Source organism: Olea europaea, chromosome 8 (assembly GCF_002742605.1).
Source record: "Olea europaea var. sylvestris chromosome 8, O_europaea_v1, whole genome shotgun sequence".
Lineage (NCBI taxonomy): Eukaryota > Viridiplantae > Streptophyta > Magnoliopsida > Lamiales > Oleaceae > Olea > Olea europaea.
The window spans coordinates 18,033,715-18,105,803 of NC_036244.1; the positions used below are offsets into that span (position 1 = coordinate 18,033,715).

General features: G+C 32.4%; 4 protein-coding genes across 7 annotated transcripts; 1 reads left to right on the forward strand and 3 right to left on the reverse strand.

Annotated features, from left to right (window-relative positions):
- Positions 1–4,202: 4,202 nt before the first annotated feature.
- On the forward strand, positions 4,203–12,604 carry LOC111399052 (putative 1-phosphatidylinositol-3-phosphate 5-kinase FAB1C). 3 transcript variants are annotated; one of them, XM_023026266.1, is made up of 11 exons: positions 4,203–5,805; positions 6,259–7,023; positions 7,148–7,301; positions 7,396–7,740; positions 8,003–8,680; positions 8,762–9,093; positions 9,221–9,347; positions 9,452–9,616; positions 9,713–11,230; positions 11,301–11,567; positions 11,959–12,604. In XM_023026266.1, exons 1-11 carry the CDS (start codon positions 5,300–5,302, stop codon positions 12,211–12,213), a joined length of 5,112 nt encoding a protein of 1,703 aa, XP_022882034.1. In that variant the 5' UTR covers positions 4,203–5,299; the 3' UTR covers positions 12,214–12,604. The 3 variants fall into 3 exon arrangements, with proteins under 3 accessions (XP_022882034.1, XP_022882035.1, XP_022882037.1); XM_023026267.1 differs by having other exon boundaries at positions 4,204–5,793; XM_023026269.1 differs by lacking the exon at positions 4,203–5,805 and adding an exon at positions 5,941–6,065.
- Positions 12,605–14,273: 1,669 nt separating this feature from the next.
- LOC111399053 (uncharacterized protein At1g66480-like) lies at positions 14,274–16,730 on the reverse strand. Its single transcript, XM_023026270.1, has 2 exons — positions 15,979–16,730; positions 14,274–14,712 (listed from the first exon to the last, which is right to left on the reverse strand). Exons 1-2 carry the CDS (start codon positions 16,624–16,626, stop codon positions 14,653–14,655), a joined length of 708 nt encoding a protein of 235 aa, XP_022882038.1. The 5' UTR covers positions 16,627–16,730; the 3' UTR covers positions 14,274–14,652.
- Positions 16,731–32,786: 16,056 nt separating this feature from the next.
- LOC111399054 (multicopper oxidase LPR2-like) lies at positions 32,787–37,693 on the reverse strand. Its single transcript, XM_023026271.1, has 4 exons — positions 37,227–37,693; positions 33,437–34,894; positions 33,213–33,268; positions 32,787–33,058 (listed from the first exon to the last, which is right to left on the reverse strand). Exons 1-3 carry the CDS (start codon positions 37,443–37,445, stop codon positions 33,215–33,217), a joined length of 1,731 nt encoding a protein of 576 aa, XP_022882039.1. The 5' UTR covers positions 37,446–37,693; the 3' UTR covers positions 32,787–33,058; positions 33,213–33,214.
- Positions 37,694–64,747: 27,054 nt separating this feature from the next.
- LOC111399055 (heavy metal-associated isoprenylated plant protein 37) lies at positions 64,748–66,751 on the reverse strand. Of its 2 annotated transcripts, XM_023026273.1 has the most exons (4): positions 66,490–66,751; positions 66,324–66,391; positions 66,100–66,175; positions 64,748–65,976 (listed from the first exon to the last, which is right to left on the reverse strand). In XM_023026273.1, exons 2-4 carry the CDS (start codon positions 66,360–66,362, stop codon positions 64,958–64,960), a joined length of 1,134 nt encoding a protein of 377 aa, XP_022882041.1. In that variant the 5' UTR covers positions 66,363–66,391; positions 66,490–66,751; the 3' UTR covers positions 64,748–64,957. The 2 variants fall into 2 exon arrangements, with proteins under 2 accessions (XP_022882041.1, XP_022882040.1); XM_023026272.1 differs by having other exon boundaries at positions 66,324–66,751.
- Positions 66,752–72,089: the final 5,338 nt, after the last annotated feature.

Here is a 72,089-nt window from a genome sequence, read left to right on the forward strand (position 1 = left end):
CTTTATACAAATTGCTTGGGACATATAAAATAAACGAAGTGGCAAAAAAGATATATGTAACTCACATCAAATTTATAGAGAATAATAACTAGTTTCTAACATTGATATACAAATATCCACTTCTAAAAGTTATGAAAACACTATTTTTAACATCAGTATTAGGAATGGTTGTAATTAGGACAATGTTTTTGAATCAAGTTGATGTATAAAATTAAATACAAATAAGTTCACATTATATTAGATTTCTCATTTAATGTTGACGAAGAATCAAATTATCACTATGTTTGGTACTTTTTCTAGTTGTGATTTCAAATGCATCCTATTGGTTTGACTCATATGAAATAAATAGATTCGAAACAAAATGTATGAATTCCCACCATATATAATAGAGAGAAATGATCTACTAAGTCTTAGAATTTGGGCATGATCCGAATTCTTTTGATGAAAATAATTGAGAATCTTAATTAAAGTGCACATTAAGAAGAATTCTAATTGGAATGCTTTTGGAATCCTATTCTAAATCTATTGATAAATTCTAGTTCAAATTCTATTTGAAAGTCCTATTGAAAGTTGGAATTTGCGTTGGATTTAAATAGATCAAAATAAGAAAAATTTTGTGCATTTTATTTAATTTACAATTCTGCTTCTAGGGCTTGGATTGTCCCTATATTTATTTTAATATTCTTCCAGTTTATGTATTGTTGATATTGTATTTTTCTCTCCATTACTTGTTAAAAATAAAATTACTCAATTCTTCTGCCAATCTTTCTTCTTGCTTTTAATCTTGTTCTTGTTTGTGCTATCAATACTTCATATCGTATCATATTTGCCCCCTCTCCTTTTTTTCCCAACACTAAGTACCGTTATTTATCTTATATTAAGCAACAATGACATGACAAATCAATTCAACAAATTTATTTTAACTTTTGGAACTAATTTTAAACTTGTTCACTAATTAATTAATGTAATTAAGTCACAATACTTGGTAGATTATTTCTTTCTATATGTAATGTTCATATTTATGGATATTGAACTTGATTAGTTGTAGAAATACATCTATAATCTTATTCTCAAGCTATTTTCACTGCCTTTTTTCCCCTTCAAATTCACGGTCATTTTGATTAGTGTTTACTGAAAGAGAAATGATGTTTGTTATCAGTGTTTACCCATTAACATATATGTCATAATAAGGTAACCAATAGATTTTTAATATAAATTTGGAATGCACTTAATTCATTAAAGAATGTCGTAGTGACCTACTCTCACATGATTATTATTGAGTTTGCAATCGTTGTAAACTATGTATTTCATGATATGCATGCATCAATAACTATAAATACTATTTATTATAGTATTCACAAATGCAAGGCCAATAAGGGGTTTTTTTTTTTTTTCTTCATCATTTTTTGTCACGTATTTTGATCTAAAACTTTAGATAGGATGGGGATTGTAATTGTGTTCAACGGAGTTATTTCTTTTGTTACTTAATCTCTGCAATAGAATTAATTAGGAATTTAAAAGTTGAGACAAGCAGTAAACTTTCAATAAATTAACACTATCCACATTTTAGGGTTGAGGAAAATATGGTAAGTTAATGATATTGTATATTAATATTATAAACTTATAGAAACATCCTAGTTTCATTCAAATTCAACTATTACATAAATTAATATACAACTAAATCCCATATTTTTGAATGGAGTAGTTTAGTCCATTGATTAATGTAATGTTATGTTTCAGAACTAAATTTACATTGCTTAATACGTATAGCAAGAAGTAGACATATAGCTCCAATGAAACCTAGTACTCAAAACTTATTGCCATGAACCCATGAATGGAAGCCATACAACATTAAGCACAAAGATATGATTTCTTTGTTGGATCTTAAACATAAACCTAATTTTTATCGACACCAGAATGAAGTAACCATCATTGGACGATAGGCATGCGATGTGCCCAAGAAAATGCCAAACTTTTGACTCTCTTTTATATCTTCTCCTAAAATCATGAAATTTATCATAATAGCTAAATTGATATTTCACCTTTCGGTATCCACACAAATTTCAAAACAAATTTTCAGTTTTAAGGATACTACAATCTTGACTATGGTACACGTTGCAACCTAGTGTATATTGTTAAAAGAGTCGATATTTTGTTCGGGGAGAATGTTCATTTAGAGAAAAATCACCGTTGAAGTTAATAATCATCACTGGCTTTGGCAAGCAAACAACACATTGTCGATGATTGCAACCGTCATTGATGACATTATGGTTTGATAATCTTTGACAGATGTGAGTTAGTGATCATCAACAGTATTTCATCGACAATCCCATCTGAATCACCGACTTATCTGTATGTAACACTATAAAAAATGAATAAAATTATATTTGAAGTTAACATTTAATAACCATTAAAAATATAGAAATAAAAAAATTTCTTCGATGATATTGAAGTATTTATGCTAGAAACCAAAGTATTGTTGATGATTGTTGATATCACCGATGACATTGTTATTGAAATTCATTGAATAAGATTCGTTGGTAATTACTGACGTTATGGTCAGCGATCCAACTAAATCAATTAATATCATTGATCATTAATGACAAAATATATGTAAATGATTATTTGTCCCATTATTATTTTTATTATTATTCTTCAAAATGTCACGTTAATAGTTTTGCCTAAAACCCTTAATTACTTGAGACATCTTTTAGCTGCTAAATGAAATAGGCTATGTTTGATAGCCAAAGGTTTTCATGGAGCTTGGAAAATCAAGTCCGTTTTTCAACTTTTATAATGTTTGATATGATTTATTTTCATGAAAAACCTTTTAATTTTGGGTGCCACTTAGACGTTTTCTATGTAATTGGTGAGAATTTATTTTCCTAGTTACTGTAATGATTTTTTTTTCTTTTTTAACAATAAAAACAAATTATAAGAATTATTGTAAAAAAATATGTTCGTTTAATTGACAATTTTCATGTAAATAAAGTCAAACGAACACCAAAAGATAGATGATTTTCTTGATTTTTTTTTTTTTTTGCAATGGTAATAAATTCTATCCCTAATATCAATATATTTTATCCCTTTAATTGATAATTTTTATATAAAACAAAGCCAAACGAATACCAAAAAATACTTTTATTTCAATATTTTTACGTAAAAAATTATACCAATCAAACACAATAAATTTTCAATTTCCTGAAATTCGTTTTGTTTCCACCCAAATTCCATTTTGCAATCAGACAGACCATAATTGGATCAATTTCGAACAGTGGCGTGAGAATTGCTTCATAGTACTTTTTTTTCCTGGCTCGAACTATGCTTTTCTACCTTTCAAATAAAGAAAAGTGGGCCCTTTCACACCGCGGTGAAGAAAATGGTCTACCTGATGCCCAATTTTTTGACTTTTGAATATCAAAAACGGTTAGTCCAATTTCTTGATCTAAGCAACTACGCAAAAATTGGGTAAATCTAGTCATAAAGTGGATTTTAAATTGACTTTTGAATGGACCAAACATTATTATATGACAATACAAAACTCTTATTGAATTTGTTTAAATTGGATTAATTTTCAGATTTCATCAATTAAGATAGAGGGATTTTCTTTTATTACACATTATTATAGATTCTTCTTAATATTTTGTGGATATAATTGTTATGACTATTCCATTGTTGTTATTCACCTATTCTTAAATTAAAATAATGTCAATATTAATAATATAGAACACAAATAAATTATGGATTTTTTAATAAAAATGTTTGATCACGAGTTTTTGCACGGTGCTTACAAATTATTAGAATGTGATTATTTAAATTTAAAAAGCATATCATCTAGAAAATTTAAATTAGTCTAGTTTTATTTCGTCCATTATCGAAATATATTGAGAGTATATTTTTAACATATATATTTTGCTACACACTTAGCAGCCAAATTTACTTTAATTCCAAAACCATATTTCTCACTTTCTCTGTTAAATATAATTCAAAAGGATACATATAAAAATTGAAACTCAATTAATTAATCAGATTTAGTAATTAATTATTGTCATGCTGACCAAAAGCCGAGGAGTAAAGAATACTTACCGATATAACACAATAATATGAAAAGAAATTAACAAAATCTAAGAAAATTAAATAAAGATAAAAGTTGACAGGGATACCAACTTTATATGCATTTGTATACGGAGATAGAGAGAGCTGTATGTATCTGTATGTACAACGGGTAAAGTATTAATATTTTAATGTAGTTGAGAAGTGAAAATGAAAGCTATACCGGGTAGGACGGGAAAGAGAGAGAGAAGAACCGGTGGTGGTGTTGTAAAAGAAGCAGAGGGAGCAAAAAATGGTAATGGAGATGCGAGCCAACACCATTACCAGTGCTAGTGTTAGAAAGGGAAACTTCTCTGTACTCTTCCTTTTTCTCCTTTTCATTCTCATTCTCTTCATCCTTTAAATATTGAATTTAATCAGATAATACACTTTTTTGTTTTGTTTTACCTTTATCTTTTCGACATCAAGATTTAATTTTTTTCCTCTAATGTTATTCCAATTCTAAACATTTGAAATAAGCCAATATCTTTCTTGTTTTTGGATCAGAGTTCTGTGTTTTGGTTTTTAATTGGTAAGGTACTTTTGGGGACTGAATTGAAGAACTTTCTTGATACTGTATTTATTGGCAGACTTCTTTGTTGACAATCTTAAGTGGGTTTTTCTGGCATTAACTGTTTGATTAAGGAAAGTTAAACTGATCCGGGTTTTCTGTAGTTTTGATTCTAAGCTCTGGATCTTTTTCTTTTTTTGATGAAAGTGTCAATCTTGGATTCTAATCTTCATAATTCTGAGATTGGTTGAACTGGAATTTCAGGGGTTTGAGAGTTTTTTGGAATTTCCCTGAGGTATCTGTTGGTGTTGTGCTGCTGTAGTTCTGATTTTAAATGTTTTTGTGATTATAGCTATTTTGAGTGTACATATAGTTAAATTTTATGCGAATTTGATGAGAGCAAGTTCCCCCTTCGTGATATTTTGTGCTTCCTTAGGAGGAAATTACCTTGTGAGTCTCACAAATTTTTCAGGAAAAGAAAATTACCATAGATAAATCAACTTGCAAAAGGAAAAAGGATTTTAAAAAAAATAAAAAAAACCCACCATTTTTATTGTGGGTTTAATAGTTTTGGCGTTGCTCAGATAAAATTTATCCTTCTTCCAAACAAATTGATATACTAGATGTGTTGTTGAGTCTAGATTAGGAGATAAACGGAATTGTAGAGTATTTTAGGTGCCGGGCTATTGCTGGTCTATGGGAATACCTTATAATTTGATATTGGATTTGATTGAGAAGGCTAAATCTTGGATTTCTTGGGGAAAGATTGGTCTAAATTCCATATCCGGTGAACTTCAGATGACTGGTAAAAGTTGCAAAATTTGTTACCAGTGTGATAGCAATTTATCAGAATTTTCCCTCAAGTACCAGTGTCGAAGTTGCGGAAGGGTATTGTGTGGGAACTGTGTGCACGAACTTGCATCTGGACATTTGAAAGAAACAAAGGAGGCAGTGTTTGACATCAAGTTTTGCAAGTTTTGTTTTGAACTTGGTCCCTGGAGCAACTGCGCAAGTATGTATAGTGGTAAGGTTTATCCTTCTGAATCTCCAAGACAAAGCCCAGAATCACCATCACCAAGTTTTAGTGGTGAGAGATTTGATGATCTTTCCGCCTGCGCACTGGCTAAAAATATGGACACATCATTTTTGAATCATCCATCTCCGGTGTCTGATCCACGTTCACCAAGCAGGTATGTGCCAGGGTATATTGTTGCTTCAAAGTTTTTGGATCACGTGTTCGTAAATTTTGAATATATTACTTACTATGTATTGGTATTTGGCAAAGTTTATTATTGTTGAATTTTGTTTATACCCTGAACTGAAGTATTCTGATTCCTTGAATGCTAATCAAATACAAATATATCATTTTGATATTAACTACCAAGTCAGACGTGGCTAGTCAGAATACGTCCTAGCAAGTGAAGTTCAGATTTAAGATATGCAGTTAAACAAGACTTTTGAGGTTGTATGTCAATTTATTTGAACTTTTGTATAGTAATTTGTATGCTTATATGTATCACATTAACATTAGTGGTGTCCTTGGGTGTTTTAGAGGACATAATATTGAAGATCTAAGTTTGATGAGTTCACACATGGTCTGCTATAATTTGCTCTTCCTGGGATTAAAATTTTTGTGGTTCTGTTTGTGATTGCAGGAGTGACGAAGATGAGGGCGATGACTCCACAAGTTGCTTTCTCAGCACATCAAGTGAATACTTACATTACAATTCTGATGTAGATTTAAGTAGTGTTAGTGCTAGGCATGGAAATTATAGTTTTTTATCTGTTGGATCAAGCCCTTCAGACAGCCCCTCTAGGATCCATATTACATCCAATGGGGGTGGGCATCATGTACAGCAAGAGCAAGGTGGAACAGCTAGATCTCAGAATGATGGTCCCTATGATCAAGAGTCTATGGCTGTTTTAAAAGGGACAGGGGATCCCGAAAATGTCCATCATTTGTCTATAGTCCAGAATAAATGTGAAAAGCCACTGGATTTTGAAACCAATAGTCTCATTTGGTTACCTCCACCACCAGATGACGTATCTAGTGAGGCAGAAAATAATTTCTTTACTTATGAAGATGAGGATGATGAAGTTGGGGAGTTAGGTGCTATGTTTTCCACTACAGATAGTCTGGATAGCATGTTTTTGACCAAGAAAAAGCTAAATCATGTTCACAAAGAGCCCCTGAAAGCTGCTGTGCAGGGGTATTTTAGGTCTCTTGTAGTGCAGCTGTTGCACGCGCATGGTATATTGGCTTCCAAAGAGAACTATGCTGAGGACTGGCTTGATGTAATTATGGAAATAGCATGGCAAGCTGCGAACTTTGTGAAACCAGATACTAGTAGAGGAGGCAGCATGGATCCCTGTGACTATGTTAAGGTTAAATGCGTAGCATCAGGAAGTCCTAGAGAGAGGTAAACATCTGGTATTATTGAGTGATTTCTTATCCACGTTGTTTTATCAGATTCATTTGTGAAAAACACTGCACTTATCATTAGATACTTTAAAAAAAATAAAGTTAATTCATTCTTCATGCAGCATGTTTATTAAAGGGGTAGTTTGTTCCAAGAACATAAAACACAAGCGCATGACATCACAATACAAGAACCCTAGACTACTACTCTTAGGAGGAGCTCTTGAGTACCAAAGAGTTCCCAATCAGCTTGCATCTTTTGATACATTACTGCAACAGGTTCATTCTAAATTATGGGTGTTTTTTTCTTTTCTTTTTTTTTAAAAAATATCAACGCTATTAAGTATGAATTATGAATTTATTATTGAATCAGGAAAATGATCATCTGAAGATGATTGTTTCAAAGATAGAGGCCCATCGTCCAAATGTGCTGCTTGTGGAGAAAAGTGTGTCTTCATTTGCTCAAGAACATCTGCTAGCAAAGGAGATCTCGTTAGTTTTAAATGTTAAAAGACCTCTGCTGGAGTGGATAGCAAGATGTACTGGTGCTACTTTAACTCCGTCAATTGATCATTTATCCACGACACGGTTGGGCAACTGCGAACTTTTCCATTTGGAGAAAGTTTCAGAAGGCCATGAGCCGCTGAATCAGTTCAACAAAAAACCCTGTAAAACCTTAATGTTTTTTGAGGGATGTCCCAGGCGGTTAGGTTGCACGGTAATTTTTAATTTTTAATTTTTTGGAATTTATAGTGTGGTATTTATTATTTTTATCTAAGCACGCATCGTATGAATTGATGATTTCTGCTTCCTGATCATTCTACTATTGCTAGTTGTCAAATTTTGTCATGGACCTCCTTCCCAATCTCGTTCATTTTTTTGTCTAGTGCATCCTAAAGAAATATTCAGGTTATATTTAATAACATGGGAATGGGGGAAAGCAGGAGGAAGAGGGAACTAATTCTATTCTGCATTTTTAGGTTGTACTGAAGGGATCATGTCGTGAAGAACTTAAGAAGGTGAAAAGTGTAGTACAGTATGCTGTCTTTGCGGCATATCATTTATCACTTGAGACCTCTTTTCTTGCTGATGAGGGTGCTAGTCTTCCTAAAATGGCAGTAAAACCTTCATCCTCAATGTCAGAGCGGATGAGTCCTAATAATTCTCTCTCTGTGATCCCTATTTCTACTGTTCCCTCCAGTTGCCCTGAAGAACTTGATGCCTCTAGCATCGATGTAGGACCTGCAGAATTCCATTTGGAGCTTGGGCTACACGAGTCGCTGTCTGAACTTGGTCATGCTAGTTCTGATGATGCCTGTTTGACCGATGAGTACAGATTTGTAAATGCACTCTCTGATGCATGCGATGATAATTTGGCTGGCTTTGGAAATTATGCACGGGCAGGATTGATAGGTCAAGAAGAGGGCCCATCAGGTGAAGTTTCTGAACTTGCTGCACTTCAGAGGGTTGATGAGATTGAAGACTCAAGTGAATATTGTTCATCTAATGATGGTCTCCAGAGCATATTAGTTTCTTTTTCCAGTCGTCGTGTGCTAAATGGAACTGTATGTGAACGTTCTCGACTCCTGCGTATCAAATTCTATGGTCCATCTGATAAACCATTGGGGAGGTATCTGCAGGATGATCTATTTGATCAGGTAACCTTTCTTTTGGGCCTGCCTTTCCTTTTGCCTTGTTGTCTAGTTGCTATAATTATTCATTGCAATTTGTATTGCCAGTCATCTTGCTGTAGATCATGCAAGCAGCCAGCTGAAGCCCATGTTATGTGCTATACACATCCGCATGGGAATCTTACAGTAAACGTCAGACACGTCCCCTTGGTGAATCTTCCTGGGGAGCAAGATGGAAAGATATGGATGTGGCACAGATGCCTCAGGTGTGCACATAGTGATGGAGTTCCGCCAGCCACTCAAAAGGTGGTGATGTCTAACGCTGCCTGGGGACTTTCTTTTGGAAAGTTTCTCGAGCTTAGTTTTTCAAACCATGCAACTGCTAACCGTGTTGCAAGCTGTGGTCACTCTCTGCAACGGGACTGCCTCAGGTTTTATGGGTAAGTTTAATATTCAGTTAGATTTCAGTTCCATTACTGTTGTTCATGAACATGATCATCAGAACAATTTTGTTAGTTGTAATAGTGGTAAAACAATGATCTGTTTTTCCTCTCCATATTTTGACAGGTTTGGGAGTATTGTTGCTTTTTTCCAATATTCTCCTATTGATATTCTCTCTGTGTATTTGCCGCCATCAATTCTCAAATTCAATGGCCATGGTGAACAGACCTGGGTACGAAAAGAAGCATCTGAGGTTTGTAGCACATTCAAAAAAATTTTCTGGTTTTTGTTTGTCTCTGGAGATATAACTAAATTATTTATGTCTGCATTACAACAATCTGCCTTTCCTTTCCTTAGCTTTTGTGCAAAGCCGAAGCCTTGTATGCAGAGATATCAGTTGTTCTTCATCAAATTGAACAGAAAAGCACATCTTTGACAAATGAATTCTCCAAGGCGATTGAGTTGCATTGTCACATATTGGCGTTAAAGAACATGCTGGCAACAGAGTTGAATCATTACAAAGTGAGTACTTCATCCAGTTCATCACTGTTCATGTGCTTAATGTAAATGTGTTCTAGTGTCCTGGCTTCTCTGACTTATTTCTGTTTGTTTGAACAGGATTCGCTTCTATTAGTTGATGAAGAGATTTCAGACCTAGGTCATGTAACTGGTGACATTCTTGAAGTTAATCGATTGAGACATTCGCTTCTGATGGCTTTACATTTTTGGGATCGCCGGCTATATCTATTGGACTCTCTTCTTAATAGGAGCTCCAGTCCCAATCCTCTGAATGATGATGCAGCTCATAGTTGCTTGAAAGAATATGATGCATATTTGGCAGATAGTAGTATTGAGTTTGGTCGTGAAGATAATGTCCTTGAGTATTTAAAATTAGATGAATGCCCAAAAAAGGCTGTATTGTCCGAAGACGAGCCCAATTTTTTGCTATTGGAGTCTAGTTTGCTGGAAAACTCCATATCAAGCAAATTCAAGCAGAATGCAGAGGACAAAATGCAAGCAGACGAGGAAAATGCTGTCAACAATGCATCATTAGAACGCCTCCAATCAGCTGGGTCCATTCTTTCAGATAAAATAGATTCTGCATGGACAGGGACAGATCAGCCTCCAATAAAAGCACCGTTGCCTGAAGCACTTAAAACTGACGAACCTGTATCCACGGTATCCGAGCTGATAAATCGAAAAGAAAATCCATCTTTTAAAAGACTGATGTCACCTGCCAGAGTATACTCCTTCGATTCTGCTCAGAGACTTAAAGAAAGAATCAGTAAAGGACTTCCTCCTTCTACATTGCATTTGTCTAATCTCAGATCTTTCCATGCTTCTGGAGATTATAGATGTATGGTCAGAGATCCTGTTCCAAATGTACAAAGGACATATTCTCACGAAGCCAATTTAAATCTTTCAAAGGATCTATCACCCTCTTTTATCTCTTCTATTTCTCTTTTGCCTGAAGGAGCAAGATTGATGATCCCACAAAATGTTCAAAATGAAGTTGTTATTGTTGTTTATGATAATGAGCCCACAAGCATAATATCGTATGTTCTTAGCTGCAAGGAGTATGAAGAATGGGTTGCTGATAAGCCAAATAGGCTTGAAGGAGGATCAAATATAAGTCGAACCAAAAGGGTGAATGCTTTAGCTTCTGACCTTTCTACATGGCACTCATTTGGTTCGCTGGACTTGGATTACATAAACTATGGAAGTTATGCCTCCGGAGATGCTTTGAAGACTGAGAGTTCTCAATCCACAGACTCCAAGAGTTCTCCTCATCTAAGAATTTCTTTCGAAGACGAGTTTTCAAGCGCTGGTGGAAAGTTGAAGTTTTCTGTTGTATGTTACTTCGCAAAACAGTTCGATTCTCTTTGCAAGAGATGTTGTCCCAACAAAGTGGATTTTGTACGTTCCTTAAGCCGCTGCAGGAGATGGAGTGCTCAGGGGGGAAAGAGTAATGTTTATTTTGCAAAGTCATTTGATGAACGATTCATAATCAAACAAGTAACAAAGACTGAGTTGGAATCCTTTGAAACATTTGCACCTCAGTATTTTAAATATTTAATGGATTCTCTCAGATCTGGAAGTCCAACTTGCCTAGCCAAAGTTCTTGGTATTTATCAGGTTAGACCTCATTTATTGTTTTTGTTTGTTGTTTTTTGTATATGTGTTTCCAATCTACTGTTTTATCTAGGTCATTGTCAAATATCCAAAAAGCGGCAAGGAAACAAAAATGGATTTGATGGTGATGGAGAATCTCTTCTTTAAAAGAAGTATCTCAAGGGTGTATGATCTCAAGGGCTCTGCACGATCTCGTTATAATTCAGATACAACGGGAACAAATAAAGTATTATTAGATATGAATCTTTTAGAAGCACTGCGTACAAAACCTATATTCCTTGGAAGCAAAGCAAAACGGAGCCTGGAAAGAGCCATTTGGAATGATACATACTTTTTAGCGGTAATCTGCTTTCATGTCCTATTCTTGATGAAGTTACTGAACTTTGATCACTAGTTTGAAGCTTTTCACAATAATGTTTATTCTTACGAGTGTCTCATAAAAGAATACTGATTCCGCCTGTAAGTTTAACAAGGGGTATACTCTATGCTATGGAAGTTGCTATGGATAGTTGGAGAAAAGCGCTAAGTTTTTGGCAGGAACATGTTTCCGATAAAAAAAGGGGATTTTTCTTTGTTATAATGTACAGATTCGTTGTCGAGGAAAATTAAGGAAAATGGTGCTTGGATGGGAATTTATGTCGAATCTTTTTATTCTTATTTTTATACTGAATTGATTAAACAAGGAGGTTATGTTAATCTTCATGATCTTTTGTTCCTTTTCTTGATCACAGTCTGTTGATGTGATGGACTACTCTCTGTTGGTTGGGGTGGACGAAGAGCGCAAGGAGCTGGTTATAGGGATAATCGATTTCATGAGACAATATACTTGGGACAAGCAGTTGGAGACATGGGTAAAGGCATCTGGCCTACTCGGTGGACCAAAGCACGAGTCTCCAACCATTATATCGCCAAAACAATACAAGAGAAGATTCAGAAAAGCAATGACAACCTACTTTCTTACAGTCCCAGATCAATGGTCATCGTAAGCATTAAAGTTTCTTCATTTCACGCACCTCCTAGGTAAATTTGTCTATGGTATGGCTGGTTTAGTTTGGAACCCTTTGGTCGAGGCACTGCTTCTGATTCCTTTGTAGAGCATCAGTTAATAATGGTCAAAATAGAGAGAATTAATTGCACAAAATTGGAGAGAGTAAATTCTGCATTCTAGTTTTTCGATTTTGGTTTTTTCCGTTTGTGGAGGCCTTCAGCCCCTAGAAGAAACCACACAAATGCAGGTGGGAGAAACTCTATTACAGACCATCGTACTTGTAAATTTTTGTAAATATGTACAATTTTTATTGACAAATACGTTGAATTTGTTATTTATTGGCTTCTGTTGAACCTATCTATACAACGTTTTGCAGCATGTTAGCAGAAGTTTTACGCACGTTTCCCTGCCCTATCTGTTTTAAATTTCGTTTTCATTGTTGGTTGAACTGGAATTTCTGGGAGAATTTGTTCAGTATGAAACCTGAACTTAGCAGGTTGCGTGCATGTAGATATCTACATTTTTTCAAGGCCTTTTTCTCTTGTTCGTGTGCAATGCCTGCATAGTGTGTCCTTTAAGGCAACTGAGAATCAATTTTCAATTATATTACTCCAAGTCTTGCTTTGGCTTGAAGCCAGAAAAAGAAAAAAAAATGATATTATATACTATGTTCCTGGGAGATTAAGAAATGAACTTGATAATGAACGGTGCCCTTTAAGAAAGCAACTATTACTGAATGCTTTATTGGATTTTTTGACTCCATGACTTAAAAAATTCATGCTACATATACATGTTCAAAAATCGATGAGACACGTGTTGACGTATGATTGGACAGTTTGAAAAATTAAAACAAAAAAATCAATCATCATCTACTGTCAAATCAGTCTTGTCTCCTTCTCTTCCCTGATTTTAAGCCTGATTAAATGGTTTTATTTGACTTAAAATTAGTTGTTCTATTTTTAAATGATGGGTTATGGAATATAACATTAAAGCATCCATGAAAATTCAAACGGGTTAAAGTGTAGGTAGGACAAATGTGGCAAGACGAGAAGAACAGTTATGTACGAGTTTCAACCAAATTTGTAAAATAATGAAAAACGCCTCCAAATATGATTTTCAAGAAATAATGCAAAATTTCTTTGTTAAAATGATGTTTAAAAGACCATTTCACTTTTTATTCAAAACGATTAATCAATTGCGGGACTAGAAAATATAATTCCTGGCAAGATTGCAGTTAACATTTATACAGAATGAAAAATGTGTAATTATCTGCATAATTTTGAATACCTTTTTCAAGAAAAAATTATTTCCAGAATTAAGAACCTTAGTTTTGTATTGCACAATTGAAAACAGTTAGTCAAAAAAATTTCATTGAGTTCCAATATGGCGATTGGAACTTAAGGTACTTACAATCAAGTTGACAAGGATTGACATTTCATATTATGATCGATGATCATAGAGAACCTTTTTACCGTTGCATAAATAAGCCATCAAAATTCACCTTTGATTCACTTGAAGATAATCAGAACCAACCAGGTCTAATTTTGATCCTCAAAGACTTAACGGAGTTTCACCAACCCCTTTTTTTGCTTATTCTGACAATGCGTCCCCACCTCTTCTTGTCATATCTTCTAAGGAAATAAATCTCACGTCGATTAAATACCGAAATATTAATCAACTTAAATAGATCTTGGGTCACTCACCTTATTAAGATGGATCTCAAATCTTAACGTGGTATCAGAGCCCAGTAATCTACAACGAGCTATTCGATCCGATTAAGTCTCAAAAATGAGCACACAGATTTCAAAATTAGTCTGCTAAAAAGGAGCCACCATTTTGTGGGGGCATGTTAAAGGAATAAATCCCACATCGATTAAATATCAAAATATTGATCAATTTAAATAGATCTTGGGCCACTCCTTTTAATAAGGTTGATCTTTTTAAAATGGACCTCAAATCTTAACAATATTCTTATCCTACATGGTATTACATAAACAAGCTATAATAGCATTTCATCTCTCTTGAGGACTTAAGTCCATTGTCTAAAGACGTTCGGCATGTAAGATTAATGACTTATTTCTGGTGCATTACAACAAAATAAGAAAAGTGAACTTACTGGGATGATATATAAGGGTGAATACATCTCCCTTGTCATGTATAGTATTCTTTATTGTCTCAGAATAATGAAAAAGATTTAATGTACATGGTCGACCATGAACATCTACTCTTTCACAATCCCTCTTGAAGCTCAACCTAAAGCTAAACTTTCATTCTCAGCTTCTTAACATTGCCACATATATATATATACACACAAAAAGTAACAGAAACATTAGATCTGCTAGTTGTTGGGAACTCTTATTAGGGAATTCCGAGTGAAAATGTAAATGTTGGCTATGCTATTTGTTTAACTTGCTTCAAAAGTATGATTTCTTGGCAGCTAAGAAGCCATAGCAAGTTGGATCTCTCCTTCCATTATTGGCGAAAACCCGACGCGTTTCTGCAAATATTTACGAGCAACAATATAAATAATATAAACTGAATTTAAACAAGATATAAGAAAGGATGAATTTCTGTCAAATGAAAACATCAGTAAATTCTATTTGTTATAAATGACCTTACTTTTGTATATACTCTTCAAAGTCAATTCGACGTTTGGTTAATAATTACAAATTATTTATAATCGACAAAGTCACGTTTTATCTATACATTTTGTGGGATAAAAAATATCACCATTTATTAATCACTTATTTTTACTGATTTATAATTTAAATTATGTATAAAAACTATCTAAAACAAGTTTGGGAGCTCGATGTTTTTTTGACTTTTTCTATTTGTTTAGCGGCAGCCATTTTGACCCAATTTTGGTACTATTTTGAGAGTATCCAAATCCATTAGGGATCAACTAATTGGAAAAATGGTTGTCAAAAACAAGTGCCTAACATTCTTTTTTATTATGTACCTGAAATTTTAGATGACTACTTGAAATCAAATAAGGTAGGTTTATTGGATTTTTTTTTATTTCTTTTCTTATGAAACTATCACTTAGGCCAAGCTTACCACCGACATGGATAGAAGGAGAAAATATGAAAAACAGATCAACATGCTTTCCTTCTACAAACAACTTTGCAAGAAATCGACCCAAAAAAAATAATATTGGTATTATCAAGCAGTTAAACACCAAAATCTTGACCTACATGCCCGTTTCTGTGTCTATCCCTAACAATTGAGTGGTTTGTGGAACCCTATTTATTGAGTAAGTAAACAACTTCATACAGTATAGGTTGGTTTCTTGTCTGTACAAAAAGAAGAAATAACCAACTAATTCTAGGTTGGTTAGGACGTTGTCACAAGGATGATAAAAATGTTAAACAGTCAAATCCCTTTAAATCCCTAAGCAATGATGCTATAAAAACTATGGATTCATTGGCATGACTTTAAAGTTACTCCTAAGATTAAGAAATTATTTTTAAACATATTTGGATAATAAACTGAAAGTGCCCTATCTAGCTAAAACAATTCGAAGAAGAAGCTGACTTAAGGTGACTTATTCGAGAAGCTATTTGATAAAAAATCAGAAGTAGAGGTTGTACCAAAACGCTTCAAGTACAACTAAGAAAGTCAATCTATATAATTTATTCTTAAGTCCACTAATCTATCTTAAGAACATTCATGCATCTAATTTTTTTTTATTTTTTATTTTTTAAATTAAAATCACTTGTCAATCCCCACAAGCATGGCACAAGAAATGGATCGAATTTCATACCTCGCGAGATTTGAGGCCACTTTTCATGATACCATGATCAGCCTTCCAATTCCCATGTTGCTGCATTGATGCACCACCATGTTGAACCTTGTTGGGTTCCAAGGTGCTGACAAAGTCGGTGGTGGCGCCGGTGTTGGCCATATAAAGGTTGGCAATTTTCTCTGCCACCTCTGACTCATTCTTGCTATCCATCATCAACTTCTCCAACTCCGCCTTGGGAAGCCTCAACTTCAACCTCACTGCACCGCCATTTTCTGACTTTTCTTGAACCGCAGCCTCCTCGTCGACAGCAAGGCTCGGTGGTTTCATTATTGACAGATCCGATACAGACCTTCTCGCCAGCATTAGGCTCTCGAGCCGGTCCTTGGCACTCATTTGAATGCCTGACCTAACTCGCCTCGGGTTTTTCTCTTGAGGAAACTTGGGCAATTCTACCAGAAAATAGAGCCTTTTTGGCTTAAGCTCTTGCTGTGGTTCTAAGGGTTTTGCTCGAATCCCATAATGTTTCACTGCCTCGGATTCTAACAAAACGAACCCTGGATGGTCCTTTACTACATCCACGGCACGTACTGGAATCTTGAATTTGATCATTTGGCCATCAATTTTCATGACTTTCGCAGTCTTTTTTCCGCCTAAACTATTTCCCATTTTCTTTGTGTTCTTCTTGAAATGAATGAAGAGAACCTTTCTTGATTTTGGTATCCTTTTGGGACCCTCTCTATTGTTATCAGATAACTCAAATGAAATCGATAGGTGCAAAGCGAAACGGCACTCTTTTATTGGGGGTGGGGCATTATGGGTCAAATAAAGAGCCCAAATTGGCAGCGTCTTTGACAAATTGACAAGTTAATATCTTATAAAGTAAATAAACGTTTTTCAATATTATTAGAACAATGAAGGTTCCTAACTTTTATAATAAATGCAAATGAATCCTCAACTTTAGCTGTCGTTCCAAACTTTCGAAAGTTCAGTAGCCAGATTCCAAAGTGAATCAATCTGGCCAATGACACTAGTCATGGTGTTGTGGGATGTCGATATCGTTGGTTGTGGGGTGGGGTGAGAGTTGTATATTTCTTTTTCTTTTTCTTCTTTTTGAAACGTGTATTATTAAAGTAAATGGATTGTTTTGCTTAGAAAAAGGTGAGCGGGGCTTCTATTTACTTATTAAACACCAAAGTGAATAAATTTTGTGGATAAGGACCTCTGATTGTTACACATAAGAAAATCAAGTTTAAAGGTTTGCAATTAATTTCTCTTGTTGCAACGGTAAAGGACCTCTGCTGCAATTTTACTTATTTATTAATTCTTTTATCCCCGGCCATCAAATTTACGTAGACTTGTTGAGACCATGATGCCTCAAAGTTCAAAGTTCAAAGTTCAAACTTGCTCTACTCCTACTTTTCAAATTCTATATTTTTCTCTTATGAAAATACATTTTGGCAGCATTTTCCTATCTCCCAAAACCTCGTGGATTTGCGGCAAAAATAGACTTATTTTCTTGTTGAATGAAAATTACTTGCGTTAATCACGGTATGGATACTAGATTCCATTTACATGTGGGGTTTCGATTGGAAGTTTGATGGATGAAATGTGAAAACAATCAATGAAAAGTATGCTGAGTTGACAAGCGTTTTACATTTAATTTGTATCAAATAAAATCGCAACATGTACAAGATCTAATTCACTATGTGTTAAAGTTTAACATGTGAACGTTCATTAATTATGTAAGCGTGAAACTAGAACTCAGCTCCTCCTTTGGTATTTATTAAATTTCATTTTATTATATTCCATTTTTCTCTTTCATATTTTCAACCACACAATTTTTCGTAAAATAATATAAGACGTAAATCGAAAAAAATTTCTTCTTTTTCAATTACTCATTTTTCAAAAAAATACTATTCCAACTATTTTCATTTCCAAACAAGAGGACCAAACGGGGCCCAATATTTTTATATATTGAGCAGATTCATGAAAGTCGATAAGAATTTTATTTATTTAAATATTTATATTTATTTAAAAAAGTATTATACGACTTCTTATTATTTGTGTTCAACATCTTGAAAATTATGTTTGACTAATTGATTTATTTTCCTGCATGTCACGTGAAGTCCCATCCCTCGTTTGGCTGCCCATATAAATGAGAATCTATAAATAACTGAAAATTTCAATTCAAAAGTATGCAAGTCAATAATCAATGAATTTGATTAAGAATTTGTTCTTGGAATTAATGCCATAATTTACTTCAAAAATATGCAACACATTTGTGTTGTATCCTTCTCAAATTACCCAATTTAATTTGGTTCCTGAATTTCTCAATATCTCGAGCACTGGATATTGAGATTGGACTTATTTTCGCTCTTATAAAAGCATCATGTTAATCACATAACACATGATTGAACATTAATATAGTAGTTGCTTCAGAATAAAACGAAAACATGCATAGAAAATTTTAATCGACAAGATAATAGAAAGAAATGATATTTTCGTTATTGGAAGAATTTGCACAAACCCATGAACCTAATATGTAGTAAGATTAAATTGGTGGTTGTAAGGGCTGTTTTACACATCTATTTGCCTACTCAAATGATGATTATATTAATAAAGTTAAATTAACTTTTTAATCTATAAAAAAGTTAAAATATTGTCAATTCTTACTTGTCCAAACACAACATTGAAATACTGCTAACAATACGATTCTTTTTTAATTACTTTCCGTTTTAACATTTTGTTATTAAAATATATTATGTAAACGGTTGCACAATTTTATTAGTAGAAGATAACGAGTACATTAGTTACATATAATTTATTCAAAAACGTTATAAATCAAAGAGAAAATAGAGAAAGTCAATATATTTATATATGTAATTTATTCAGAAACAATATCCAATATTTATAGGTTACCATTAGAGTTGCGGGGTACAAAGGTTATTAATAAATAGTAATTTATTTATAAATCTCCCCCTTAAACCATTATTTTGCATACTAATTATCTCGTTAGAAATTTCGTTAGACAAATATTCGATAGAACAAAAATACCAAACAATGGAACAAAATCTAGTGCAATAAAATATCATCTCATTAAAACCTTATCAAAAAAATTCAATGAGACAAAATTTGAGTGAATGAAAAATAGTACAGGCTCAAATACTCCCCCTAATCTCAGTTAATAAAAATCCTTGTACCGAGTTTTCATATTTTGTAAGTCGATGTCTTCAATATTACAATTATGATGAAGTAGTTCATGTTATCCTGTTATAGCTTTCAAACACTACCCTCTTCATACGAGATATCTATCTTTTAGTAAGTATGATTGTCCATTGAAAAATAGATTTTGTTGTTGCTCTCCTCGAGAGTCTCAAACCCAATTTGTAACATATAAAAATATTATTATAACGGTAAATATTTTGTATGTTATAGACATTAATTATACAAGGAATAGTCTCGTTAAAACCTTACTAAGAAATATCAATTGGAAAAAATTCTAATGAAGAAAAATATTAAATTATTACTTTAAGTAAACTACAAAAGTCATTTTATTAAAAAATTTGTGAGGAAAATTCAATATGATAAAATTTTAATCAAGAAGATAAGAGAGTACAATGCGTATTTACTCCCGTTACGATAATATCACTTTAATTATATGCTATGACATATTAAATTCTTCATGGATAGTACTACTTATCATGTCAGATGAGTTGAGTATAACAATATTTATTATACATATATCAAATTTAATGCATTATCAAGATAGTAAGATATAGACGTATGATTCTTCATTATGTTAAAAATTGTACATTACAAATTATGACTTTATTTTTCTCAATTTTCTTTTCGTATAAGTATACATCTTTAGGTGTTTGAACTATATGTCAAAAAAATTCATATTTCTCTAGTGAGTTCAATTTTGCTATGATTGCGTCTTTTTATTTAGTCAGTTATTTAAAAGGCATTCTTTTATAGTCTTCCTTCAATATCTTCGTTATAATTCATAATAAAGATCTTTAAATCAGTGTTGTTAGTATCTTTTTCTTGTCAATTTTTCACTTATTTTTCATAATGACATAATTTATTGAGATATCTGATTTTCAATATTTTAGATATATAAGCCTCTTCTATTGTTTTATAGCTTGCGTGCCTTGCATATATACTGACTAGGAGTATATGTCTTCTCAATTGAACCATTTTTACTATTTGCATCATTTTCTTTTGGGGATTTTGACTTCACATCAAATATCACCATGCTTCATGCATGTCATTGATTTATCAATATCATCAAGTAATTGTCCTTTCAAAATGATAATTTGAGTTGGAAATTTAAAGTTGGTGTGAAAAATGCTGTTAATCTGTTTGATCAGTAAATGTATTTAAATGAATTATTTTTCAAACTTTTGATTCAATTTTTTTTGTGTCAGCACCTAATTAATATATTGGTTTATTATGTTTATTATTTTCATCTTCCTAATTTCTCTTTCTAATGCTGAGAAAATTGTTCAATCAAAATTATAGTCGGCAAACCGTGTTATAAAATATCATTTGTTAGAGTTTAAAATATTTTATAAAAGTTCAAATAAATATGTATTCTAACCATTCTTTCATACCCCATCTCAGTGTATTGTGTGGAGTGACCATACATTTGTTGCTCCAGAACATATATTTAGATGAGAAATATAATTCTTATGACGATAAGCCGAAATGGAAAACTATGATATTGTCACGATGAGTAACAATGACGCTATATGTAAAAAATTGTATTTCGTAAGCAAAAATGAGAAACATTTTGTCCTTAATAGTAATGATTTAGCAATTGATTTGAGGTATTCGTATGATTGGCTGAATCATGAGTTATAGAATACTCAACCATTAAGAGAATAATTTAACAAACTTCAAGTTGCAAATATTTATTAACACATACAATCACACGTTATGTATCTATTATACAAATAATATTTAGATGGTCAATATGAAGGGTTGCGAGTACTACATATCATTTAGTTAATTTTCAAAATTTTAGGGATACAATATCAACTTTAGATAGTAATGGTTGATGGTCAATTTTCAATAAAAAGAACATGCACCATATATGAATTCATTGCATTAAGAAATCTTTTGTTTCCTCAATTAATATATATTCAAATTCTCATTTCATTATTACTGATGCATTTATGTTCTAACTGATCGTGTCAAATAATAATATATTTAAAGTTATTAAACGTTCAATACATTGTTTACATCAATTGTATCAATATAACCTTCAAACTTTTTCTTTTTTCTCATTCAGGGAGTAGTAATATAGCTTATTAAATTATTTACTTTATATTTCAGAATAAAATCAATTAATTTTATTAAGTTTTGTGACATTCAATAATAGCCCAAATATTTTTAAACCAAAATTATAATGATTTGGTGTGTTTAGGCCCACAAAGATGTGAACACTTAAGCAATTTACAATTGACTCATTCTCACAATTAACCAATGACCACATAAAATATTACAAATGCTCAATATCCAAATATCGAGTTCACACCAAAAGACAATAAAATTGATGAAATCATAATCATACAGATGGTATATCCATATTTATCCAAACAACAAAAACAATTGCCTTGGTCATGGCCAAACATGAACATCTAATTTATTTATTTTTGTTGTTTTTATGGGCCGTCGGACCAAAAATTTAACTCAATACAAATATGAACCAGTATAAAATAAATTTATTTGTTTGATCATTTGATTGTTGACAAAATAATATTTTATAATGACAAACACAAGAAAAGCATTAATAACTAACCAGGTTACATATTATTCATACACATTGAGATAAGACATTGTAATATACTCCTAGAATTCTTATATTCTAAATTACTTAAAATCGTGATTCTTCAAGAGCAATAAAAAAATCTTTTAAAATATTAATAGATTTAAATTTGTATTTCTTCAAGAATACGAAGCAGTATTCTTCAGGTATACTAACATGTATTATTTCACCAATTATTCACATAAATGTTAAATCAAATCTCTTGATATTTCGCAAGAATTATTATTTTTGAAGATTGAGATGCTGAAATGGTGCTGCTTTGAGAGTGTCAATATTTTTTCATTGATAGGGGGAAAAAATGGAGTAACAACTTTCATATGGCATATTAAAATATCTATTATTTCAGGATAGAAAAAAATTACATGAGTAAAATAGCACATGATAAATATCATGGGATTCACTTGTTCATAAATTTTGATCAAGAACAATATCACACACACACACACATAAAATCACGGATTCACGTGGCACCTCCACATAATTAACTCCGAGCCAGTGAATAAATATATAATAATAATAATAATAATAATAATAATAATAATAATAATAATAATAATAATAATAATAAATAAATAAATAAATAAATAATATCTGAAACATAACTTATAGCAATCACCGTAGTATTTTGGATTTTATCTTTATATTTTTAAAACGTAAAATACATTTTTTGTTCTCATAAATAAATGAGATCATAACTTGAGAAAAATAAATGTAGGAATTTTATATAACCTTCGAGGATATTAGAATATTGACATATCAAACTGTGCTTCTTTAGTTTGAGAAACACCGATCTCTATAAAGTTAGTTATCAAGACTAACGCAATATTGTTCAAGAGTACTGATTTATAAGTTGTATATACTAGAGCATCAAACCATATTTTTTTTTTTTGGATTATTAATATAAATAAACTCAATAGTGGTTTAGTTACAATTGCAATTTTTCAAGATCAATACAAATATTAATATTCAAGTGTATAAAGTCGTGATTCTTCAAGAATGATTGAATAACCTCATAATACTCTTCAACAATATTAGTGGATATTATATATGTTCCTTAGAGGTCAATAATATAATATTCTTATATAAAATTATCATGTGCATAAATTTGTACTTATTCAAGAGTAACAATTTTTTTTATATATATTCATACTTTTTCAATAGCATGATATGTTTTTGAAATATAGATTTAGATTGTTAATTCTTCAAGAATAATAATACATTATTCTTTTTAAATATTATATGAAATAAATTATATTCAAGCAAACATATGTAAATCAATTAGTATAGTCAAAATAACCTTTATCTATTTGATATACAATTCAAAGTTAAGATATTACTGATATTTTTGTGAACAAAAAGAAGAGTTTCTTTATCAACTCAATTGGTTAATTCTTCGCGTCTTTCTTTGAATGGAAGAGATATTGTTTTTCCTGCCTCAACTTGGTTAGGAATTCATGAGCAGAATGAGGAATAAATTTAGTAGCTAATTAATTAAAAAATAATAATTCCTATGAGAATTATCTAAATAAACAAGCATCAAACATCGAGGTAATTATTCTATTCATCACTGAACTTTATCAAAAGTTTTCACCAAGTCACTAAACTTTCAAAACTACGCAGTTAATCACTAGTCTTTAGAAAGTGCAAACACATCCATCACTGAGCCAACTTCTGTTAGACATCTTGATGGATCGGATGACGTGACGGACGGAATATGTGACATGGCATGTTTTTGTAAGAGATTCAAGTGAGTTGGACTTTTCTCAATTGAAAGAACACATTTTTAATAAGGAAAAAGGAAAAAAAAATTAAAAAGAAACTGACACTGAAACTACCCAACCCCATAATTAACGAAACACCCACTAGTTTCCCCCAAATGGAGAAGAACTTAGTCTTGTTGTTGATGACAAATTGGGAGGTGAAGGCTGAAACTAGCCGACAAACACAAGAGAGGAGGATGGTAAGTGTGTTTTGTACACTTATTCAGGTAAGTAAATCGAAGTATTTGTCAATTATTTGAATGAGTTATAATTTAATTATGTGTTAATTATGTTTGTTATAATGAACTATGTTGGATTTTTGATACCCAATAAATTTCGGGCTATAATGTTAACGTGAGTTAATATTATTTTATAGGCATCGGTCGATGAATGAAATCAGTCCAACAACCAAATCCATGAGCTACATCCGACCCAATTGTATTCCCTTATGGATGACTTGAATTTTGGCCGGTTTACCCCTTTAATGGTCCAACTTAAAGCCTAACCCTTGAATATATATTTGATTATAACCCTAGCCACTTTCTAATGATGATAGTGTGATTTTGAGAGAAGAAATAGTGAATCCAGGCTGCCCCCTTTGTGTGAGAAAAAATGTGTCCAGAAGTATCCAGAACGCTTGTATAACGTGTGCAATTGGTGGTTCTTTCATAGTATACCTTTGTGGTGTCTTCTCCTAGCCTTTGTGTCCATAAATGATCATCATTTCTTGTCCTACATGGGTAAGATTACATAGCAACCAAGGTGAATCAATTGGTTATATTTTGAGCCGATTGGACTGGTTGTTGATTGAGAAATGTGCGTTGGGCTGAACCCGAAAATCACCGATTTGAAGATCTTTCAAGAGAGCTTCTGCAACAATTGGTATCAGAGCTTCAAGGTGAAGGTTTTGGCTCGTGAAATCTACCAGAAATCGTCCAGAAAATCGACAGAAACATAGTAGAAATCAAATCGAAAAACTGTCCAAAAAACTGTTAAAAATTAGCCCCTGTTTTGGTGTTTTCTGACCAATCCAGAAGGAGTTTGGAGAAACAGAGACCACTGGTGTAACATGCAGGTGGTGGCGATCAAGGCGGTCAGGCGCGTGTGGACAGGGGCGGCGCGTGGAGGCCACGCATAGAGACTCGATTGGCGCGTGCGAGCACGTGGAGGGTTTTCTGGCGACGGTCCCTTCAAACAGTTTGTTCCTCATATTATTTCTGACATTTTTGGTGTTGAAAGTTTTCTGTTTCAGGGTACGCAGAAGAATCTGGATAGCATTGTTCTTCGGGCATTCGGGACTCGATCGTGATTTCTTGATTACTGCAGTTTTCAGAGACTTTAGGATGAATAATGGTGTGTGTGTGTGTGTGTGTGTGTGTGTTGTAGCAATGGAGAGGAGAGGAGAGTTGAGAGAAGAGAGGCAGCCGAGAGGGAGGGAAGTCATGTGAGGTTGTGAGTGAGATTCAACCATTGTGATATCTTCTTCTTCCCCTCCATACCTTTGTGATTGCTAACACCACCACCCTTCTCCTTTGTGGGATTAGAGAGAAAGAGAACAGTTTAAAGTGAAGGCGAAAGTCTTGGGTCGAGCCGAGGTAAATCGGTGTTCGTTTGATTATTTTCTGAATCTGAAATCAAGATTTATCGAGGAATTTTCATTACAAATGGCATCAAAGCTTGTGTTGTTAATAAATTTGTGATTTTTGGAGCTAAAAACGGGTTGGAAGTGACCAGAAATCGGACAGAAAAAAAGGCAGAAAAACTGGACAGTTTTCTGGGATTTTTTCAAATTTCTACTGGATCTGTTTTGGCATTTTCTGGTGAAACCAAAAAGAGTTTGGCAAAACGGACACCACTGGTAGACTGTGCAGGCGGAGAAGAAGCCGTAAGGGTGACAGGCCGCCGGTGCGTGGAAACTCAGGCCAGGCGCGTGAGTCAGAATTTGGCGATAGTATCTTCAAACAGAATGTTGCTGGAGATGAGACGGACCCTGCGGTGTTGTCGGATTTCAGTTTGGAGCAATACAGTGAAAGTTGGACGATTTTGTCCTTGGACATTTGGGTGCCGGGTGCTGTTTTCATGTTGATGTGGTTGCTGGTGACTTTAGGATGAATAGTGGAGGTCCTAAAGTGTTAAATTCGCGTGTCTCATAATTTACGGACTCAGATTGGTCTGCTCTCGTATATTGGCTTAACTCAGTTTAAATTTCAGTACTAGCAGATCATCGTGTGGGGTGATCGTTAGGATTAGGAGTTGTCATTGCTTGGCAACCATTGCTTGTGCTAGAAATTTAGGAATTATTTGCTTTGTTTTTGAAGTGTTGAGTTTTGATTGCAAGTTGGTAGTTGATTTTGTGCTTTACCTATCATATAGTCATTGTGTGAGACTTGTTGCATGGAAATTCGAACTTTTGTTTACATGCCTTCGTGATGCATTGATTTTCTTGTTAAAACACCTGGACTTGACCCGTTCAAACATTCCCTTGATTTAAGATCGTGAGTCTTACGAAACCCTAGAAATCTAGAACGGTGTATATTGCGGCCGTAGGATAACTTTGTGTAACCTATCTATGCTTTTGGTTGTTCTAGTTCTTAAAAAATGTCTTCACACTTTGAAATTGAAATTTTTAATGGGAAAGGGGATTTTTCAATTTAACAACAAAAGATGAAGGGTATTTTGGTCCAACAAAAAGTTTTAAAAGTCATAGATGGCAAATTTCCTACAAATTTAACAGAGGTACAAAAAGAAGAGTATGATGAACTTGTATACACTTCAATTATTTTACACATGTCTGATACTGTTTTGAGAAAAGTAGGAAAACTGGATTCTACAAAACAATTTTGGAAAAAGTTGGAGGACTTATATTTACTTAAGTCAACTCCTAATAAATTGTACTGCTTGAACGATTTTTCAGCTTTAAAATGGATCCTTCAAAGGATCTTGATGACAATCTGGATGTCTTTAACAAGTTAGTTCAAGACATCATTAATTGTGATGAAGAGGTATCTAAGGCTATTATCCTGCTTAATTTCATGCCTGATTCATATAGGGAAGTTAAGAATGTAACTAAGTATGGTAAGGACACCTTAACACCCGAGATTGTCATAGACTCACTTAGAAATAAGGAGATAGAGATTAAGGTTGAAAAAGAGGATAAGAGGAGTGGCGAGTTACATATGATGAGGAGTAGGATAAAGTTTAAGCAAATGAATTTGGGTAGAACTCAAGACGGTAGTGATTCGAGTAGTGACTCGAGTGATGAGGGTAGTAAGAGGAAGGGCAAGGGACGAGAGAAGTCTAGTGGTAAAAGGTGTTACAGTTGTGGTAAGTCTAGACACTTTATTAGGGACTGTCCCAAGAAAAAAGATAAGCTGAAGGGTAAGATGAGAGGTGAGACGAATTTGGTTGGGGGGTCGAGTTATGACCCCAGTGAGGTTTATTGAGTGTAAACCTAGTCATTGCATATGCATCTGTGTGTGATCCTTTTTTGCATGTGTGTGATTGTCTAAATTTTGTTGCATGATTATCAGTTACATCTTAATGTGTTTGATATGTGCATTTGCATAAATTTGAGACATTAGGATTACTTGGTGTAATTGCTTGCATGCATAGTTGGTTAGAATACATTAGCAGTGTGTTGTGTGTCTTTTGGTGAGGTAGAGTATAGATGCCTAAGGGTACATAGTGGTTTGTACCGAGGATGTGAAGTGTGACATTTGGATGGCGAGTGGAGATGTGATCAAATGTCTAGAATCCTTTATCTGGAAAGAGACCCTGATCAGGTAGAGTGTGAGAGAGGCACTTCTATCGCTTCTGTTAGGTGGAGACCCATTATCCACTTAGGTTGGGAGAAGTGATGTGGAGATAAACGATTATCTCGTGGACTTAGGATCTATTGTGACTTGCCAGTTAGACATGAGTTGAGTGATCTGTCTAATGAGTTTGATGGGCGATGAGAGGAGATATGTGTTCTCGAGGTGTGAGCAACACGGAATGGGATATGATAAGTATGGTGAGATCTTTTCTTAAGGTCATTTATGCATGTGTTGCATATATGGTTGACCGTGGTTTGATTGACATGGTATTAATCTATGGTTCTACGTGAACGTGTTTTTGAAAAGATCTGTGTGTGTTATCCTATATTATATCGTCATCGCACGTGTATTTGCTCTTGATTGTTTACTGTTCAATATTTGCTTCTACTTGGGTACTTTTGACCTTAGCCCCAGTGAGTACATGAAGCAGGTATGATATGTGTTTCAAGTTGAAAACATGAGGTAAGGTATCGGCTACCTTAATTATGCAAGTGCTAAATGTGTATTTTGACTGCTTGTAGATTTATTGGGCATCAAGGTGGAGATTTATTGGGTTTTTGATACCCAATAAATTTCGGGTTATGATGTTAACGTGGGTTAATATTATTTCATAGGCATAGGTCGATAAATGAAATAAGTCCAACAACCAAGTCCATGAGCTACACCCGACCTAATTGTATTCCCTTATGGATGGCTTGAATCTTGGCCCGTTTACCCCTTTAATAGTCCAACTTAAAGCCTAACCCTAGAGTATATATTTGGTTATAACCCTAGCCACTTTCTGATAATGATTTATCTCAATGCAAATTTGTGAAATTGAAAGAACGAAACAAAAAAGGGCCAAAAAAAGAAAGAAATTCAAAGTTTGGGGGACCAAAGTATAAACATTCAATAGTTGATTCGAACCATAAAATAAAAATTGAAGATCACATATGTTCAATTGGATGCAATTGGAGGTCAAATTAGTGAAATAAAGTTGAAGTATTTGCACAAAACAATTTCCAGCCGAAAAAGATATGCTCCGAATTTTTAGCCTCAATTTGAGACCCATTTTTCAGATAGAATACGTTCAAATTGGAAAAAAAATGTACTCTAGAAGAATTGTAGTTCTTTGAGTTATATTTTCAATTCACTTTGAATCACATCAATCGGACACCATAAGAAAAAGTTGCAACTAAAATACCAAAAGGTGTTCAAAGACAACGGTGAGCACGAATCATCATTTTCCTTTCGTGATTCAAACTCTTTTGGAAATCAAATTGTATGCAATTTTAACCTATTTTTCGACTCTTATAAATACAAAACGAGGGCCACACATAAAAAACAAATCCTCTCTTGCCTCTTCATGAATAATATTATCATCAAATTCATTAAAAAGAAGAGGTCAATTACTATATTTTGATAGAGGAGATCAAGTCCTAGCAAAGAATTGAAGCTCAATTATATCAAGATTTTCAAGAATTTAACTTTGGATTTGAAGATCAACATCTTTTATATTCTTTCAAGATCTGGGTGATATTTTTCTATTATTCTTCCCTATTTGTTATTTATTTCTAATTCAAGACTAATAGTTTATTATTTCTTGCATTTCTTGATTAATTTTGCATGCCTATTGCATTATTTAATTGATTGGCCACCAATTAAATAAATAGTTGCTTGTTATAATGTTGAAGACTCACAATAAATTTAGAACGCAGCAAAATTAATATATGTACAATAGATGTGAGAAATAACATTTAGTACATATGCAATCGTATAGATAATCTAAAATTTAATGCGTTCTAACTATTTGAATTTTGACTAGGAATAGATTCGAGTCGTGGTTATGATAGAATTAATTTCTTTTGGAAAAAAATTTAAATACATTAGTTTTATCGATTGTCATGAATGTACGAACGAAACTAGGTTACGAATCAAGAATTGAAATATATAGCAATAAGCGAAGTCGAAATTCAATACAATCATCCATAATTTGATAAAAACCAAACTTTTACTACTTTGTTAGATTAATTTAGTAAAAATAAAATCAAAATCTATCTTTTGTTTTACATAATTTGAATTCCATATATAAGTAGTAAACTTGAATTAAAATTTATTTCCTGTGGACGATATTCTCAAATCATCAATTTTATTACTTGTGAATGATCTCATATACTTCTAGGTTTCACACGAACAGAGGACAATGTCAACAATTACAAAAGCCTCGAGTGCCTCGGACTTCATTGCAGCTCCTCCATATTTAACAACTATAGTCTTGCCACGAAATTTCTTTTTTCCGATAAAGTCTTGACTCGGATTTCAGCCTGAGGTGGATTGGGTACTTATTTCTGGCACAATTACTGATTCTGAAGATGAACTGAGACATCTAATTTTGCTTTTCCCATTGCGTTTCGTGACCGGAACGAAGTTCTTTAATGATAGTGAAAAATCATCAGATATTTTTGAAGGTGTCGACAGAGGCGAAATCAGAGGAAGGGTTTTAGCGGCCAATATTGTTTCTTGAAGGCTTAAGAAAAAGGGCCTGTAGGGCAAACCCTGCATGGAGGTGGAAATGGCCCCAAAAAGCCAAAGCATGTTTTGTGTCATCTAAATTAATTTTGTGTCATCTAAGTTGAGACCTATGGAACTTGAGAAGCATAATTCTCAAATTAATTTAGTGTTAACTGGCATTGATTCTGTTTATTGCATGTCTTTAGGCTGTAAGAGAATAGCAAAGGCTGGAATACCATTTCCAAGACATTGTACAGAATGTCTATAGGCTGGATTGGTCATTTTGGATTTTGTTGGCTGAAGTGCAAATACTTGCTGGAGCTTGCATCACTTAGATAACACAAATTACTACAAATTAAATAACACTTATCTGATTACAGCAACTTCAAAAGAACGGATTAGATCATCTTCGCCTACACAAAACAACACTGGACACAGATTACAGAATACTCCACAGCAGCAGCAGTGGACCTTTCTGCACTATACCCCAAACCATTGTTAAGGGAATATAATCTCACATCGGTAAAATACCGAAACAATGACCAATATATAAAGAATTGTGACACTCCTCTTAAAAAGGTTGACCTTATTAAGATGGACCCCAAGTCTTCACATGGTATCAGAGCCCATTAAGCTCCAACGAGCGATTCGATCCGATTAAGTCTCTAAAAATGAGCACACGGATTTCAAGATTGGTCTGCTCAAACGAGCCACCATCTTGCGGGGGCATGTTAAGGGAATATAATCCCACATCGGTAAAATACCGAAATAATGACCAAATAGATAAGGATTGTGACACTCCTCTTAAAAAGGTTGACCTTATTAAGATGGACCCCAAATCTTAACATGGTATCAGAGCCCATTAAGCTCCAACGAGCGATTCGATCCGATTAAGTCTCTAAAAAATGAGCACACGGATTTCAAGATTGGTCTGCTCAAACGAGCCACCATCTTGCGGGGGCATGTTAAGGGAATATAATCTCACATCGGTAAAATACCGAAATAATGATCAATATATAAAGAATTGGGACACTCCTCTTAACAAGGTTGACCTTATTAAGATGGACCCCAAGTCTTAACAACCATTACAACCTAAACCACACTATATCAAACACGGTAGCAGCAAACACATTACATCATACTCCACACTACGCGGTTTAAGGGCATGGGTCACGCACTTAAGGTGCTGAGTTATGGCGATTTGGTGTTTGGGGTGATGATATCTTGTTGGGGTTTGGCATAGGCAAAAAAAAAAAATTTGAAAAACCCGATCAAATAGTCAAGCCTAATTGACTCGGGTCGATTTGACACAAGTAATTGGTTTGATTTTATTTTAAACAAAACTATGGTGAGTCAGTTGGGTTATGGTTTGAAATCTCAAACTGTTGGTTAATCGAACCAACCCTACCCAGTTACAAGTTCACTTTTTTTTTTTTAATTTAAAAAAATCAAAATCAAAAGATAAGTCATAATCTCATAATTATATTTCAATTCCCTCCAATTTATGATGTTACTCGTAAGTAATAGCACCGATAATTTCCTTTTGCAAACATACTTAGCATTTTTTCCCTACTCAAACAGTTAGATTACATAACATGTAGAAAAACAACAAAAGTTTTTAAGTTTTATGTTGGTCCGTCTCTATTAACTTATTTTATTTATTAGTTAATTATTCTTGTAATGTAAAATTATTTAGTTATTTTAGTTATTGTAATTTAAGTGGCCCAAAATTCGAACAATTTTTTTTAAAAAAATTCAATTTGGACTAAAAGTCCAAACCGACTAATCGAACTGGTTCGATTCGGTTTAAGAACTGAAGTGGGTTGATTTGGATTGAAATTCGTCTAAACCGACTACTTAGTTTTGGTTTCGGGTTAGAGTCCAAACCAATTAATTTATTTTTAATTTCGGGTTAGAGTCGAAACCAATTCACGCCCAGGCCTAGCTGGGGTGGCGATTTGCAGCTCTTTGGGGGTTGATTAGGTGTTTGGGAGGGTTGATTTCCAACCGAGTTCTCAATTTGGGGGGGAAATAGTGGGTGGGTTGTGGGTTGGGTATTAAGTTTCTCCTTTTTTTTTTTGTGTTTTTTCCCTTATTAAAAATTTATTTTTCAATTGAACAAAGTCCAACTCACCTAAATCTCTTACACAAACATGCCATGTCACAAATTCCGTCTACCACGTCATCAAGTCCGTCAAGATGTCCAATAGAAATTGGCTCGATGATGGATGGGATCGGACTTTCTAAAGTTCAGTGACTAACTACGTAGTTTTGAAAGTTTAGTGACATGGTGTAAACTTTTGATAAAGTTCAGTGATAAATGAAGTAATTAACCTATCAAATGTCTATGTCTTGAATTTATGCTAAAACTTCATAATAAAAGGGTTCATCTACACCCTAATAACTAAAAGTTTAGTCAAACATTACAAAATTACAAGAATCATGTTTGAGATATGAGACATCAATCGGATTCTAGATGTACGAAGCAGAAGAGAAAAAGCCATAAATTCTTAAATCTCTTTAAACTTCCTTGAACAATTTTTTTGTTGGGCCTCTTTCTCCTTTGCCAAGATTCAATAATTGAATATTTTAATTTCAATTTTCAAATTAGAATGATAAACTTCTTGGTTTTAGCATCTTGTTATCTCTCAAGCTTGATTTTTCAAAATTGTTCCTACGAGCTTAAATTCCTTATCATAAAGAGTTAGAAAAGAAAAAGAAAACAATTTTGTTTAGTCGAATTATTGCCATGCCGATTGCACAACTTTATTCGACTGCAATCGCATGGCATAGATGATTTCATCACTGGAATTTTCTCAACAGGTGTTGCAATTTCAACGCCTATAGGCATGTGATCGCATGCCTCAACTTTCTCATCTTCATTTTGGCCTCCAGAATTTTTTCCTTTGTTTAGCTTGGAACATATGATTGATCCACATAATCTTCAATCATCAATTCTCGGTACAAATCAACTTTTGGAGTTTTTCAATGTAGTCCCCAGGCAACAATTCTTCATTTTTCACCCTTAAAAACAAATATTTCCTTTCATTTCTCTAACTTTACATTTGATCATCTCCATACATCTCATTTTGATTACAGTGCATTATAAATTTAGCAGAATTTTGCCACATTCTTGCTCGATCTTATTTAAAGGTGTCGTCCATGTATTACATTCTTGTTCTTCAACGGTGGCATCAAACCTGCAGAAAGGTACAGTTAAAACATTGGAGTTACAAGAATCAAAGAATATGAATTCATCAAAGGTACATTCTCATTTTTTCCACACATATGAGAGGATAATTGGAGACAATTCTTACAAAAGGCACGCTTGATATATCTGGAGAAATTCTTTACCTCTACTTGATGAATTTCAATGGCCTCATCATCACATTGTCCTCGTGATCTAAGATCTGCATATGGCAAAATAAATTATGAATGTTCGTCCGGATATAACTAATAACAGTAGTTGGATCAAAATATCTCCTTTAATAATGAAAAATAAATAAAAATCAAGATGCTGCCATAATAGAGCGAAAATAATGTAAAAGGGCATTCATAGTGTCAGGAAAATTACTCACATGGCAATGATATACGTAGCCAGGCTCTGCAGTTGCATCAAACCGATATGATTCATTCGAATGAATATAAGAAAACCTTACTAGTATTCTTGTAACATATCCAGGCGTCATCTTGTAAACATTTTTCCATCCCTTCTCGTGGGTCGGTGCCTCTATCTTCTTTCCACGTGCATACTTGCCAACGTGGCACTTGATAGCATCGTTGTTCTTCGACATGCATTCTTTAAATTCATCAATGTTCACCAGTTCTGTTTGATCCAAGGCCACAAAAAGTCCGAGATGAATATGCAACGGGTGATTATCTTCCGTTAGATTGATCACATTCCAAATCTCTGTGGCCCCTACTTTTGGTGTCTCTGTCACTGGTGCTTCATATGATTTTCCATTGATGTACAAATGTGTAGGTTCATCGATCTTGCTCGTGTACTCATACATGGCAATGTATCGTGTGAGTGACGCGCTAGATAAATTTGGGGATGGATAATTGATCAATTTACTTGGAATTCTTGATGTGTCCAACTCATGGTGGGGTTTTATGATGAATTTCATGACTTTGCTATTGGCTTCATTGACAGGATCTCCAGAAGGATAAGGATATGATGCATTATTAGACAAAATATCTGAATCAGACTTTGACTTCGAGAAGTCAATGACCACATCAGCAATTTCCGATGGAGCCAAAAGGATGTCGTTGACCATTACTGGTTTTTCGTTGTAGGCTGAGTCAGACGCCAGGTGGATAAATCCCAAACCACTGGCAAAATAGAATTTGAAAAACCTTGCATTGCTAGCATTAATTATTCGGAACCTGTATTTTCTCCGTCGCACGATCATGTGGGGCCACGCCTTCCCATTGACTATGATTGCATCACCAAAATACTCTGGCTGCCACTGTGGATGTATTGAAGGATTATTTCCTGTGGGATTCATGTAAATCGAACCATCAGTGCGGAAGCTCCGATCAAATACGACCAATGGACGATCAAATTCTTCATCACACGGCAATCTAAGTGGCGCCTCGACATTGGGATCCCGGATGATGTAGGCCCCCAACAAGCCAGCCAAAAGGTTGACTCTAGTCAGCCCCATAGCATGATCATGGTACCACAGGGTCCCTGGATGCTGAAAATTGTGGTAGTGATACTTTTTCTTCGTCCAAGTGGGTCCCCGCTCTTTGAATTTGGCGGTGAACCACGAGGTTGAGAGTCCATCGCTCTCCGGTTCATCAATGCCTCCGTGGAGGTGCACCACTGTAGGAATGCCCTTTTTGGTGGACGGTATGGCAGTTGGAATAGTTGGATCCCAGGGCAATATATGCTTTGAGGGGAGATAATTTCTCCATGTTATATAAGTCTCGATTCCATGAAGAGCTTCAATTGTAGGACCAGGAATTGTTGCAGTATCCTTTGATAAACCAAATGCAAACACTGTAGTTGGAGGAAGATCTCTGTGAAATTTCTGCAAAGGAAAAAGAAAGAAATCTCAGACTTATTTCAAGAAAATTAATCAAAATAGTCATCAATTTCGACCTTACAAATGCCAATGTTAGCCGTTCATGTTCTTCTCGTATTTTCTATTGCCTAAAATGTCGTGAACTCTATCTAGCGATAAAAATTCCTTCCATCTGCTATGTTTGCATAATAAATACTTCAAAAATTTTAGAATTGTTTGAGACAGAGCTACATTAGTCAATTAACTAATGATTTCAAATAAATGTGATCTGAATTTCAATAAAATACATGTGATGTAAGACAATTAAGGATGGTGTCCATTTGAATGTTTGAATTGAATTTTTGAACAAGTCATCAAACCACCTATAAACTAGTGATGCTGACATGTATTCCAAAGTAGAGATAATTATGTAGAAAGTGATACTGGACATTATCTGGAATTAAGACAACATTTTCTTCTGTCTATTAGTAGAATCCAATGTAGGACATCAAGATTAAGAGATTAGACTTTAATATCGCATATCTTAATTACCAATATGACCTCCTTTATTTTCATATCCTCATTGAACATAATGCACTAATATGTCTATGAAGATACAGAAAGCTAACTGCTAAAAATGGGGGGATTCTGTGAACTAACAATGAAACCAAACACTTTCGTCCCAATTTTATCCGATGTCCCCAAAGCGCCCAAACTAATAGGTCGTGAGAGATGGTAAGGCTCATAAACATTTCTTCTTTGGGGTTTCTTAGTCGTACCAAAATACTTCTATCGTGTGTCTCATGCAGCGAAGAAGGTGTACAGCGTGAGAGAATTTGACTAGATATATGCTTAAAACTGGTTAAATAACGAAGGGTCGTTTTCAGGGACAACCAAAACGATGTTTTCGATGCATATACAGTCAGTATTGTAGGAAATGTACAAACATAGAAGTCTTAAAATCAGTGTGAAAGACTCGAGAACTAAAGCAAAAGACAGAATCCTGCAAGTCTTAAAGTCTAAGTGTAACGCACATATAGTCATTATTATAGGAAATGTACAAATATAAAAGTCTTAAAGTCAGTGTGGAAGCCTCAAGAACTAAAGCAAAAGAGAGAATCCTGCAAGGATTTCAGTTCACATATTCTTAATCCTTGCACCTTCTTGTTTAGACTTCAGAGGAACCTTTATGCCTTCATGAAAATTTTATTTAAAGTTAACTTGCCCCTAAATATTAAGTTTTAATACAAGAATATTTTATTAATCAAATTAAAAGTAAGACTAAGACAAAAGTTACTTCCAAAATCGAGCTCTTTTTTTTTTTTTTTTGGAAAACCAGGAACTCTTCCAAATATATTTGGAAGTAAAATGTTAATTAAAAGGTAACTTTTTTTTTTTTTTTTTTTTTGGAAAACCAGGAACTCTTCCAAATATATTTGGAAGTAAAATGTTAATTAAAAGGTAACTTTTTTTTTTTTTTTTTGGAAAACCAGGAACTCTTCCAAATATATTTGGAAGTAAAATGTTAATTAAAAGGTAACTTTTTTTTTTTTTTTTTGGAAAACCAGGAACTCTTCCAAATATATTTGGAAGTAAAATGTTAATTAAAAGGTAACTTTTTTTTTTTTTTTTTGGAAAACCAGGAACTCTTCCAAATATATTTGGAAGTAAAATGTTAATTAAAAGGTAACTTTTTTTTTTTTTTTTTGGAAAACCAGGAACTCTTCCAAATATATTTGGAAGTAAAATGTTAATTAAAAGGTAACTTTTTTTTTTTTTTTTTTTTTAAGATTAACCAAACATGATTTAGGTGTCCTTGGGCCTCATCTGCTTTGCTGGAACTATGTAAAAGCAGCTTTAACTGAAAATTACTAATGATACACAAGTTTTCTACAGTTAGAGAACAGCAGATGAGCTGCAAAGTGACGTTCCCTTTTATGCCACTTCATTATCCTCACACGAAAAAATAAAAAAAGTTTCTTGACTAAATTCATAGAGCCTCGATGTGAACCCATCAAATCCACTGTTTGAAGAAGGTCCCAAGATTTCGGTTGTTAGTCCATCCAAGTGGTACATGAGTTGGATTTAAGAAGTCGTGAATCAATCCCAAAAAAATTTAGCACAAAGAAATCAGTAATTGGTGGATAAATATTGAATTCTTAGCCATAAGAAAGAAAATAATCAATTAGACAGATAGAGACTTCAATTACATGAACTCAGTAGTCTGTAAAATGAAAGTGGCAATAAAAGGGCACTCACCATTATTTTAATCAATAAAAAAGGAAAAAAAAAATACGCCATGAAATTTTCTTTAGAATTGACAATAAAATTTTATAGAAATTGAATTTAGAATTCATACCCATTTCTTGTGAAACATGCCAATCTGGAGAGACTTGGGAACTGGAAAACCATTTACAGTATGGAAGCCCTTGATTCTAGGCATGTCTGGGAGTTCATCAACAAATATTTCCAGCTGGGATGGATTTATTAACCCATCTTCTGCCCATGCAAAAACCACTAGTCCCAACAATGCAAAATAAATTATCTGTAACACAAAAATTCGTTCCATACCTACCATTTTTTGCAGAAAATGAAGAACTTTTGAGTAAGAAAGAAGTGGGTAAAATGGAGAATATAGAAACGCTTCACATAAGTCAGAGATAGAGATAAAGATGTGGTTCGATGTCTACGAAACGCTTTACACGAGTGAAGATTTTATAGAATGAGAAACTAAAAATCACGGGGTGTGAAAATGAAAGGAGAGCAAAAGCTTTTGACTGAGTGGCAGTGGGCTTCGATGTCTCCGAAAAAGTTAAAACAAGAAAAGCGATACAATTCCAGAGCGTGCATGAGATTTTTTGCTATAGTTTAATCACATATCCATTTCTTCGTCTTTTACATCAATACAATTAATGGAATCGGCAAACCTGATATTTAAAGAGACTACCTAGTACTTAATTCTTCCGGCTAGTGAGTGGTCTATATTCAATTCTACATATTTTTTGTTACTTCAAGGACAATACAAGTCAAATTTGTTACATAGTGTTAGGTGCGTTGCAATAAAAGTAATGCTATGTAAATTTGTGTTAAGTACAAGTTTAGGTCGCAGTGCTCCTAAGATTTAGACTTGTGCTAAACACCCACAATGCTACATAGAATGTAATGCAAGTATATGCTAGAAATGAGATAGACCCCAATCGAATGGGTTTGTCTAGATTCGTGGGTGAATGACATATAGTGGATTGCATTAGTATCATGAGTTATAACTGTTGAGAAAGGGTTGTTCAGAACCAACAAATGCCGTATATGGAATGGAAAATGGGAAGATGGCTGCAAGAGAAGCCATGCTATTGCGTTGTTCGACCGTTGGAGGCCGTTTTGGGACGTTGCAAATTTGAAATTTGTGGCTTTTCACTTGTTTTTGGGCACCATTTCACACCCCTAGTCATGGCCTATATATAGAAGATCGATGTTCAAGGCATTGATATAGAAAAACATCTTGTTATCTATACATTGTTCCACAAATAATCAAATCTCGGTTTTCATTCATATTCATATATCTTCATCGTGTTCTTCAAGTTTTAATAGAAAATTCTTTGTGTTTTGGTTTTTTCTGCATCAAGACTTGTTATAATCTTTCAAACTGTTTGCCAAAATACCCTTATGTATCTCACTACATTTGGAGAGAGGACAAATATCGTTTAAGGAAAACGATATCGTATTCAAGTCTTCGAATTCGTTCGTGTCAAGTTTTCTGGTTTCAAATTATCTTGTTGTTGTAATTTGCATTCTTTCTTTTGTCGCTTCTCCAAACTCCATTGTTTCCAGCAATATAATTTAGATCAAAGTGACGATAATACTCTACTTTAGTTGGTAGCAAAGTTGGAGGTCTTTTGTTCGAGTCGATACTAGAACATTTTCTTGGAGTGGATGGATAATGTACGAGCATGCTTGAAACGGGGACGCACTAAGTTTGGAGAGGATTTCTGGGTTTAATTTTGGTTGATATGGGTGGATTATGTTGGTGCCACGCACTGTAGCTTTTTGGACAAAGTGATGATAATACCCTAATCAACATCATTGTTTGCAATATAATCATCAATAACTCGTTTTCCCAAAAAGACCAAAGAAGTAAATAGGGATTAAATACATCGTGTCATTGCCAATGGGTATGAGAGGGGTCCGGGGGACCTCGGAGGATACAATGAAGAAAAATGAACAACTAAGAGTCTAAGATGGTGGAAATTCTAAATAGGGAGAACTTACGATCAAATGTGGGGAAATTATGACAAGGGTATAAAACAGTGAGTTTTGCTTTGAAGAACAATGAGCCGCTTAGGTGAAGGTGCAAAGGTTGGGGAATACTTGCAAGAGACTGGGCTTGCATCAGGTTATATGCAACGAAACTCCTAATCTAGTTTTCTTGTTTGAAACTATATTATTTGGCTAATAGATAAATATTATTAAGAGCATTTTTAAGAGATTTTCTATTGAACAATGCTATAAATACAATTTTTTTTCTCCAAATTTTGTACAAGAAGACTGTCTTCCTATAATTGGTTGTTACCAAAATACAGCAAATCACTAGAAGATAGTTTTCGTCTTGTACTTGCAGAGTTTTCATTTTCTATTTATAAAGAGCATCTTACGCATAATGACAATTATATTTAAATTTAAAGAGTAAAATTTTTCATATATTCCAACAATTACCTCTATTTTGGTTCTTCATTTTCCATTTTTCATGAAACATTATTGTTTTGTCATCATCTTTTATTTATATTTTTCTTATCTCAACAGACAATCAATTCAAATATGATTTGAATAATTTAAATAATATCTATAATCTATAATGTTTATTAAAATATCACTTCAAGGGAGAATCATTTTTTTGACGATTTTAACCCCACTACAATTCAATTATTTCAATAATACATTAGTCTTCGTTTTTCGATATATAATAAATACTATATAATTATTGTCATTTGTGTTATTAATTACCTGACTTTTCATTTTTCGATATGTAATAAATATTACATAATTAATGTCATTTATGAAATTTGTGTTATTGATTTTCAATTAATTGACATTTACATTAACCTAACTTCAATGAATTTTCACTTGATAAATCTTGAATTATATGAATCTAAAGTTATTTCTAAAAATTTTAATGGATGTTTAAATTTAAGTATTAACAATTAATTTTTATATATCAAATGTAATATAAAAAGATTGCTCATTTATAGTATTTCATCTTTACAAAAAAATTGAATCATAGAAATTGAGTTTTGATAGTACAATTTGATTACAATTTTATTCTATTAAATTTTTATGCTAAATTTTATTTTCTTTAATTCGTTTGACACTCAAATTGGTATCAAATATTACTTTTACATCACTTATAAAGTTTTTCAGAATAACGTACAATGCGTGTTCAATTTTAACTAATATATTAAAATATCACATCAAAGGAGAATCATTTTTTGAACGATTTTAACATTTACAATTCAACTATTTCAATAACACCTTACTTTTCGTTTTTTGATATGTAATAAATACTGAATAATTATTGTCATTTATGAAATTTGTGTTATTAATTCTCAATTATTTAACATTCACATTAACCTAGATTCAAGGAATGTTCACTTGATGAATATTGAATTACATGAATCTAGAGTTATTATATATAAATTTATTCATTTTCATATATCTAAAAAATTTAATGAGTATTTAAATTTATGTATTAACAATTAATTTTTATGTATCAAATGCAACGAAAATGATCTCCCAAGTATCGATGACATGATACATCATTTAATCGCAGAATAAGTTCATAATGGGTTCCATAAATTTAATGATTCACCAATTAAATGGTGTACTATGTCACCGGTACTTAATATAAGCTAGACACCGTTACTTAGGAGTTCATTACTAATATTATAAAGAGATTGCTCATTTATAGTATTTTATCATTACAAAAAAATTGAATCAGAGAAATTAAGTTTGGAGAGTATAATTTTCTTCTCTTAAATTTCTATGCTAAATTTTATTTTCTTTAATTCGTTCGAGACTCATCAAATCCTCCAACAAATTGGTACAAAATATTACTTTTACATTACTTATAAAGTATTTTAGAATAACGTGCAATATACGTTTAACTTTAACTAGTAGTATTAAAATGTGTAGCTTACTATATGTATTCATTATAAAACAAGAATAAAATGTGAGTTTGACTATCCTCTATTTTAAAAATTAAAATAGAGTCTCTTAGAACTTATTTTTAAGCATTAAAAATAGAGACCATCTTATATTTAGAGAGTCTCTTGAAGATTTCTTAAATACCATATCGGATTTGATGACAATTTTGTTCTAGGTTGCACTGGGCATGTCAAACGCCTTATAATATCATTTCAAAAAATCGTTGTTTCACCAACGAAAACTTAGCAATAGATCATTCGGCCTTCCACCAACGAAAGTTTCATTTCTAATATTGTTGGCTCAGTTCATCATTCACTTACAGACTTCAATATATGACATAAGTTTATTTTTAAAAAAAAAGTTTCAACACACTTTCATCAACGAAAAATTGCTTATACACATCATATGTTGCTATTAGCTGCGGGAGCATTCACAAAGGACTAAAATACTAATACTAATACCAATTTCACTTTGAAACAGCGTAAAAAATGTTGAGAATTAAGAACCTTAATTTTGTTCCACTTAGAGCAATCAATTTGAAGAAATAAAAATAAACACTTAAGAATATGTAAGACTTATAAAGGTTTGTATCAATGTGAGATTACATCCTCTCTCACCATTACAGTAATTCCCTATAATGAAACAATGTTTACAAGAGAAAATTGCTCTTCTATATTCTCTTTCTTTATTTTTGATAATAATAATAAAGTTTAAGGATGACTCCCTATTTATAAAAGAAATTAGAATAAAATCGAGTTATACACGAACTTCAATTCATTAATAGAATTTTGCCAAAATACAAATTCCTAAACAATCATTTGATTAAATTTTGGTCCGTGCCCAAGGAAAGGAGGCCTACTACTCCCCTTTCAACCCCCCCCCCCCCCCCATGACCTCACCGTAGAGATCGATTCGCGACCAACTATGGGAAGTGACAATAATTAGGATCAGTAATAATTAGGTTCCACGACTTAACAAAAAAAGAGGTTGAGGAAGCACCTATAAAAAGGGTTAGTAGTGGTTGATAAAATATGTCTTCATTGAACTTTTATTGCTTAATAATTAATGGACATTTAAATTTTTTATTTTTATTTAAAAATCGAAATGGGGAAATCACTAAAACAAGTCATGTTAGGTAATTGCCTCAAAAGTCAAAAGTTGGAGAACTTCTATTACAAATAACAAAAGATAGTTATTGTATGGAATACTTCTAATTAAAGTTGAGAGCGAAATCCTTGCAGAATTTGGTCTCCAATTTACAAACGATTTTGAAGTCTTGCACATGAAAGAATCTTTGTTGAGTTAAAGGAGTTTTATTTGAGTTTAAATTAAACTCTTCTACTTAGTTATTGATTCTATAAATAGTGGACGTTTCATTATTCTGGGTGTGGCTAGAGAGTTGATCTAAGAAAAAAATATTGTGAGCCTATCATCTTGAGATTTTTCGTATATTGGATAGAAAAGTAGATGTAGTAAAACTCGAGTTTATTTTTTCTTTGTAATACTTAAAGATTGGGTTAGTGAGTAAAATTCTATATGATTGTAATAATTTTCATATAGTGAAAAGCTTTGCAGATATTTTCTATTTTTTTTTTTTTGTTTGCTAATATTTTTCTGAACAACAAAAGATTTTGGGGGTAAATAGAAATAAAAGAAAATTGGCGTAAAATTTTTCAACAAGTAGTATCAGAGCGTCAGGTGGTTTATTGGAGCAACAAAAAGATATGTCATCGTTAAAATATGACGTGGAGAAATTTGACGGGAGAATCAATTTTGGCTTGTGGCAAGTACAAGTTATGAATTTATTGATTCAAGCTTGACTGCACAAGGCTTTGAAAGGAAACCTAACCAAGAGTTCTGACAAGATTTGCAACTCCATGAGGAAGAAAGAAACTTGTTGGAAATGCAATCAAATTGGTCACATGAGAAAAATTGTCCAAAAGGTCAAGTGGGGTCGGCTAACTACTTCGAGTTGGACAATATGTCTCTCCCGGCGAAGGAGGACGTGGTGCTGTAAAGTAAGATCGGAACATCCTCATGGCATGTTGCCAATTACCATGATAGAGGATGCGTTCTTACTGGCGTGGGTCAGAATAACAACACATATCATTGACTGACATTTGATGCAAGGTGTGTAGATATGTGGTGGTGTTGTGATGTCGATGGATGATGAGCTCTCTAGAAAAATCAATGGGAGAGTTACACCATAATTATCAGTAGGGTTGTTTCGACATGTAGCCGATGAAATGCTCGGAGTTCGTGGATAATTCTGAGTGGTTACACTCATATGGTGGAGTTGACGGTTAAAATGTGTCAAAAGCTTACCTATTTTTTCCAAAGTACAGTGATTAAAAGTTGTGGGAGAGATGATAAGATTTTTACTCGCTTTCAGCAAGGTGAAGATTGTTGGATAATTGTCTAAAAAGTCAAAAGTTGGAGGCTTTCTATTGCAAATAATAAAAGATAGTTATTGTATGGAAGGCTTCTAATTAAAGTTGGGAGCGGAATCCTTCCAGAATTTGGTCTCCAATTTACAGCCGTTTTTGGAGTCTTACACATGAAAGAATCCTTGTTGAGTTAAATGAGTCTTATTTGAGTTTAAATTAAACTCTTCTACTTGGTTATTGATCTTATAAATAGTGGACGTATTTCATTATTTTGGATGATGTTAATCTGAGAGAAAAATATTGTGAGCCTAGCATCTTGAGACTTTTCGTAAATTGGATAGAAAAGTAGGTATGATAAAGCTCGAGTTCATTTTTTTTCTTTGTAATACTTGGGGATTGGGTTGGTGAGTGAAATTCAATATGATTGTAACAATTTTTCATATAGTGAAAAGTTTTGACGATCCGTTTAATTTGTGCATTATATTCTTTATTTTTCTTGTTTGTTAATATTTTCTAAATAACAAAAGATCCTGCATGAAAATAAAAATAGAGAAAAATTGGAGTAAAATTTCCCAACAAGTCCTCCCGGTTCCATCGATTTATGGTTGAGTCTAGTTTCTAGTCCCCTTTTTTATTTTAAGAACATATATTTAGCCCTTATTTGAGCCCCATTTTGGGGAAAATACATTTTTGAATAGTGTATTGATCGAAAATGTATGGTTAAAAAATAAGGAAAATTTTTGAGTTTGTTTGTAATATTATTTTATTAAAGAATGGTAATTGAAATGATGTCAAAACACTATTTAAAAATAATAATACTATTTGCAGTCGCTCACTATCGTAATCTCCCTATGTGGCATACACTTGGCAGCTAATGTTTTGTTATATAAGGTAATTAAAAACTACCACATTGATGTATCGAATCACTAATTGCCACGTGTATGTCACATAAGGCGACTAGACAGTGAACGACTGCAAATAGCATTACTCGTTTAAGAGTGAATTTTTTTTCCCCCATAGAATGGAACTCAAACAAGGGCTTATCATGGAAAATTTGTTGGTAATGAAACATGAATTCTAGTAATAGCCCACCCATTTAATTATCGATTTTTTGTGGGTAATCGAAGACTTTTACCTGCAAATTTTCCGTTGATAGTGACATGCGCTTTTACCTAAGAAAATCTGTGGGTAAAGATTATCAACGAATTTTCCCATCGAAAATTTCCAGTCACCCTCAAAATGGCAACAGAATGTCAATTAGAAATATTTTGTTGGCGTCAATCATTAGCAATAGATTTCTTGGCTTCAACAACAAAAAAGTCGTTCATGAAGCTGCGATATTTCATAGTGCTTTGTGGCTGGACAATTCGTTATTCGCTCATGCTCAAAAGGACATTGATTCATGGAGTTTAGTGGCGGAGCCAGCACCCGGCGAGAGGGCGCGGCCGCGCGTGCTGGACTCCGCCCGAACTCTGAGTTTTCTCCGACCACCGGGCGCCAAACCAGTTGCAGTTGCAGAGGGAGACCACAGACGAATGGTGAAGAAGGCGAGGTTTGGGAATTGGGCCGTGTAATTTTTTTTTCTTTTTCTTTTTTGGGTTGATTCCTCATGGTTGTAGTTGTGGGACTTTATTATTATTATTTTTTAAACTAGGCCCAATCCAATGAATCCATTATCCATGTATCATATATGTAATAGAAGTCCAAGACCAAGTGAAGGCAAATTAGAAAATTACCGAATGCAAACCCTTCTCCACCTTCTCCTGGCTACTGCTGTGCGATCTATGAAGGCTGAGGAAAGCAGTTGCTAACTTGCTGTTAATGGACGAGTGGCGACAACAACGAGTCATTGTCAGCAGGCTCTCGGAAGTGGAGTTTGTGAGCAGCTAGTGCGCGTCTTCCTCGTTCAAGTCTGTGAGCTGCTTCTTTCCTATCTCTTTTTTGGGTTTTTGTTCTGTGTTTGCATAATTAGTAATCATATAATTCATTTTTCTTATTTATTATTTATGTGTTATGAGTGTTATGATTCTTAATTTCTTATAAACCTATGATTTATGTTTCATAAGTTAATTGACAAATGACTGAGAAACAAGAATTGTGATTGTTGAGCTATGATTTATGATAAATAATTTATGTTGTATGAATTACGAGTTACAATTTATCATTTATGAATTTTGATTTGTGATTGGGTATTTATGTTTAGGAAATGAAGGATAAATAAATAAAAAGATGTTGGGCTCAATTCAAGTGTAGAATTATATTTTCATAAGTAAATAAAACGATGTTGCATTGAATTATATTTCATATGTGTAGAATTTTTACATTTTATTGCATTTTCATATATATTGAAGAATTTTTAATATTATTTAATTAAATATCAATAAATGACATCGCTATTACCGTCGATGATTGTCAACGATCGACATGCGTCGTCCGCCCTAACTGAACTTTGGCCCTGGATTCGCCACTGATGGAGTTTATGGAGTTCTATGGTGATCCAAAATAACTGGATGGTCATTCTTATAGGAGCTCTCAAGCGGGTTAAAGTTCCAATTGAAATTAAAATTAAAAAAAGGGTAAAGAAAAATCCCAATTGGCTTATCTAAATTTTATCGAGTGTTCCACTTTATTATTTTGCATTAGTAACATTTGTGGCTCAACAATAAATTATAGATAGTTCGGTTATAATTTGTTTGTCAAGGGCAAAATCTCTGAATTTTGATGTTAACAAGTTGGCAAAAAATTCCTTACAAATGAGGTAGATACATAAGAAACGTGTCACCTATTCTTATCAATCAAAACGATTCCCTTTTTTATTTTTGAATTCATTAATTGGGACACTTCGCGGATTAGTATGAGATGCCTTGTGCCTTTGTTATAATTTGAATGGTATAGATATGAAGCAATTCTTTCACCTTTGGCATGGAATTTTGTCATAGAACCACAAAGGATTCGTATTATTTGTGATCATCGACACTTGTTTCTTTCCTACTGATGATAAGTGTGAATTTTTGGTTCACATATTCCCTAATGTGCCAATTCTCTCACATCACTTTTTTTATTCTTCACCTAATATTCTTTTGTATTTCTCATTCTTGACTTCTTTTCCTTTGGCCAATTTAACAAATTGTTGGAACTGATGATAGGTTTGTTATGTAATTGTGTTGGAAAAATAATAGCTATAAGTAAATAACGGAATTGAATGTAGGATTGTTGGGTTTTAATTTGTTATATGGACCTACATATCTAATTAATTGTTTATAAGGTTATCTTGAAATAAAGTTCAAAATTAAAGTGATCTAATAAGAATTAGATTATTGGGTTTAGAGCATCTAAATAAATTGTAGGTCGATTTATATGTATAGAGACCAGATCCATTAGGATTGTGTTTCCCTCATGGACGAAAATACATATGAAAATATAAAAACGGTTATGGTTCCGAATTCATATGCGACTTCTCATTCTTTGCGCCCCCATCAACACAAGAATAATTAAGAAAAAGAATATTGAAAAGGAAGATCCAATTCCCATAGTCAAGATTTTGAAGTCGTAATCAACAATTAAAAATCAAGAAAAAAATTCAAGAATCAAGACTATGAATCAAAAAGCATAACCAAGAACAAGAATTAAAGAATCAAATGAGACAAAATTCAAGAATAAAAGTAAAGAAGCCAAATATGAAAATATTATAGGTCAAACTTCAAAATTCAATATCCGGAATCAAGATCCAGTAATAAAGAATTATTTCCAATAAATTAAGGTATGTCTTTGCATTTAATAATTCTCTTGGTGATTTGACTAGAGGATTTTGGTAATAAAAGAATTTAGATTTTTAAGTTTTTTTAATTTTTAGTTTTAAAGTTTCATAAAGTTTCAATAAATGGTATCAGAGCTAACTCTATATTAAACCATTGAGAATAACGAAAATTTTATTGGGTTGGATTTCAAAATTTTGGAATAAGAATTTTAAGCCCTAAATTTCAAAAATTTTGGATTTTGAGAATTTTTCCAGACATACACCATTGCTGCATCTAGGTTGTGGCGTTGCATTTGGGAGATTCGGGCAGTGCGACAGTAGCCCAGGCAGTGTTCCAGCACTGCAACGCTAGTTTTTTGGTTCGTTTATATTTTTTTTTTTTTTTGTTGCCAAAAAAAATATAAGATGGCAATCAATTTCAAATTTTGGTACTTAATATTTATTTCAGATTACTAATTTTCTAAAATTGATTATTTGAAGTAACATGCTACCAAAGTTTGATTATTTGAAGTAACATGTTACCAAAGTAATCTCTCTTGTCAAAATTAATTTATTTGGAATATTATGACGATTGTGTATACATAATTCATGCGCATATTCATCGTCCGAAAGAAAGGTAAATATTTGATCGAATTATTTGCACACTTATGATAAAATATATGTGACAATTTTAAAGTTTTTCATTATGTGAACATTGAATCGGTCCAAAGATAGACTTGATGTTTGACCCTATTTATTGTCAAATTTTATTATTACACTACAAATAACACTTATAAGTTATCCAGAGACTAAATATCAATGTTATACTTGGTCTCTTGTGATGTAGCCATCATTATTTGAAATTATTGACTGACCAATACAAAATTCCATGTGAACATGTTATTTAAGTTTAAGTTCTCTATTCGGTTAATTCATCCACTTCTACAATATCTGCTAACTAATCAATTCAATTTTTATGTTTATGGAACCATAAGGACTAGGAAAAAAACGTTTGTATCGTTCTTGATTACATGTATCTAGATCTTGCATTAAGGATTGAACAACCCATTACTCTTACGATTAAGAGTTCCATTGATGAAAAATGAGACTCGGATAAGTGGGAAAATTTAAACCGCATGAATCTTATGATCATGAAACGTGGAATTTCGGTAATATTCAGGGTCGCTAAGGTAACAAATGTCTAGGAGTTTCTTGAGATAATTGAAAAATGTTTTGTTAAAGGCAATAAGGTTGAAACTAGCACGCTTTTAGTGAATTTAGTTTCACTAAAGTATAAAAGTAAAGAAAACATAAGTGAGTATATCATGAAGATGTCTCATCTTACTTCGAAACTAAAAAGGCATTAAAACTTGAGCTATCTTATGACTTACTTGTACATTTGGTTTTGAATTCCCTTTCTACACAATTCAGTCAATTACAACTATAAAAAAAGGAGAGTGGACTTTTAATAAGCTCATTCCATATTGTACGCAAAAAGAAGAAAAAACTAAAGTAAGATAAAATTGATATTATTCACCTGGCAAGTACCTACAAGGACAAGTTAAAGAATAAGAAAGTTGTATTTGGTTCAGTTTAAAAGAAACAGCAAAAACCTAAAAATGATAAATCATCTAGATATTACTTTTACGAAAATCTGGGACACATAAAAAGATATTGTAATAAATACCACTCTTGGCGTGTAAAGTACAAAGTACATTTCTCACTTTGATCTGTTATAAGATTAATAAATTCCAGTACCTACACACTTAGTGGATAAATTTCGGTGTCAATATTCAAATAAGTGTGTTTATGTGGGGTTGCCTAAACAGCTTAAAACCAATTGATACTGAAAGATTCATCTATGTGGGGCTATTGCAAATCGGTTAAAGTTGAGAGTACGGGGACTTTTAGGTTATTATTAAAGGCTGGCTATCATTTGAATATAAGAAAAATATTTGTGATACTGTCTTTTAAACAGAATTTGGTTTCCATTTCTAGATTGGAAAATTTTGGTTATTCTTGTTCAATTGGAAATAGTCAGTTTGATCATTCTTAATTCATATATTGAGGGTACCAATTCTTTATCCGGCTATGATAACATTTATTTGATTAATATTGTTGTCTCTTACAAAGAAACATCATATGTAAATTCACATGTTATTAAACTTAAATTAACTTATGAGAATTTTGCTTTATTATGACACAAGCGATCAGGTCACATCTCTTGAAAGAAAAAATGAATAGTTTGGGAATTCTTGACTCCTATGATTATGGACTTTAATATTTGCGTTAATTACATTAAAGGGAAACAAACAAACATAAAGAGATTATGTGCTAATAAGACTTCGAATGTCTTATAATTAATTCATACTGATACTTGTGCACCTCTTCGACCTCTTAGAATGGTCAATAGTTACATAGTTCATGGATGAATATTTTCGCTATGACTACCTATATCTCATTCATAAGAAATCACAATCACTTGACGTGTCTAAACTTATAAGGCTGAAGTTGAAACTTAACTCGACAAAAGAATAAAACAAGTTAGACCTGATCGTAACGGTTAATATTATGAAAGATTTGACAAAGAACAATATCCAGGGTCTTACACCATGCCTAGATTTCCGAGCATGAATGGTATTACTAAGAGACGAAATGGAAAACCTAAGGACATGGTAAGGAGTATGATTAGTTATTTTGCCTTGTCGAAATCTCTGTAGAAACAAGCACCAAAGACTGTAGCTCAAATTCTTAATAAAATTACAAGTAAAGCAACTGTTAAGGGGTTTCAAATTTTAAGTTCCCACTATCAAGTCAATTTTCGAAACAGGAAATGTCAAATTCTTTGAGGATGTAGAGTTTGCCAAAGGGAGATGAAATTATATATATATATATATATATATATAAAAGAAAATCATTTTCCTTCTATGAGAATAATTCGAGTATGATAAGTTCAAAATTATTTCTTCTTGAGCCAGTTTATATTATTTATCACGAGTTACAAAATAAGTATTATATCAATATATTTTTATCAACTTTTGAAATATTTAAATATTTGACCCCAATAATTTACAATAAATTCTAAAAGGAATACACATGCAGAATAAATCATTTATGGAAATAAGTAGGTCGTGTTTATCACTTCAACTTTTGGACTTTAATTAGTGTGACGACAAGGCTGGACATGGACTATTTCACTTGCTAAATGATCAATATAAATTGTTTTTTTAGCCAAATTCGGAGTGTTACAAAATAAGCAATACTTGAATTAATCAATAATAACTGCAAAAGCAGCAGCCTCTTTTAGGGCAGATATGGCTTCAGGGTCAGCTATTTCAATTTGGGTTTAGGTTCCGAACCCGCCTTCATTCAAAGAGCCTTGGCTTTTGTTTTGATTCTTCTTTCTGTTGGAGAGCAAGTTTGAAGGAATTCAACAAAACCCAAATGGATGTTTCTGGAAAATTATTGACATGGTTATTAACTTGTTTCCATAAAAGGGATATATTGCTTCTACAATTAGTATCGTGATTGAATTGAGTATATGGTGATTCTTGAATTTGGATTTTTGGGAAAGAATTGAAGAAGAAAAAAAGAGCTGGGCTTTGGGAGTTGGGGCTAAGCTTCTGGAGTTTTGTAATGGGCTGTTTTAACGTGAATTTTGGCCGTAAGTAATACGATTTTAATTACTAATTTAAGCTTATTATAATTTAACTATTTTTTACAATGATTTTTCAAAAAAGCGAGGTTTGGTTTCAAACCCCGGTTCGAACAGGAGGAGTACGCCATGCTAATGTGCCTTGGATGATCCACATCTCAGGATCAGGCGCCGATGAGCACATTGAACTATCCATGTGGTTGAAAGCCCTCACAGCCCAGGCACAACGACGCAATTATCAGGGGCGCGCTCTACCACTGAGCTAATAGCCTGTCGTGCGAGCCTCCCACTGGGGGCCCGCTATGCCAAAAGCGAGAGAAAAAAAAATTGTATTTTAAGATTGCTTTATTAAAAATATTAAATTTTGAGAATTTTTCAAAAATTAGATTATGATTAATATTATTTTTATATAAAATAGATAATAATTGATTTCTTTAAGATATATACATAACTCTAATTAGGGGTGTCAACAAGTCGAGCTCAACTGGCTCGTAAGCCGAAACTCAAGGTTCAGGCTCGGCTCGAGTAAAATTAAATCGGATTTTTTTTTGTCCGAGCCCAGCCGAGCAAAAGTTCGACCAAAAAATCAAGGCTCGACCCTACCTTTTGGCTCGAGCCTTATTGAGCCAAGCCAGTTTGATTTTATTTTTCCTTTTTATATGGACAGTTGTGTGCTGCCTTTAAATTAGGCAACTACATGCTATTTTTTTTCGAGCCGGCCTGACAAGCCACACGGACTTATTCGGGACTCTACCCGAGCCGATAAGCAAATTTGACATCCCTAATTCTAATTGTTTGTCACATTAGCGATTTTTAATTTTACTTTATTATTCATAGTTGAGGTGGCAATGCTGCATATTGTCACATTAATGTTGGACATTAAAACCTCCTACCCACTACGGGTTGGAGATTAATTTTGATGATTGTTATTAAAGGAAAATTGAGATTTATCTCTTTCTTCATATTCCTTTCCTAAAATATAGCTGACAATTACAATGCACAGATCATCGATCATAACCTCCATTAAGTGTTCATGTCTTACAAATATTATGCCCTGTCAAATAAATATTCATGGCGCAATAAGAATAATTTATTATTGTTCATACATACAATTTTATAATAATAATAATAATAATAATAATAATAATAATAATAATAATAATAATAATAATAAATAGATTAAAATTTAATAGAGCAATATTATGGATTCATATTCAAAGAGTGAATTTTGTTGAAGTTTTCTAAGTAAATGGTAATAAATTAGGATTTTGGTACGTTGACTTCGTGAGCGATTAAGAACCAAATCCATTTGCCATTTGAAAAGTAAATTGTTAGGACTCAAGGTAAGTAAATCTCCCCCATTTTAACATGTATGTCATATGGTTAAATGTATTAATGTGATATCTTATTTGCCATTATGTTAACACGGTATTTTATTATTATGTTTTAGGTCATTAATATTTCTTATTACATATTTATATATGTCAACACATCCATAAGCATATAAAGTTTCAAGAAATAGAAGTTTACAAAAGTCAATGAGTCAAGGAATGTTTTTAAAGATATGTATACGGAATGTTATGAAATATATATCTATGTCATTAAGGGTGTGAGTGGAAAATAAGGTGTGGGTGATCGACACACCTAACCAGTGTTGAATGATAATGTTAATAACTACTTTGCGATACTATCGATAGGATTCGACCGAGTTCCGAATAATAATTATACATTGCATTATGATTGGTTAGGTGATACACCAAGTGAACTCACGACGTCAATATCAAATTTCTAAAGAAATGAATAGAGGGGATACATATTGCAAATTGACTTTTATTTTAAAGTAATTTATGTGCATATGATAAGTATGCATCATATGCATGAGGTTTACTTACTGAGCGTTAGCTCATCACACGTTATCCCTCCCCATTTTTAGATGATAAAGGTAAAATAATTCAAGACGACTACCTGTGTTACGATGAACTCAGTACTAATACAATTAAAGTTGACATTTAATTTAATTTAATTTAATTTTTTTATTTAAGTGCAAAAGTTTTCTACAAGTTATGTTCATAAATGAAGTCAATAATATTCATTGTATTAAATAAAAATTTAATCGATTTCATATTTACGGTTTTAAGAGGAAATAAAATGATAAACCTTCCAAATCGAAGTATTTAGGGAGATTGACATAAATGATTAAAGGTAAATATAATTAATTAATTATAACTAATATTCGTTTGAGGAGAACTCGAATGGCCTTTTGAAGTTGGTGGAATTATGGGCGATAAGTACTGAAAACTGAAAGTGGAGCTTCTTTAGTGGATTATTTCCTCATTGTCAAGCACTTGCACTAAATATTGTAATGGTTCCACTAATTAATAATTAATACTAACCTTGATTAAGTGGATTTATCCATTATATCTCGTCCTTATTTCAACAACCACATTGGTAAAGAATCTAAAGACAGATGTGTTTTTTTTAAAAGAAGATAAATACTCCTCCGTCCCATAAAGGTATGCTTGCTTTATTTTTTCGTCTGTAGCATAATACATGTTACTTTTCTTGTTGTGAGAATAGATAATTTTTTAGTTTCCTAATATACTCCTATTTAATACGACTTGTTATCAATAAATGTGAACTATTTTATTTAAATCATTATTTTTCGTGTGAAAATAGAAGCAATTCTATTTTTATTGGACAGATGCAGTATTTGTTTAGAAATAGAGCAACCCAAAGTTCTCAAGGTAAGGAAAGAATATAGAAGATTTGACTAATTTGATAAATCTCAACATGCTTCAACATGATAGAAATATAACTTCTAAAATTCAAAAAATTCTTTCCTTAAATGTACACCCACAAAATTTTAAACAAATTTTTTTTTTAAATATTTGAAAATGTCTTTTGTCATCTTTGCTCTCTCACTTGTGATACAAATCTTACCATAACACCTCTTTAAGAGTTTTATTTATCTTTTGGGTTCTTTATTCTTGATCTTGAAGAGAGAATCTTTTGCTATAGACTCCCTGAAGATTATTAACTCTTTTGACTCAATATTGAATCTTAGAAATATATTAATCGATTTTTAAGAGTAAGTCCAATAATTACATGACTTAGATGTTGAGAACATTATAATTCTAACGATATTAATAGATATATCGTTACTCACAAAAATATTGAATTTATTTTTTTGTTTTTGCCAATCTAGTTTTCTCGTTCTAGTACAAACATATTACTCATACTCTTTTTGACAATATAAGCATCTCATATTACTGTGAGATAAGTTTTTTCTAGTAAAAGGTGATCAAAATATACGTTGGTTTTTATTGAGAATTGATTTTTATAATGTAAGCATTGTCTTCATTTTGGCTTTTGTCGAACATTTTTAAAAATTTTTATTAATAGGTTTGGCTCTCGGGTGACTCACAATTCATTTAAGAGAAAATCTGAGAGAATTACGCAATGATTAAAATTAAAAACCAAAATATTACCTTAATTTTGTTGTTGATCGGTATTAAGTACATTTTTTTGCTTGGCCAATAATATTAAATCATTGCTTTTGAATTGAAAATTAATAGTTGGAAGCTCGAATAATGCAGAAATTGGGCACAAAGGTTCGGTCAGGTCCTTGCCCAGCCCATTACTAAGCCTATTTATAAAGCCATTAACTTCAACCTTTAGGCTAAGGGTAACCTCGCACCATATCCTATTATAATTACCAAAATTCTAAAATACATAATGGATGATAATGCATTTCGATCGAGTATCAAGAATATATGTATTCATGCGAAGCATATGCATAATTATATGTTTTTAAATTTATTTGTTATTTTAAATATTCTAAACTAATAAATAAATAAATAAAATTATGCATTTTTAAACTTTGTACACACTCTTCAAATTTTTAACAAAAAAATAAGGGAAAATTGCAGCAACAATCCCTAATCTTTTCATTTTTTTTTCAAATTTTACTCTAACCTTCATTTTGTACCAACAAAAATCCCTAACCTTTCATAAATACGCATTTGAGGTCCATCTGAACAAAAATTGTCCAAAACATCGTCAGTTAACCTAGAAAATTCCTTAAACTATCTGCTACCATGACGATTTTATTGAATGTTGATACCTTTTTGGACGGTATTTTTAAAGGGTGTTTTGGACGATTTTATTGAATATTGATTCCTTAATTTTTTCGGTCAACTGACGGTGTTTTGGATAGTTTCCGTCCAGATAGACCTCAAGTACATATTTATAAAAGGTTAGGAACCTCCACTGGCACAAAATAAAAGTTAGGGTCAAGTCTACAAAAAATAAAAAGATTAGGGACCGCTGTAGCAATTTTTCCAAAAAATAATGCTCAAAATCATAAATACTACAATTATTTGATAATCAATTTTTATAATTATATTAGACATGAACATCGACTTGAAAACCCTAAATATTGTTTCACTCTTTATCGGATTATAATTCAAACTCCTCTTCATCCAAGTCATCTTCCGTGTTATTTGATATAAAGTCATCTTCATTATATTTCTGTATTCAACATAAGAATTTATATTAACTCTCGTAAATGGTAGGATATCATTATAGCCTCCTTCTTATCATCAAAACCATCAACATTTCAAAATTGTTCATCACTAGCATCACTTGCTAATAAAACTAAAGAAAGATCGAAGAAGAAGGAAGCTCGGGCTCAAAATAGATAGCATGCAACTCTACGAAAATTGTATATAATTCATGGGCTTGGGTGATTTGGGAATAATTTAATGTTTATTGGGTTCAATTTGCCATTTTTAAGTTATTGAAATGGGTTACACTTTGCTAATTTTGATACAATTTGTAACACAACTACATGTGCATTTTGACATTTAAACGTGTATATGCGGTCAACGAAGTGGGTTGACCGCTATCACTTGCATACCTCATGTGAGGTGTTTTGAAAACTCATCAAGCACATACGGTATAAGCAAAGCATATGCATTCATTTTAAAACACCGATAAAATGTATTTGAACTTTATTCATTATCAAATTTATATTCTTAACTTTTTTTAAAACGTATTCTTATATTTAATCACTCATTAACTAGCAAACGTTATCATTAACCACTATTTTCATTCAAAAATATTATTAATGTATTCTAAAACGAGAAGAAAAAAATCTTTATTTTGTGTTTATTTTATTTTATTTTATTTAAAATAAAATGGGTAAACATAAAATGGGTAGACAAATATTTTTACTCTATCTTCATAAAACTTTTGGATGAAACTTTCATCAAGGACACCCTTTTGTTAATTTGAGAATACGAATGAGATGGAAAAGTTGAAGACATAAATGTGATCATGATTAAGGTTTGGGCCTTTAATGCAATTTAATTGTGGTGCAATTATTAAAAATGTTGTATGAATAGGCCAAATGAGTTCTAATTAATTTTAAAAGATTATAAATTCTGATGAATTAGTGAATTTGAATATATTTCTACAGAATCCATAAAAATATCATTAAAATGATGAAATTTTAAAAGAGTTTATTATGTATAATTTTAAGCTTGAAATCCTTTCAAATCTTTTGAAATTCCTTTATTGATTAAATGCTTATAAATCCACAATTTTAATGAATTTTGTCAACTGGAACACTGGATTTAGACTTAAAGTTCATTAAAATATCAACACAGGACACTCCTCTTAGTCTTAACTGAACCACAATTTAATTAAATGAAAGATTTATAATCTTTACTCATTGTCACGTTCATGTTATCATCTTTTTTTGTTGCAATCTTTTTTTTAACCTTTCATTAATTAATACATTTTTTCCTCAATGACTATCTATGTCCATAAATATTCATTAAGAGAGGATAAAAATACTTATTTGTAATTGTATTCAATTGGGTTAAATAATTGTCTCTCGTTTGAAAGCACGCCGGTAGAAATTTTGAACGAAAATTGTTATTATTGACTGTACTTTCTAATTGATAATAAAAATGTGATGAAAAATGTTATGGACATAATAGTGACATAAAAACTTCAGAATATATCTATAATAAGGAATAGATATTAATGTTGTAAAAGGAATGTTTATTAGGGTTTAGAGATGAATGACAATTACACCCCTGCAGCCCTAGAAATAATTACTGTTGTATCTTTGATTCTGTCCTATAAATACAGGACTTTGGTTCATAATAAAACACATAAGTCTATTGACTTCTTTCCGTTCTCTTCTCTTTTCTTAACTTTTATAACACGTTATCAGCACAATAACTTAATTTTTTAAAGTTTAGTGAATGTAATAATTTTTATAGGTATGAATATTTATCACGTATACCAAATTAATTTGGTAGCATGTGAACTATTTCAATTTACATATGCATCATAACGAGGTTACTTCTTCTTCTCTACTTTTCATTGGCAAGTATATTAATTCTAATTTACATTTGTATGTGTAATCTGAACACATATTAATTCACGTTTTTTTATTCATACACGATCATTTTTTTCACATATTATTCATTATTAATTTTATCTTTTGAATCTATTATATATTAGTTCTATCTTTAATTTCTAGATATGTGAAATTTAGATGTATGTTTAGTATCTTTTGTTTGTTGGTAAGAGATTTAGCTAATTTTGTTCACTTCTATGTATGGAGATTCTTTTTCCTAATACATGTTTGGTAATCAATTTTAAAATATAAATTCATATATTATCTATTTGGTAATTAAATTTTACATCATATCATGTTTGTATGGTAATTAAATATTCTTTTCACGCGCATGCTTGGAAGATTTTTTCTTTACTTATACTTTTTTTGTGATTAATTCTTGTATGTAAATTCATACCATGTTTATATGGCAATTAAATATTTTAGATGTTCTTATACAAACTTTAACTTAACAATTTATCATGTTGTTACTCCTAAAGTAGCACAACATTATAATTAATATTCTAGAAGCATATTAATTTAAAATCTATCTATTATGTATAGTTTGTTGATGCTCCTAAAGTAGTACAATATTATAATTAATATTCTTGAAGAATATTACTTGCTCCTGAAGAGCATAAATTATAATTTTCAATATTTTAGAAGAATATTGACATATTGCTTTTGAAGAAGTAATAGCAAAATACAATGTGCTCCTAAAGTAGCATATGTTTCGAAAAACATAATATTTTAGTATTTATCCCTAAAGGAAAATACATAATTTATGTCATGACTAACTATTATGTGATGTATAATCATATTCTTCGAAATTAATTGTATTTTCTCTCGCTTTTTGTGTAGTTAATCGAATGGCAAATATCACAAAACTTGAGTTTGTTGCACTTGACATCTCTAGCAAAAACTATTTATTATGGGTACTTGACGCTGACATTCATCTTGTCTCAAAAGATTTGGAAGAGACAATAAAAGAAGGAAACAAAGAATTTCTGCAGGATCGTGCAAAAACACTCATCTTCCTTTGTCATCATCTTTACGATGGATTGAAAATTGAATATCTCACTGAAAAAAATAAATGGAAGATTTGATCATCAAAGGATTATAGTCCACCCCAAAGCCCACTATGAGTGGATGCACCTTCGTTTGCAAGACTTCAAAACTGTTAGTGGGTACAATTATGAATTATTCAGAATATGTTCAAAATTGACATTGTGTTGAGAAAAAATCACTGATGAAGACATGTTGGAAAAAACTTTTTCTACCTTTCATGCCTCGAATGTGCTTCTGCAGCAGCAATATCGCGAGCGTGGTTTCAAAAAATACTCAAAAGTAATATTTTGCCTGCTTGTTGTTTAACAGTATAATGAGCTGCTGATGAAAAGTCATGGGTTATGTCCAACTGGTTCTATACTATTGCTTGAAGCAAATGGTACTGCATTGCCTGAAGCAAATGCAATATCAAGACAAGGACGTGGACGTGGACGTGGACATGAATTTGGGCGTGGACGCGAATGTGCACAAGTAGTAAACCATGAACGAAATAATCAACAAAGTTATCAACAACAAGGCAACAATTTCAAAAGGCACAAAGCAAACAAAAGTAGCATATCCAAAAAGGTACACGAAGAAAGTTGATTTAGATGTGGAATGAAAGGGTATTGGACACGTACCTGTCGTACAGCAAAACACATTGTCGATCTCTACCAACAATCAATCAAGGAAAAGGGAAAAGTGGAGACAAATTTTGTTGATTATGATAATCTAATTAATTTGACTCATTTGGATGTCTCTGATTTCTATATTGATCCAAATGGGAATATTGACCATTTGATTGGGGGTGGTGTGATGGAAAATATAGATTAGTTTTTTTCATGCTAGTATTTCCCTTTATTTTAGAAATTTAGTTTGAAATATGTTTTTATTTTTTGCAAAAATTTTGAATTTTATTATGCATCGTTAATTTCACAGTATTAATTATGCTTATCATTTTAAATTTAAATTTAAGTTTATATATATATATTTTGTTAGATTGATATATTCATGATGGGTTGTCAAGACAACTGCTTGATTGATAGTGCAATTACACAAACTATTCTTCAAGATAAAAAAATATTTCTTGGACTTAACATTGAAAGAAAATAATGCCAATAGAATATCAGTTACATCGAATATTATTGAAGGCTCCGGAAGAACTTGTATTATTTTACCAAATAATACAAAATTATATATTGACGATGCACTTTATTCTAACAAATTCAGAAGAAATTTGCTTAGTTTTAAAGATATCCGTAGCAATTGATATCATATTGAAATGAAGCAAGAAAATAATATTGAATATCTTTACATAACTTCTTTTATATCTAATCAAAAGAAGATAAAAGAAAAATTTTACACGCTCCCATCTGGGGTGTATTATACATTTATAAAAATGGTTGAATCAAATAATTTCATGAACCAGAAGCTCGTTGACCCAAAAAGCTTTATTCTTTGGCATGATCGACTTGAACATCCAAGAGCTATAATAATGTGTCGAATAATAAACAATTCACATGGACATCTTTTAAAGAACCAGAAGATTCCTTTACCTAATGATTATTCATGTGTAGTTTATTCGCAAGGCAAGTTAATCACTAGACCTTTAACTACAAAAGTCAATATTGAATCTCCAACTTTTTTGAAAAGAATTCATGGAGACATATGTGGGCTAATACACCCACCATGTGGACTATATCGTTATTTTATGGTATTAATTGATTCTTATACTAGATGGTCATATGTTTGCCTACTTTCCACTAGAAATGTAGTCTTTGCTAGACTACTTGCTCAAATTATAAAATTACGAGCACAATTTTTCGATTACTCAATTAAAACTATTCGCCTTGACAATGCTGGTGAATTTAGATCACAAGCATTCAATGATTATTGTATGTCAATCGGGATTGTAATTGAATATCCAATTGCGCATATTCATACACAAAATGGTTTGACAAAGTCATTTATTAAACGTCTACAACTTACTGTTAGACCATTACTTATGAAAACAAAACTCCTAGCTTCTATTTGGGATCATGTCATATTATATGCTGCATCATTTGTTTGTATTAGACCAACTGTCTATTATCGATATTCACCTTTGCAACCGACATTTGATTATGAACCTGATATTTCTCACCTACAGGTCTTTGGTATTGCTATCCAAATCCCTATTTCCCCCCCCCCCTCCCCCCCACAACGTACTAAAATGAGTCCCCAATGAAAACTTAGAATTTATGTGGATTTTGATTCACCATCAATTATTAGGTATCTTGAGCTTTTAACGGGTAACTTATTTACTACACGTTTTGCATATTGTCATTTTGATGAAATGACTTTCCCAACTTTAGGAGGGGAAATATTACATCCTGAAAAATAAGGTAAAATTACTTGGAATGAAGCAACTCTATCTCATTTTGTTCCCCACAGCAATCAATGTGAGCAAGAGGTTGAAAAAATCATTCATTTGTAAAGAGTTGTAAATCAATTACCCGATATATTTGTTGACGCAAGAAAAGTGACAAAGTCATATGTGCAAGCAGAAAATATTTCAGCAAAAATTAATGTCCCTATAGGACAATCAGCTGTAGCAAATGAATCTAAAATATGCTAGAATCGTGGTCAACCAGTTGGTTCAAAAGACTCTGTACCTCAAAAAAAAGGTACATGAGAAAAATCAATCAAAAATTTCAGAAGAAATCACATTAGAAAAGATTGATCAATCAAATATTGAAAATACGGTTCTTAAAGAACCACGAGTATCCGACAATAATGAGATTTCAATAAATTATATATTATCTCATAAATTATGAGAACGAAATAATGTTGTTATAGACAATATTTTCACCTTTAATGTGGCTCTTGATATTATACAAAATGAGGATCCTGAACCACAATCATTTAAAGACTGTCAAAATAGAAATGATTGGCCAAAATGAAAAGAAGTCATACATGCAGAATTGAATTCCTTGGAGAAACGAAAAGTGTTTGAACCTGTAGTTCGAACACTTGAAATTGTAATCCCTATTGGATACAAATGAGTTTTTGTACGAAAGAGGAATGAAAATAATGAAATTACAAGGTACAAAGTCCGACTAATAACTCAAGGTTTCTCACAAAGACCAAAAATTGATTACGAAGAAACATATTCTCCTGTAATAGACACTATCACTTTTAGATTTTTAATTAGTTTGACTGTGTCACAAAAGTTTGATATGTGCCTTACGGATGTAGTAACTGCATATTTGTATGGTTCACTTGATAGTGACATATATATGAAAGTCCCTGAACAACTGAAGGTGCCAGGAATAAACGATACATGCCCGAGAACCATGTTCTCAATTAAATTGTAAAAATCATTATATGGTTAAAACGGTTCGAACACGTGGTATAATCGCTTTAGCAAATATTTGTTGAATAAGGGTTATAAAAAGGACGATATCTGTCCATATGTTTTCATAAAGAAAATAAATAGTGGATTTACAATTGTGGCAGTTTATGTTGATTTAAATTTAATTGAAACTCCTGAAAAGCTCAACAAAACTGCTGATTATTTGAAAAATGATTTTTAGATGAAGAATTTGTGAAAAACCAAATTTTATCTTGGATTGTAGATTGAACATTTCGCAGATGAATTATTTGTTCATTAGTCTACGTATACAAAAAAAGTTTTAAAACGTTTTTACATGGATAATGCACATCCATTGGCATTACCCATGGTTGTTTGATCACTTGATGTGAAAAAAGATCCATTTTGTCCACTTGAAGATGGAGAAAAAATTCTTGATCCTGAAGTACCATATCTTAGTACAATTAGAGCATTAACTTATCTTGCAAATTACACTCGACCCGACATAGTTTTTTCTGTAAATCTCCTTGCAAGATATAACTTTATACTAACTCAAATACATTGGAATGGTGTTAAATATATTTTTCGTTACTGAAAGGGTACCATTGATTTGAGATTATTTTATTCTCAAAAGTCGGGATCTACTTTAGTGGGATATGCAGATGTATGTTATCTATCCGATCCACATAAAGCTAAATCACAAATAGGTTATGTATTTACACATGGATGAATAGTTATATCATGAAGATCTGTGAAGTAATCATTGACAGCTACATCTTCAAATCATTTTGAAATTATTGCAATCCATGAAACAGACCGAGAATGTGTGCGGTTGAGAAACATGACTCATCATATCCAAGTATCATGCAGATTAACTTCAACAAAGGATAGTCCAACAATTTTGTATGAAGACAATGCAGCTTGTATTGCACAACTCAGAGGATGATATATCAAAGGTAACAGAACAAAGTATATTTCTCCAAAATTCTTTCATATATATGAGCTTCAAAAGAATGACGACATCGATATCCAGCAAGTTCGTTCAAGTGACAATGTGACTGATCTATTCACAAAAGCACTTCCAACATCTGCGTTCAAGAAATTAGTTCATGAGATTGGAATGCGACGACTCAAAGATTTTCAGTGATCAACATCAGGGAGAGTAGTTGTACCCTTTTTCCTTCGCTTAGATTTTGTTCCACTGGATTTTCTTAACAAGGTTTTAATGGGGCAGTATTTATTTTTAGTACTCCAAAATAACTGTACTCTTTTTCTTCATTTTGATTTTTTTTCCATCGAATTTTTATCAAACAAGGTTTTAACGAGAGAGATATTTTGTAATATGTCATTTAAAGGGGAGTGTTGTAAAATGAAAGTTTATTAGTATTTAGAGGTAAATGACAATTATACTCCTACAGCCTTAGAAATAATTACCGTTGTATCTCTGATTCTGTCATATAAATATAGAGCTTTGGTTTATAGTAAAATACACAAGTCTATTGTCTTCTCTCTGTTCTCTTCTTTTTTTCTTCATTTTTATGACAATTAGAAATTTTTAACACAAATAAAGTGAAATATGGTGAAGTTGTACCACCCTACCTTTCATCACAAAATTAATAAAATGTATAGATTTCCTATAATTATTAAAAAAAAAAAAATTGCCATTGTTTTCATCACCAAAGATTGTTTTATAACTAGAGAAGTAGAATGTTAGTTGAAACACACTTACGAATGAGTCAAACCTAATAAAGTAATTTATTAATAAATCACTTAAATTGAAAATTTTATTTTTAGGATTATTATCTTATCCAAGAAATGTCAGCAATTGGGTGTAACACGCTAATGTCTTCACGTTGGTGGCGCATTGGGTGACACAATTTGACAGTGTGCATACTGTCACGTGACATGCGCGTGCACACCCCACCAAACACAACAGTAAATTCAGTAATATTTATTTTACAAATATCAATGTGATACAGTGTCAAACACAACTTTTCCTACTGTACACTTCTAAAAATGTAATCATGTCTCTGCACAACCAATGTCACACCTTGTCTCCCTACACTGTAAAATTATAGCTTAAGCTGACCATAGTGCCTGGTCCTTGCCCGCCACATTTCATGTAACTAAAATACAGAGGAATAAAGCTTCCTGCACATAAGCTTTTTGACAAAAGGGATGATATATAATACTTGTGATAATATTACATTGATTAGTTTGAAATTGTTTTATGTCCAACGTTCATTGAATGTTTGTCAGCTGGCTATCTGTCAATCTATCTACATAATTTTTCTGTAAATGTAGCAAAATTGAATATAGAGTAATATGAAAATAAATTTTAATTTGAAGTTATAACTGGCTAGTGATGATTTTAACGAATTTGGGTTGTTAGTTCTAGAAAGGTGGCATGATTAGTGGGAGAGGAAGGATCGGAAACAAAAGAATCACATTGATACACACTATACGTACAATATCTTCCGACTATCTCAAAGTCGTCCGACCATAGCATATCCACCAATGAACATAGTAAAAAGTGGTGCAAGCAAGTGGGGGAAGATGTATTTTTGAATAATATATTGATGAAAAATGTGTGATTACAAAATAAAAATAAAAAATTAATTTACATATAATATTATTTAATTGAAGAATGTGTTATTGAGATGATGTCAAATCACGCTATTTAGAAATACATATATTTTTTAAAAAAAATGTGGCTCGCTAATTTTTAGAATTTCATATTTAGAAAGTGCATTTGCATAAAGTCATATAAAACTAACTTTTTCTAAAAACCCTTTTAACTTTAAAAAAAATCACTTTCATACAGTCTATTTCAGTATCAACTTTTGAATCTCAAAAATTCTTTTCGACTTCTCAAAAATCATGTCAAACAAGCCCTTAATATTATTTTTTTAGGTACTTACAAATTATGAATTTACAAAATTCCTGAATAATAAAGTGTATTTATAATTTTCTTTCGCAGTGCTTGTCTAATTTGACCATTAACACCATAGTCAAGAATTTACACGTATTGGAGACAAATTACCAAAATATGGAGACGAGAGAAATTTTTAGCATATCCGCAAATAGTCAAATATACAAGACAAAGTTGAACTGAATAGATTAATATATTAAAATCAGTTCAGAAACATAGGGAACAATTAATTAACAAAAGCCCATAACTGGAGGAATAGTTGAAAAGGGAAAACAACACCTTAACAACCAACCTGGCAACTAAAAAAAAAACAACCCCACAACTGAATAAAGTCAAAAATACTAGTTCAACACGAGGATTTCAGAATTTCCCATTTACATAATTGAACAACTATTTGCGTTCTCTTCACTGAACATATGAGTAGCAGAATGATCACCATTGAAGCCAGTATCACTGTAAGTATATGCAACTGGCTCATAATTGTAGTAATAACCAGTGCTTGGAGGAATGAAAGGAGACCTGTTGTACATCATCTGAGGCTGTTGCAAGGCATGCCTATTTTGCAGGTTCATCAGTGATGATGGATTGTTGAATTGTTGATAGCCATTCATGCTCATCATCGTTGATGAAGGTTTATGTCCTGTTGCTAAGCCATTTATGGGCAAGCCAGCAGAACCTTGGTAAAAATTGTTGGGTTGAACTTGAAATGCTCCTCCTCCAACAACATTGGAATTGGGGGGTCCAAGAACAGATGCAGCAACATTAGTAGCCCCATTTCCATGAAAACCAGCAAGATTCATCATACCGTTCAAATCATTTCCCCTTTTGACTTCAGCAGGAATGGCATTTGCACCACCAGTACCTCCCATCTGTGCATTTTTAAGGGCTGCAAGTTGATTTGCCTTCATTTGAACATTGGGATTAGGATTTCCTTTTTTTCCACCATTCCCATTTGCAGCATTGTTAATCTTCCCATTGTTTGAAGCTCCAGCCATGGCAGCCACAGCACCTTTCTTTGCATTAACTTCACCCTGTTGCTTGAGCATAGTCAGTAGGTTTAATTTATCCCTTATAAGCTGCTGCATTTCCTCCTCTTCATCATATTCTTCCTCCTCATCATCAAGACACTCTTCATCTTCTTCAGATAAAAAGGGAAATTTCTGCTGGTTCTTGAGAGATTCAAGAGCCTTCATCATATCTTGCTTTTGCCCTTTTTTGTCTTTATCCTCTTTGATGCAGTTAACTTTCTGTTTCTGGTTTTGGTTAGGTTTTTGAGACCAAAGTTCAGCATATTTACCAGCTTTAACCAGCTTCTTAATTAGAGTTGCAGGAGCAACACTCCCTGAAACAGTAACCTTTTGTAGCTCTGCATCTATGTTGACTTGGTAAACTCCTGTGAGTCAAAGATGAATCATTCGCAGATAATGCAGCAAAAAGAGTATATTTTTAGCCCATAAAACAGACAAAACTTGGAAAATGTTAAAATGCTATAGCAAAGGCGCTAAAGAGAGAGGACCTTCAATTCTTTGTAAGAGTTTCTTCACTTTGTGCTTACACCCATCACAGTGAATGTTCACTCTCAGAACACAGTTCTGCAACCAAAAAAAAAAAATCAAAAAGGAAAAAGAAGGGATTTTTAGGGAAAGCCCATAACATAGTTTTACTGTACATACATAAAAATAATATACACTGATGTATAAGGGTCTAAAGAAAAACAGGTGTTACAGAGAAAGAAAATACCTGGATCTTGAGAAGCTTAAAGTCTTCATCTTTAGTCATTTCTTGAGTGTAGTTTGGAAATGCAATATCTGCTACAAAAGGAAATAAAGAAATTATAAAGAACACACTGCCTAAGCTAGTGGGGATAAAGGGGGTTTTGGTTGTACAGAGTCTTCAATCTTTTAACCTTTTTTACTCTTCTTCCTATTCAGTTTCTCTCAGAAACAAACAAAGAAAATGCACATGGGGCGTGGGGATTAAAGCATTTAAAAAGGGGAAGGAGGTGTGCTGACAAAATGCAAATTCAAATAAAGAAATACAAATTCACAAAATGCAGAAAAAGATAAGTTAATGAGCAAGAAATGAAATGAAAGTCAGAATATTGAGAAGAGTAAAAAGTGGGAGAAAGAAGAGCCGGAGTAGTGTGTTTTTTTCTCTGATTCTCAAATGATATGATGTGATTTAACGTTAAATACTGTGAAAGAAACAATAAAATGAAGAACAGCGACTTGACAAGCCGACTTCTATCCTTGCCCTCTTTCTCACATGCTCATCCTCTGCACAATTTATCCTCATAACATTTTTCCCATTTATGATTTTTTTTTTTTTTTTTTTTTGATAACCCAGGTGTCCCAGCTTAGCCAGACTAAATCCTGGACCTCTAGCCCCCGGCCCCTCAGTGACTAGTGGAGGTAAATCGCAGGTCGTGCCCTTGTTGGTTCCCAGGTTCCCACATGGCTTTTACTCCTTCCCCGAAGGGACCCTCCTCCATGGTTATTACATCACCAAGCTGCTCCAACCCTTCCTCTGGTTAATTTATGATTTTTTATATAGTTGAAAAATATGAAAATGAGAGATGTTGGTTGCTGGTATATAATTAAAAAATGTTGAACCCCAATTTTGAGGGCATCCACTGTCTTGTCCCTAGAGTTTTGTGAGGGAGGTAAAGCGCGGGATGTGCCCCAGCAGACCAGGGAATAAGAGTTGCTTGTACACTACGCCTACAAGGAGTTCAATTCCATGTTTCAGAAATCAAAACCCCACACTGCGGCTGCCAGTAAGGCGTGAGATAACTTCACCCTTGTCCTTTGCACCACTAGGCTATGCCCAAACCTCACTTCTGTTGGTATATAATTATATGTACATAAAGATATTTCCCTCTCACATGGGGGTCACTCGAATATTTTATTCATGTGGGTCCACCCTCATGTGAGAGGATAAATAACCTCATTTAGGATTCTAAGCAAAAATCGTCAAATTGAAAAATTGAACCGATATCGCATTTTAGAAATCTTCAGTTTGATGCCACGTGGACCCGGTCAACGAAATAATTTTGAACCAAATCAAAAATGATTTTGTTTAGGTTTGAGAATTTTAATTACAGTTTAAAACCAAATCGAACCGACAAAAAAATATATAAAAATAAAATAATGAAATTTTTTGAAAATTCATCCAAATTTACAAAATTCAATAGTTTTGTCATTTGTGTGTATTTTTGTCAGTTTCTAATTTTCTAATACAGATATATTATTATCCAATAATCATAATTTATATCTAATAATCTCAAAACTAACATAATCTATCAAATAGCATTTTCCTCTTCAAAATTTAGATAAACTTCAACCGACACCCAACACAGTTTTGAGTCATCGACATCACACACTTATTTTTCAGATTTTTTATGCCTGTTCACAGTTGAATTGAAGTGCATTATACCAAATTGGAGACAAATAGATCATAGACCTTCAGTGATAATATTTGCTACGAATAAGATTTTAGATCAATAATTTTTTGGAGCAAACTAAAGTAAGAATATAAAATTAAAACATTTCGTAACATCATGCAAACATAAATTTGTGTAATTGTTATGTTTAGATATTATAAACAATTGTTTTATTATTGTGATTGGTTATTCTCTTTGTCTAATCAGTATCATTTTTCAGATATGATGATCACGAGGTCATGTTGGACATCATTATATTTTTTGGACCTTATATCTAGTTCAGTGGACTTGTATTGTAACATTATTGTATTGTCTAATGCCTAAAAAAAGTGAACAAATATGAAAAAAATTATGTTTTAGTTTATTGTGATTTTACTTTGGTTTGAGTTTTTTTTTAAACTGTTCAAAATGATTTGGTTTAGGTTTGAGTTTTTCTCAAACTGGTTTAAATGGTTTAGTGTGAAAATCTGTCAAAAATCGGACCATTTACACCCCTACCCTTATGTAATGGAAATTATGTACCATTAGCATTTTCCTACGAAAATATTACACGTAAATTGAAAACTTTTCTTCTTTTTAATCATACATTCTTAAAAAAAAAAAAATTATTCCAAAAATTATAAATCCAAATAATAGTGGTCAAACGAGAGCAAGTTTATGTTATAAATAAAAATGGCACGAGGACTCTTTTATTAACATAAAAAATGAAAATTTAAAGTAAGACAAATTGTTACAACTTCATCCGACCCCACTTTCTAAAACTCATTTTTCCTAAATTTAATGTTAACTATACAATGTTTCAATAAAATAATTTTGCACGAGAATCCTTAAGTTTGTCTTACTTTTTAAGCACACTTTCTCTAAAAAAATTAACTTTTGCAAAACTCATTCTAAGAAAATATCTACAAAATTGAAGTTCAAGCTCCATGTTACATGAAATAATACGAAAGAGTCATTCTGACGTAGTTTGTATTTATAATGGAGAGTTCTTGACAAAAATTATACCCTCTTCTTTTAGTTATGTTTGGCTCATGTTTATAAATTTTAAATCTAATTTTTATTTAAACGTTTTGAGAGATACACAAATAACATTTGCTTACTATTTTATATTTCTATCTCAACAGTTTATAAAGAATTTCTAAACGTGTTACTATTACTCACTAGTAGCAAAATGGATCTACCAATTGAGTGATCGCTGTACCAAAGTAATGTCTGTATGACTGTATTTATTGAATGCCTGAGGTGTGGGTCTTGTTCTTGGTTTTGAAAAATTTATTGAAGCAACTACTTTTGTTGCTTGTATGCCCTCTGAGAACTTACTCCATGTGGAAGCCAAGGGAGAAACTTGTTACTTTTAGAGTGTGTTTGATTGATATGGAAAATATCATTTAGAAAAGAAAATATTTTCCATCTTTTGTAAAAATAAAAACCACATCTACCTAAAGAAAATGTTTTCCTTAAAAACAAGGAAAATTAGGCATATTTTCAAAAGTTGGAAAATCTTTTCCATGAAAAAAATAGCAATCAAACACTCCAAGTAGGAATTTGGATGAAAAACTGATATTTTTCATAAAAAATAAATGTAATCAAACACACCCTTATTGTTTCTTTCACAATATTAAGCCTTGTTTGAGCACCATTTTTTTTTTATTAAAATGCATTTTTCAACAATGACTTGACATTAGTTCAATTACATAATTTTTAATATAATAATATTACACTTAAATTCAAAACAATTCTTTATTTTTTAACCATGCATTCTCCATCATAACACTATTTCAAAAGGTATTTTATGAGAAAATAGGGTTCAAACAACCCCTAAAACTTTTATTTGGCAATCATTACACAAAACTCCTTTTTTTTTAAAATTTATTTTCAACAATACATTTTTACCATAAAATATTTTGTATATAAAGCAAAAATATTTTTCTACTTTTTAACAATATATTCTCCAAAAAAAAAAATTGTTATTCCTAAACTCATTTCTCACCAAAACAAAGTTTTTAAGAAATTTTTTTTATACAACTCTCTCTACCATGCCAAAGTAAGCATTTCACGCGAGGTACAAGTTAAAATTTCTAGCTCTGAACTTGAGAGTCCACTAAACATAACATGAAAATGCTCTAAGCTCTATTTGACACCCATTGTTTAAAAAATTAAAAAGTTTTGAATATTATTTTTAGAAAATGTGTGGTTAAAAAATAATGAAACTTTATTGATTTGTATGTAGAGTATGTTATTGTGTAGATGTATGATGAAGGATAATATTATAACAAAACAATTTAGATTTTTAAAAGTTGTCAAACATGGACTACATGTTGTTCAAATGATAAAAATAATTTCTTTTACTACTTCGTTATAATATAAACTGCAAGTCTTGTAATACTAAAATGATTATTTGAAACATTTTTTATCTTATTATTTAGCCCCTGTTTGGTAATTATTAAAATCTTTTTTTTTTTAAGATTTTGATAAAAGTTCTTGAAATGTATAGTTAAAAAGTTGTGGGACTCATAAAGTATGTGGTTAATATTGATTGTTTGACTTTGACTTAAATTAAAATCTAATTTAAATCAATACCAAACCGTGGCAATATAAGATCAATTATTTTTTTCCACTCAATAAGCCCTTGTTTTGACTCCATTTTAATTTAATACATTTTTATCCTTTTTCATTTCAATCATATATTTCTCCAATAAAATAATATAATACGTAAATTCAAAAAAATTTCTTACATTTTTAACAGCACAATCTTGAAAAATGGGGTTATTCAAAAACATATTTTTATCAAAACTTCATCAAAATGGAACCAAAACAAGGATAACTTGTTGAAAATTAAGAGAAGTAGGACAAATCACCAAAGTTGTAAACCAGCAGTGAGTCAGTATTTGGGAGCAAGCAAATTGTAAATAACATATTTTTTAGCTATGGATACAGAAAATATTTGACAAAATTTTTTCAGATACAAATTCTTATTGATTTCGAGCTCAAAGATGACAGCAAATGCACCTGTATGGACTGTGTGAATTATTCATATTTTTAACTTCCCTGCGAGTCCCTCTGCGCGCCTGCCGCTGTCCCATTTCCCAAATTAAAGCCTTAAAACACTCTTTTTTCAACGCGACTTTGCTTATTGTTGAAGCTTTTTATTTTTCTACGCCCTCATTATTACATGTTCCCCCTTTGTACAAATTATGCATTTCCCAAGTAAGGGAAAAAGCTAATTTCTCGTTTTTTGAGGAAAAACTTCGGATGAACAGAACACGGTTACTGCGCAAACAGTAAAATCGAAAAAAAAAATACACAAAAAAATTAAACCCAAAAGTCATTATTTGGTAAAGATGATTTGAATAGAATGTATAATTTAAGCCTTGTTTGAGTTTCATTCTTGTTAAAAAATATATTTTTAAATAGTATATTGATAAAAAATATATAGTTAAAAAATAAAGAAAAATTTTGAATTTGCGTAAACAATAAAATTAAAAAATACACAAAAAAATTAAACCCTAAAGTCATTATTTGGAAAAGATGTTTTAAATAGTGTTACGTCCCTAACTGAACCATTTTGGAACATCAGGCACACCACTCTCCGAAGTGTCACATGTCCATCCGAAGTGGTTTCGAAGTGACGCCAACTTTTGACGACCTCCAATTTGACGCGCTATGAGGCATAGAGTAGATCCACTGAAGCAACCGAAGAGCCTTTTGACGCTGAAGCGTTAGGCACTCCGAGGTGCTCCTTTAACAGATCCTTTCGCCGCCACTTTCAGAAAGATATCTTTGTCAAAATCCTCTCTGCCTCCAAGAATTAATTGATGTGACGTCTCCATAGGTCTAGTTGATGTGACGTATCAACTTTATGTCAACTCAACTCAGAAGAATTAATTACCCGCCCACTCTAGACGCTGTTGATTGATGCCTATGAGAGGACGCTTCACATCGTCAAATGCATACACGTGTTCTACATCCAACGGTACTCCACATATATAAATACACAAGGTTTGGTAAGAGACAAAGATAATAAAACTCTCACAACTTAGCTCTTCATACTAAGAAATATATAT

What these genes read in the sequence shown, in the direction of transcription:
- LOC111399055 (XM_023026273.1), bottom strand. Translation starts at nt 66,362, where the DNA reads ATGACTAAAGATGAAGACTTTAAGCTTCTCAAGATCCAG. An exon ending in TTAAGCTTCTCAAGATCCAG is followed by an intron (nt 66,176 to 66,323) that starts GTATTTTCTTTC and finishes TTTTGGTTGCAG; the next exon opens with AACTGTGTTCTGAGAGTGAA. An exon ending in ACTCTTACAAAGAATTGAAG is followed by an intron (nt 65,977 to 66,099) that starts GTCCTCTCTCTT and finishes TTTGACTCACAG; the next exon opens with GAGTTTACCAAGTCAACATA.
- LOC111399054 (XM_023026271.1), bottom strand. Translation starts at nt 37,445, where the DNA reads ATGGTAGGTATGGAACGAATTTTTGTGTTACAGATAATTTATTTTGCA. An exon ending in GCATGTTTCACAAGAAATGG is followed by an intron (nt 34,895 to 37,226) that starts GTATGAATTCTA and finishes TTTCCTTTGCAG; the next exon opens with AAATTTCACAGAGATCTTCC. An exon ending in GCTACGTATATCATTGCCAT is followed by an intron (nt 33,269 to 33,436) that starts GTGAGTAATTTT and finishes TGCCATATGCAG; the next exon opens with ATCTTAGATCACGAGGACAA.
- LOC111399053 (XM_023026270.1), bottom strand. Translation starts at nt 16,626, where the DNA reads ATGGGAAATAGTTTAGGCGGAAAAAAGACTGCGAAAGTCATGAAAATT. An exon ending in GTGGCCTCAAATCTCGCGAG is followed by an intron (nt 14,713 to 15,978) that starts GTATGAAATTCG and finishes AAATATTTGCAG; the next exon opens with AAACGCGTCGGGTTTTCGCC.
- LOC111399052 (XM_023026266.1), top strand. Translation starts at nt 5,300, where the DNA reads ATGGGAATACCTTATAATTTGATATTGGATTTGATTGAGAAGGCTAAA. An exon ending in TACGAAAAGAAGCATCTGAG is followed by an intron (nt 9,348 to 9,451) that starts GTTTGTAGCACA and finishes TCCTTTCCTTAG; the next exon opens with CTTTTGTGCAAAGCCGAAGC. An exon ending in AAGTTCTTGGTATTTATCAG is followed by an intron (nt 11,231 to 11,300) that starts GTTAGACCTCAT and finishes TGTTTTATCTAG; the next exon opens with GTCATTGTCAAATATCCAAA.